At 39.8% G+C, this 72,089-nt stretch overlaps 2 protein-coding genes across 2 annotated transcripts; both read left to right on the forward strand.

The window, feature by feature from the left end:
• The first annotated feature begins 4,505 nt into the window (after positions 1-4,505).
• On the forward strand, positions 4,506-20,176 carry CYP4V2 (cytochrome P450 family 4 subfamily V member 2). Its single transcript, XM_009961877.2, has 11 exons — positions 4,506-4,716; positions 7,653-7,765; positions 8,637-8,722; positions 10,505-10,695; positions 11,113-11,182; positions 12,420-12,546; positions 14,424-14,615; positions 16,737-16,839; positions 17,190-17,324; positions 17,474-17,653; positions 19,948-20,176. The coding sequence occupies exons 1-11, from the start codon at positions 4,506-4,508 to the stop codon at positions 20,121-20,123; spliced, it is 1,584 nt and encodes a 527-aa protein (XP_009960179.2). The 3' UTR covers positions 20,124-20,176.
• An 8,287-nt stretch (positions 20,177-28,463) lies between these two features.
• Positions 28,464-45,410, forward strand: LOC104354850 (coagulation factor XI-like). The gene is made up of 14 exons (XM_009961878.2): positions 28,464-28,521; positions 31,255-31,417; positions 32,076-32,182; positions 33,752-33,911; positions 34,499-34,608; positions 37,849-38,008; positions 38,803-38,912; positions 38,993-39,152; positions 39,277-39,392; positions 39,755-39,929; positions 41,751-41,926; positions 42,228-42,323; positions 43,690-43,829; positions 45,255-45,410. The coding sequence occupies exons 1-14, from the start codon at positions 28,464-28,466 to the stop codon at positions 45,408-45,410; spliced, it is 1,887 nt and encodes a 628-aa protein (XP_009960180.2).
• The last annotated feature ends 26,679 nt before the right edge of the window (positions 45,411-72,089 follow it).

Consider the following 72,089-nt stretch of genomic DNA (forward strand, 5'->3'; position numbering starts at 1 on the left):
CGATGGCAAAATGTGTCCCTTACCGTCCTGTGGCACTTCATGGCAACCCAGATCTTACATTGTGGACTGAATGAAAAGACGAATATGGCAGAAGTGGAAACCACACAGTGAGGAGTTGTTCATCATCTGGCACTTTGTGAAAAAGAGAATATTGCTGACCTCTGCGAAGTGAATGGAGCTCAATCACTGGGTTTCTGAATGGAGAGAACAAAACAGCATCTGCTTCTGCAGTTTAAAAGGACGGGAAAGATCTGCTAGTTACTAGAGCATTGATGGGATGCTCTCAGGTGGCAGAGAGGGAATGTTTGATGGCTACCAGAGCTATTTTAACACTTTTTGCTTTTCTTTCTTAGCAAAAGCACAGTCTAGACAAGATGGCCCAGCACCCTCTCCAGCTACATCTTAAGTGTCTGGTGTTGGGGAATCCACCACTTCCCTGGGGAGATTATTCCATTGGCTGATTGTTGTCATTGTGAAAATTTTTCCTCTTGTGTCCAATCAGAATCTCCCCAGGAGTAACTTGTACCCATTACCCCTTGTCTTTTCCATGTGACTCCCTGTAAAGAGGAAGTCTCATCTTCTTTGTAGCCACCCTTTAAATACTGGAACATAGTGATAAGGTCTCTCCTAAGCCTCTTCTCAAGGCTGAACGACCCCAGTTCTCTCAGCCTTTCCTCATATGGCAGGCTTCCCAGGCCTTTGATCATCTTTGTGGCCCTTCTCTGGACCCTCTCCACCCTGTCCACAGCTTTTTTGTACAGCAGGGACCAAAACTGAATGCAGTATTCCAGGTGTGGCCTGACCAGCACTGAGTAGAGTGTGATAATGACTATATCTCTGCTGGTGATGCCCTTGTTGGTGCAACCCAGCATCCTTTGTTTGCCACAGCAGCACACTGTTCATTCATGTTGAGCTGCTTGGCCACCAGGACCCCCAGGTCCCTTTCCAGAGCTGCTCCCCAGCCAGGTAGATCCCAGCCTGTGCTGCACTCCTGGATTATGTTTTCCCAGGTGCAAGACCTTACACTTGTCTTTGTTGAACTTCATAAGGTTCTTGTTAGCCCCCTCTTCCAGCCAATCCAGCCAGGTCTTCCTGCAGGATGGCTCCCCCTTCCGAAACGTCCACTTGCCTGGGCAGATTGGTGTCATTGGCGAGCTTCATCAGGGCACACTCGATCCCTTCATCTAGATTACTTAAGAAGGTATTAAACAGTGTTGGGCCCAATATCGATCCCTGGGGGACCTGACTTCTGACAGGTTGCCAGTTTGAAAAGGAGCTATGACTGTGTTATATGCAGGTGCATCAAATACGGACAGTGAATTTCCTAGAGCAAATGTTGGACACCAAATCATGTTGCAAGAGTGCAGATGGGCAGATTTGCAGCATTGTATGTTTGTGTGACCCACCATCATGAGTTCTTCCAAATCTTAAACTGCTTCTTTTATTGGTGCTCCATGACCTCTGGTTTGCTTCATGTAATGTGTAGCATGTTGCTAAATGCTTCCTTTAAACTTGCTAGAGTTTCACAAGGAGGAGGCCATGTAGGATCTGGCTGAACCACAGAACAGTGGGCAGAATCTCCACCTGTGACCTTGACACATTATGGCCATCCAGCTTGGGAGTATGCTTTTTCCTTGGCACATAGATGAATAAACATGGATGTGACGCTTTGATAGGAAGTTAGCGTTAATGTCTGTTAGTCATGACAACATCACTGCTACATTAATCAGAATTGCTTTACAACAGAAGGCTGTGTTGCAAGATATTTTATTATCCTGGAATGAAGATTTTGATTTCTTAGAGTGGAGGCAAACTTTTGTATTCCTATGGGGATAATTCATATAGTGAAGGAGACCAAATGATAAATGCAAAACAGAGTAGTTGCTTTACAGTGATCAGCAGGTTGCAGAAACCATAGCAAGGTATGCTTGATTAGGTAAGCATCACAGCAATCAGTCTGTCTCTGAAAAACATACCTGTGGTCTTTGCCTCTCAAATGCTGTTAATCTCTTTTACCTGTGTGAGGAAACATAATCCACAGAAGGATTTGAAGCTGGAGTTTTCCTCAAGCTTGAGGCTTTGAAGCCTAGGTTTTGGGGCTTTGAAGCCTAGGTTTTCAGGCTGCAGTGGCATGAAGTTCATCATCAAGACCTAAAATTCTTGTCTGAGGACTGTGGGAGATTGCTGAGCTGTTCAGCTCTGACAGTCTCTTTTCAAATGGAGAAGTGTTGTATTGTCTTTTCTTTGTGCAAGCAATGGCTGTGGTGGACTACAAATTAACTACTTCTGAGTAACTTTCTCCATGTTCTCTATGTTGAGAAAGAGGGAATATTTTCCTAAGAAAAACCCTTCCTAATTGCAAATTAATTGTAGTGATTGCTAAGTTAGCAACTAGTTAGTCTTGCTTACTGTGAGTACTGCCTCAGCAGCAGGGAAAAGTGTAAGGAGTCCTCCCCCTGAGGAGAAAAAAGCGTCAGAAACAACATGTGATGAACTGACTGTAACCCCTATTAGCTGTTTCCCTGTGCCACTATGGGGAGGAGGTTGAGAAAGTGGGAATAAAGTTAAGCCCGGGAAGAAGGGAGGGGCGGGGGGAAGGTGTTTTTAAGATTTGGTTCTATTTCTCATTACCCTTCTGTGATTTCATTGGTAGTAAATTAAACTAATTTCCCCAAGTCGAGTCCATTTTGACCGTGATGGTAATTGCTGAGTGATCTCCCTGTCCTTATCTCAACCCATGAGCCTTTCGTTATGTTTTCTGTCCCCTGTCCAGCTGAGGAGGGGAGTGATAGAGCAGCTTTGGTGGACACCTGGCATCCAGCTAGGGTCAACCCATGACAACATCTTATTCCAGTGTAGCTGCTGCCTTTTGTAAGCAGCATCTCCATTGCCAGCTGCTGGCAGGATTTTGCAATGTTTGTTCTGCTGTGTTCCCTACTGCTTTCCCTGTGGCTCTTCACCCTGTCCCTACTGTGTCACTGTTTTTCAGGGTTTTTTTTTCCTGCAGAAGGAGTTATCAGCAGTTAGAAACACAGATTTTTGACTCAGAATCACTGTTAACCACTTCATCTAATTATCAGCTCCATGAAGGCAACAGACTGCAATTTTTTTATAAAGAAGAGAATATCATTACCTAGATGATCTTGTTACAAAGACAAAAGGTGAGCCTCTTAATTCTGCTTGCTTGCTTGCTTCCTGGGATGTCACCTGAACAAAAGAGGGGACTGATGGCTATGTAGCTTGCCTTATGTGTTTGTGAGACAAGAGTATGTATCTGCTACTTTCTGTCACAAACTATTACAAATAGCAGCAAGGGTAGCAAAGTTCACTTCTAGCTGTTTACTGTGCAGAAAAATGCAACAGTCAGCATTCATGATAAAGTGTTTGCTGGGAGATTGCAGGAACAAAGTGCCAAAATTTTCTCCTCTCTGCTGTCAAGAGTCATCAACCCTTCCTTAGCTTCTGATGTTCTGAGTTTTCTCTACTTCTGTTTCTTGTCTTAGTTGCTTTGTTTATGCTGTTTGTTGATTTATGTTTTTATGCTGGTGCAGTCAATTTTGGTACAAAACAGACAGGAGAAACATGACTACAGGTATGAGAAGCTTTTGTGGTATATTCAGGGGGTTAAGTTTTGCAAATTGGGTATGAACCATGCTATCTTTTCACTGAATTTCTGCTTGAACACAAGGTTTCTGAGCATTGGAGGCTTTGAGGAGCGGGCGCTTAGCAACCCTGCAGGAGTAAGAAGAGACCCTCGATCCTCCTGAGGCAGGAAGGGTAGCAGCGTATGTGCTGGGTATGGCACTGCTTCTACCCAAGCACTTTGCAAGTAGTAACACAGTGCTGGTGCTGCCAGTCGTATTACTGGCACCCTTTAGCCTGTGACTGAGTGTTCAACAGTGAGACCAGTAGAGGCTATTTGAGCTGAGAAGCATCAATGTGCTTTGCAGTGCTGCTCTTGATGTGGGTCTGCACATGGTCTAAGCCCTTGAAGCCATCAGCCCAAATGAGGAAATGTACTCCCCGTCTGAAGCACTTGAAACTCTTCACTCATCGTGCTGGAGAGCACTGGAGCAGTTCTGTATGGCAAAAAGTTAGTTCCTGAGCACCTGAAAACGGAGAAAGACGATGTTGAGGAAACCTATCCTTCCCAAATCAGCAAAAAGGTGTCTTTTCTCTTGACAACGGTTTGTGTCTTTTCCTCCTGAGGTATTGTACGGGCCTGTGAAGAACTTCCTTGCTCTTCATTTGGTCACAGGAGCCAGATGAGGGCAGGGAAATGACACCGTGGCTGCTCTGCCGCCAGGCAGTGCTCGCAGGCAGCCTCTGTGCGTATGTGGTTTTTTATATCGTTGTTTATTTTCCTGGCAGGAAGCTGTGCCTTGGGGCAGCTCCGCCTCCTGCTCCCGTGGCCCAGTCCCGGCGCACTCTGCTCGCTGCATCTCGGCAGAGCCGGGTGCAGGCAGAAGGGGTCAAGGCTCGGAGCAGGAGGCTGGGAGGTGGTGATGGAGGTCGTGCAGGGAGCCGCAGAGGGATGCCAGCTGCTGCACTTGGGGGCTGGGGTCATCGCTCTGTTGTTGACGTTTGTGGCCGTGTGCTCCCTGCCCTCCCTGATGGATTATTGGAGGCGATGGTGGGTGATGAAGCCCATCCCGGGTATCAGCCCCTGCTATCCTGTGCTGGGAAATGCTCCGCTCCTGGAGCGGGGGGGAGAAGGTAAGGGCAGCTCACGCTGTAGCCCAGCTGTGAGGTCCCTGCACTGCATGGGGCTTTGCTGGAGGAGCCAGCACTGGTGAGGTGCTTGGGTGGTTGAGGTGTGGCTGGCTGGGGGGGGGGGGGGGGTGTGTGTGTTGTAGGGTGTGCCGTCGCCTTTAGGTCTCTCTGGGGCTGTGGGCAACCTGCAGAGGGGAACTGTGTGAGGAGAAGTGAGCAGTGGAGGGGAAAGGAGGGGATCTGTGTAAATGTGGGGTTATTGTCAGTCAAAGATTATCTGCAGGTTCAATGTGACAGTAGCTTCCAGATACTGAGGCTGGACTCAGACCCATTTCCAGTTGTTGGTTAGGTGGAACATGAATGCTGTGGAATGCGATTTTGTGACAGAGGCACACTGGGTGCTCTCTCAGGAAGTGCTATTTCACAACGCAGAGCACTGTGGTCCCATGGCTGTTAGCTGCAATCTAAACAAAGCTTTTAGCTTGTGAAGGAAAAATACTTCTTTAAACAATTCTCTTCCTCCAAGTGAGTAAATGCAAGGGACTTCAGTTGCTGGGTCATTTTCAGAATTAGCTGTGCTTTAGGTATACGTGTTAGATGCAAAAGAACTTGCTGAGTGTTTGATGTACATCCCTCAAAACCAAACCTTTCTGTTTTTACACTGATCAACGGTACCTTCTTTTTGCCAGGTGCTTGAGAGAGCACTAACGTGCTACACATTGCCTTTCAGTTTGGTACTCAGTTTTGCACAGGAGCATATTTCTAGAGGAGTCTGTGGTGTGAAAGCAGCTCTGGCTGTGCTGTCAGTGGACCAGCAGACTCTTCGGGGTGTGTTTGTGGTGTCTGTAGATGCCAGTCTGTTCTGCGCACATTTGTTCCTGGCTGTGCTACCATGTATGCTGCCAGAAGGGAGAGAAAATGCAACTGGCTCGTGGGAGCATGGTGAAGCCAAGGATGAGTACAGCATGGGCACAAGCACTGCCCATGCTGAGACATAGTCCCTCTGTTCATGAGACTACATGCTCGCATCTTTCTTCTGAATCCAACCCCATATCTAAATACAGATATGAGAGATCTTTCTTTGGTGGAAGCCAGGGCAAGCAGCTTTCCCTGAAGTTGACTTTGGGGAAGCAGTAGCAGGATCATAGTCAGGATGTGTGTATGAGCCTGACTGAGACACAGGCCTTCTTTTCGTCTTGTTTTTTTCTTCTTCTTTTTAAATCTTATTTAAAAAACCAAAGCAAAATTAAAAAGAACATTGCTTCTCTCTTCAGAAAGCAATTTGATGCAGACTCTTATGTTCTATGGAGTCTCTAGTCTCCTTTGTTAGCAGGAGTCATTTGCCCTCTATGCTTTAGTTAAGTCCATGACCATCCATCTTTGTTCCTGTTTCTTTATGTAAAAATGAATGAAGTTTGTGGTTCACAATCTTTTTCATTAAAAATGTGACAATTAAAAAAAAATGGTAGTTGTTAGAAAAAAGTGTAAGGCCTCATAGCAGACTTTTCATCTGCTGGTGATTTTATTTATTGATTTTAGTAGTCAGACAAATGCTGGAAAATTGTGATATTTTAATCATGGTGATGTTAGGAAAAAGATTTTTAAAATAGCAAAATAATCTGACACTTAAGCCTTTTGGATGAGGTGTCACTAGAACTTTGTCTAAGCCTAAGGAATGCTGTATTTGGGTATCTATTAGGAAACTAGGATTTCTTCCTTTTTTTGCCTTTGACTTGGGGACCTTTGAATTTTCAACTCTGCTGAGGACTTGGAGGGAGTAATTTATTGTTTAATCTGGTTTCTGAAAAGGCAAAGGCATGTTTAATTCTTGAACATCCTGATAGCAGCCACCTCCTCTAGAATTGCAGAATGAACCTGATTGCTATCTATGATGAGAGAGCTGGATCTGTGAGCAAGGGAAGAGCGGTAGATGGTGTACCATCTCCCATGTCTTCTGTATAGCTAAACTGGCAAGATGTGAACTGGATAGGTGGATAATTATGTGGGTGGAGAATTGGCTGGATTGCTAGCTCAGTGGTATGAAGTCCAACTGGCAGCTGGATGATAGTGGTATCTCGCAGGTGGTCCATGGGATAAATGATCCGATGAGTCTTTGTGCCTTTAGTGATGGGGACATCTGAATTGCCAAATCTACGGTGGCCCTGTAAGCGGTCACTTACCCTTCAGTAAGGTTTCTAAAAGGACAAGAGTGGAGTTTAATCCTGTAGCAGCCAGCTGTCAAAAGCCCCTGCTAGAATCGCAAACTGTCACTAATGGTTAGGGCTGTGAGAGAGTGAGAGGATTTAAGCATGTTGGAGTAAGAATTGATTTGTTTGCAGATAAACAATAACAGTGTAAGGGCTCCAAAGATTTTCTTCATTAGTCCAGTTAACAGAAACTAGACATTTCAAATGATACTGGTTCCTGTGCAGTGCTTTGCCGTTACTGTGCATGGCATCACTTGTGTGTGCACCACAAATGTAGTACCTGTCAATGACGTCTCAGATGGGAAGAGGCTTGATGCTGCACTTGGAAAGTAAAAGAAGCATCTTGATACAGCATTTTGGCTAGTTTCAGGTAAGCCAAAATGTAAGCATAGCCTTGATAAAGTTTTGGTTTGGCTCTAATTATTACAGAGAGCATTGCAATACAGAAGGCCCATGCTGCAATGCTTTGAGACTGCTTAAATCAAGCTGTCTTATCTACAGCTAGGAGGGGTGTCTGTAGAGTAGGGTGCCTTCAAGAGTGCAGCCATAAAGAAATGCTTCTGCAGGGCAGCTGATAGCTAGGTGCAAAATATGCTGCTTGCTCGTAGTAACAAGATAAAACTACACAAAAACATAATTACAGGGCATATGGTGAAGAGTTCATTACGGGAGTCTTGCTTATTCAGCAAAATTCACTTTCTTAAAATTTCTAATGTGCTGTTTTCATTCCAGGTTTTTTTAAACAACTACAGTTTTATGTTGAAGAGTTCAGGAGTTGGCCATTGTTCAAACTTTGGATAGGACCATTACCTGTCATGATTTTGTATCACCCTGACAGTGTGGAGGTGAGTGTGCTTGTCTCCTGTCTGTTCTACTGTCATGCAAAGCAGCGTCCAACCTGTTAGTTTCTATTCTCTCAATGTATTTTTTGCAAAAAGGGCTTGGCCTGATTTTACTTGAGTTTGTCCTCTGATCCAGTGCTAAAGGAAGGCTGAAAGCTGAAGAATATAAACCCCCTAGTTTTGGAAAAAAAAATACTGAAGATGGCCAGCAAATGAAAGCTCTGGTCCAGTGTGTTTTATACAAAGAAGCATCTCCTTTAGCTTTGTTTTACATGGGTGAAAACTTATGCTTCTGAAATCAGAACGGACAAACAGATAGCAGGGAAGATGGGACCACTGAAATAGGGATAGGACATTACGTTATGTAGTTTGCAATGCTTGTGTCTGTTTGGCTGACTTCTGCATTAAAACTTAGTGGGTCTGTCTTGATGCCATGAAGTGTAGTCATTAGTTTTGCTACTGGCAATGACTGTCCTTGCACTGGGAAGATAGAGTTGTTTCTTTATTGGAGTGTTTATTGAAGATATGGTGGTACTTGTGAGTTTGATTGAGGGTGGAAACCGTTGGGTTTTCTCTGAGCTCTGTCTGTGACTTTGTAACACAGATTTTTCTTTTTCAGGAAGACAAGGGGAGCGGGAATGGTAGTTCTTGAGTATTTCATTGTTTCTCAGCATTGGGATATTTACTGAAAGACTTGAGGGTGTGAACTCAACGTTCCTGCTGTGTACCATCTTGTACTGAAATATTGTGCTTTTTACGAAGGCTCGAGGCATTTTTGTGGAGGAAGTGAGATTTTGTGAAGTAATCTCAGCTGAATAAATCTCCCTCCATCTAACAAGTGATGTTTTTTCCTCTCCTTTCATTTTTCTAACAGGTTATTCTGAGCAGTTCGAAACATATAGAGAAATCATACCTGTACAAATTCCTGCAGCCGTGGCTGGGCACTGGACTTCTGACAAGGTATAGTGAAATGCAGGTGAATTGCTGTCTCTTTGAAACTCACAGGGTATATGATATGAAGAGGGCTTGGTGGCAGGAATGCTGTATGTATTTTTGGACAGAGATGTAGATGGTAGCTGTAGAAGTCTTACTCCTTATGATGGTTTTGGTTGCTCTTTAGAAGCTAATGTTCAATTAAACATCTTTTGGCATTATCTATTTCTTGGCAAATTGGGCCATTGTTACTTTTTTTGTCCAGAGGCTTGAACTGAATGTGAGTTTTGGGAAGTTTTATCCTATGGCAAGTGGTATCATTTAGTCTGCAGTGCTACACACTGGATATTTTGAATGTTGTGTGTCAAGTGGTTGGACTGTGACAGAACTGCGACCATGTGCATTGCTTATCTCAGCTGGTGACTGCAAACCAGTAGGATGGGCCTGAGGTTGGTGATGCTTTGGGGTAGGATGGGAGGGTATCTGCACTCTGTCCTCCATTTCCCTCATGAAGTGGAGGCTTATAAGAGGTGAGCCTGGGTAAGAGTGCGAGTCAGGTGTGGAGAGAGGAGGGAGCAGTGATGTAAGGGTTTGGTGTCCTCTGGTCTTGGGACAGTCAGGGAAGGTTTGGTCTGGGTGATGCAGATATTCAAGAGTCAGGGCAAGGTGAATGTAGAGTAGCTCTGGTGCCTTTATGCTTCTGTGTTTTTGTGAGAAGGTCAAGGCCCCCTTTTAGCAGTGGAGCTTTGTTGCCTGTTTGGAGCCCTCAGAGGTGAACTCCTAGTGCTTTGTGGTGAGACCATGGTGTCGTAAAAGCCAGGTGTGATCAGGTGATGTGGGAGGCACAGATTTGTGTGAAAGTATGAGGAATGCCTTTTGTCCTGAGTTTCATTCATGGCCCTTAAGAAGGCAGTGATCAGTAGCAAAGTGCAGAGGGTTGAGGTCCATGGACATCGGGCATGGTATATCCTTAATGTTAGTCTTCTTCCTTACTGGTTGTTTTGTCTCCAGTAGACTTTTAGAGGTGTTTTGGCTTTCTTGTGCTTACAAAAACATAATGGAGGAGAATGATCCAGTCTCTGCTGATTAAGGACAGTAGTGGTAGACAGCAAGCAGATAAACTGGCCTGAGGAGTGCCTCAATAGCAGGTTAACAGGGTAAGTGGTGTGGTGGTTTACCCTGTAAGCAGAGCCACCAGTTGTGTGCCTGTGGGACATGTAATTCAGAAAAATCGAACATGAACCTGCCCGGAAGCTGATGTTGCCCACAGTGGCTCCATTCTCTTTCACTGAGGTGTTGGAGGTGGTTGTCTGTCTGCAAGGAAGTGCTTTGTAGCCAGAACTTGAGGCAGTCACTTTCGTAAGTAATCTCTGTGGAACCTAGGTCTCTGCAATCCTTTTCCTTGTCAGCGGATGAAGGCAAGCACAGGTGGTGATTCACAGAGACAATGTGGTTGAGGCTTTGATGCTGAATAGCTGGTTTGTCCTATAGATGCCTTCTGCTCCATCCCTCTGAGCCTGTGCACTGAGCAACCACAGGGCTGTGTTGCCTGAAGGCTTGTTGGCATCTCCTTTTGTTGAGGGCAGCTATAGAAGTGGTGGGTTGTGCTTTGGAGAGAGCTGGAGCAAGAAATATTTCCATTTTGCTCCTTCTGGGGAGTGCTGTGGACAGCCTGAAGAGTAATCTACAATGTGTCCATCTGTGAAAGTGTTCCAGGCTGCAGTTTTTACTGTGTACTTCCTGTGATGGTAAGGGTTTTATTTTTGACTTGGAGTTCTTAACCCTTCCTTCTCCTTGCTAATTTTGCAGCACTGGAGACAAGTGGCGGTCACGGAGGAAGATGATAACTCCTACATTCCACTTTGCAATCTTAACTGGCTTTCTGGAGGTTATGAATGAACAAGGAGGTATTTTGTTGGAGAAACTTGAGAAGCATATTGACAAGGAACCATTTGATGTCTTTCTAGACATCACTCTGTGTGCCCTTGATATCATCTGTGGTAAGTCCTCTTTAGTTATTGTGGTGGGACTGTGAATGATGCAGAGGCTCATGAGTACAGCTATGCTGTGTTGTGTAAGGAGACAGTGGAAGAGGAATGTCCCTGCATACTATGCGAATGCATTTCAATTCTCACAAGGCCATCCTTTCTTCTAGGGTGTCTTGTGTGCATCTGAACAGCTGAAGTTGTGGTACAGGCAGGGCAGAAGTAGCAGTCAGAAGCGAGGTTGTGTTGAGGAGCAGGGTTCCTGGGCATGAAAATGTAAAGCGAGCTCATCACCTGGAAAGGGATCTGTGTATTTACCTGTTGAAGGGACAGTGTAGTGACAGTCAGAGGCCGGGAGCAGTCGTAACCTATTGTGTACAGGGACTCTGCATTTTACTTTGCACTCGTGAACCATTGATGATTTTCTCCTAGAAACAGCAATGGGCAAGAATGTGGGTGCTCAGGAGAATAAGGATTCTGAGTACGTTCGTGCTGTCTGCAGGTAAATGGACATTTTCCTTGGCTGCTTTGTGTTGGACTGGAGTTGCTGCTGCTGGTGTCAGGAGTTCATCTACTGTAAGGGCCAGGGGCGTCACAGGTGGAGATAGAAAGCCAAGAAGGCAGGAAAAACTCCTGCACATTTTGATGCATTTTTTGGTATGATATGTGCAGTGGGAGGCTGAGGCTTTGAAGAGGTGTCAGCTGCTATTCAGTTAATGCATTGGTACAGGAGGTTAAAAAAAATGGACCTGCAACATTTCATATCAGTATGACTGGCAGAATTGGGAGGGTGCTGTTTTAGGCAGCTGAGACACTGCTGCTCTGGAGGTCATGGCAGTATTTACACCATTCAGATTATGTATAACTGTTCGGTGGCTTAGGAAAAGCACGGTCTATATTCCTACCACACTGGTGTGTCAACCTGGATGAGAAGTAGCCTCTTGTGGCATCTCACCCCTAGCCTTTGATGGGGCTTATTGAGACAGGTGTGTTATAAAAAAAAGGGTGGAATTAGAGAGTTTGATTGTCATCGGTTCCTTTGCCTTTCCCAAATGGTGCCACAAGTGGGCTGGCCTGCAGTTGGTCTAAATGTAATAATTACTCCTTAAAGTTCTTTCTGCAGTGAAAAGCATGTGCAAGAGATGAATGGCAATGACAATCAGCCCTTCCAGGTGTACTCTAGTTGTGTTTGAGCATACTTGAGGTCTCACATAGTCTTTATTTCAAATGCTTTTCATGTGCTGTCTGGCATATATGGTATCTGGGCAGTCAAGTGGGAATGTAATGCCTTTAGATGGCTGGCTGAGTCATGGAGCAGATATTTTCGAGCCCTGACACGAGTAGCGTTTGTAGGTTGTACATATCTTCTCAGCATGGTCAGTGCTTTATTGATGTGGAGTGGGACTGGACTGGATGACTTAATATGTCTGTTTCAGGAGGATTCCCACTAAATGAGAGTAGGCTCTCCTTCTCAGAGATCAGTGCTTAAAGATACAAATCATGATGATGCTGGGATGCTGGTACAGGCTGCAGAAATTTTGAGAAGGTTTAAAATCAGGAAACAAATATGAACAGCGTTCCTTTTAGATGAATGGGTTTAAGCTCACACAATATGTTAAGTTCCGTGTCATTGGGGGAGGTAGAACTTTTTTTTTGATTCTTGAAATTGTGCTGTAAGTTGTTGTTTTGTTTTTTTTTTAATCAACAAGTGTTACATGATGTAATTGTTGTGCTCCTAGGATGAGTGATCTAATCCACGAGCGACAGAAGAGCCCTTGGCTTTGGCCTGATCTTGTATATATGCTGGTCAAGCAAGGAAGAGATCATGAGAGGAACCTCAAGATCCTTCACAATTTTACAGATACAGTATAGATTCTTTTTTTTAGTTTTTTTTTTGTTAATGACTGTTGGAGCGAAGTGTCACACTCAGTAGAGAGCTTCCAAACAGGGGTAAGGTTCAGCCCGCTTGATATGCACCTATTAAGAGGAGAACTGTCTCATTGTTGGGATGCTGAGGAATTCCCTGAAGAGAAGACAACAGCTGACTTCTCAGTCAGGACCTTTGTCGTATGTAAGCAAAGGTGTATACTACTCCAAGGGGGCAACATATACTACTCCAAGGGAACAACATGTACTGCTCCAGGGGAGCGACAGGACTTACAGGTCCTTGACAACCGAAACAAACACCAGGAGTTCAGTGAACTCTTGTTCTGCCCCAGATGCTCCACATCTGAATTACCTGCGATAGCTCACTGCCAAGTTTGTAGCAGTAAGCATAGGGTGCTCTGCTTGGTAATGTCACTTGGTCCAGGCCTCAGAAATGGAAGCCTGTATTATTTTTCCCCTATTTGGAGCAGAACTGCTGATATGAGTGAAGACATGCATGTCCCAACATCAGCAGTAAGACACTTTGACACAGAAAGCCTTAAGCATATGTCACTGACTTGGCATAAAACGCAGTGTTCTCTCACCGTGTTAGACTGTGCAGATAACACCCGTTTCTTTTACCAAATAGCCTCTGTGCTGTTCTTGCCAATGATTGCCCTCCCAAATCTACTGTTAGGATGTTACCAGGGAGTCTGCTTTTCCTGAAGTAGGTGTGTGTACCCCACAATGTCATTGTATCAGTGCCCACAACAAAGGAAAATAATCTCTGAACTTTCACTACATATAATGAGCCACTTAAACTCTGTGTTGTTTTTAAGTAGTTCATGTTTTGCTTCCTTTTATTGGGAATTGCAGCAGTGAGGCATGAGAGAGGATCTTAAAGGGATCTAAGGTAGCACTTGCTGTCTTCACATGCTGGGTTGGTGCACTGGATATAAAAAGCCAAGTCTTAGAATATAACAAAGGAACAGTAAATGATAATGTCACCTGGTGTGGGTGCTGACAGAATGCACTGAGACAAAAAGTGGTTCAGTACGGGTTTTTTATGTGTATGTTCAGTGAGGGAAACAATGTGTGTGTAAAACTTTTTTTTTTTTCCCTATTCAGTGCTTCCTCTGAACAGAATTACTCTGCAGCCTTTATTTTTAATTATTTTGTTGTTCAGAGCAATACCAGTTTATTGAAGGGTTCTGTTTTGCCATTATGACAACAGTGGTGACAGCAGGAAGCCTCTGTCTGTTGCTGGGGCTGTGCCTTGACCTAAAAAAGGGAAGTTCAACCATTGTTCTCTTACTGAGGAAGATTTGGGAAGCTTTAGTGTAGTGGTTCCAGCCATGCTATGTGTAGTCCTGATGCAGGGTTGTGGGGTGCCCTGGCTTCTTTTCAATCTGCTGGGTTCCCCAGACATAGGAGATGTGATCCTTTCCTTAGTTATTGGATAGGGTAGAGAATATCTTCTTGGTGATCAGTCTGTTCAAGTCGTGGTGATGTTTTTTGATTTGCTGTCACTATTGTTGGCATTCACGATTGGCTTGTTCCAGATATTCTGGATGTGTTTACAGTTCTTGATGCTCAAGAAGTTGTTTCCATAGTTTGGCTATCTATTTTCGTGATCACACAAAGGCTATTCGAGGTTTATTCTATTGCATGCAACAAGAGGGGCTGGTCAAATTTCACCTGCAAACACAAAAAGGCAGTTAAAGTTCATGAGCTAATCCTGAGAGCTATGCTAACTAGGTCATGTAGACTGCTACAGATGGATATTGTTGTTTTAATAAGTTGGGACAAACCTGTGTGATGTAGACTGTACGCATGTGCTGTGTGCATCATATCTAATATAATGGTTCTAATCTCAGGTCATTGCAGAAAAAGCTGCAGAACTTGAAAACACCAAGCAAACAAAGTGTAATACTGATGGCAACTGTGAAGAAAGTGGCTCCAAAAAGAGAAAGGCCTTCCTAGACATGCTGCTGAGTGCAACAGATGATGAAGGAAACAAATTGAGCTACAGGGACATTCGTGAGGAAGTGGATACTTTCATGTTTGAGGTACCCAAGGAATCCATTGGTTGTTGGTTGGGTGGGTTTTTTGTTTGCTTTGGTTTTGTTTGGGTTTGTTTTTGTTTTGTTTTCCCTAGAACCTAGGATTCACCTTTTGTAGGTAGTCACTCTTCCTTTTCTTAGTTCAGGAGGTTGCTTCTAGTATGAAGGTATTTTAGCATTGGAAGCCTAAGAGGAAACCTCTGTAGGACAGAAAGTACTGAAGGATAGAAACATTTGATCTGCAATTGTGTGCCCTGGCAAAATGTTGGGCAATACACATATGGTAGGCCTTGCCTATGTGAGCAGGCTCTGCTCACGAAAGCAGGTGAGTAATAAGAGCTTAAATGGCTGACATGGGCTCTCAGCTCCTGTTGCAAACCTCATTTATACTAAAGAGAGCTCTAAATGGTTTCAGTGTTTTGCATTGCATTTTGTCACCTTCCCTCACATTTTGTCCCTTGCCTCGTTGGCTGTAACACCCTGGTTCTGTCAACAACTTTGCATTAGTACTGTCTTCTCATGTCTGGTTCCCTGTCCAATGAAGGATCTAAACAAGACTTTCACAAGTTTTCCACACACCTCCATTAGGTGAACCTGAATTCTATGTCAGAAGAGTTTAATTCAGAGTCATATTACTTCTGTTGTATCCTAGAGAAAATCTCTTCCCATCTTACTGTTCCTGTACTACTCCATAGCTGGATTTTGAAGAGGTACAGGATCCTGAACTTCACAACAAGGGCATGTTTTTTAGTACCAAAATCCCAAATCCTTTGTTGGTCAACTTCCCCCTTCCCTTGTTTTTATGTGGTGCTGAGAACTGTAGTAGCTGATCCACTTCTCATAGCAAACCAAGAAGTATTCCCTCCTATGGCCACTGTACTGTGTCTCATTAGAACGTTCTTTGGATAGTTTTGTAAAGGTTACAGATTGTGTCCATTGTTGTGGTTGTTGTCCCTCCAGATGTTACGTTGCTGACTGGACAGTAACCAAAAAGGTGAATACACACTGTTTTATTGTGTAGATACTGGTAGTTCGTGCAGCTTCTGGGAGGCAGAGGGCTGTTTGCTTGGGTTCTTTCAACACTTTTCCCTTTTGGTCAGTTTTCAGGCACCTGACAGAATCATGGGTCATCTTATATCCTGATAATCAGCATGTTGGGTAGAGTTCTTCGCTCTTGATTTTTGTTTTTCTTGTGGTGTCACAGTTTGAGGCTGGACCAGCCACTAACAAATGACAGACGCTCTCTTTTAACCCCTCTCCCCTCCCAAAAGGGAAAGGGAAAGATAAAAAGGGAGAGAGACTTTACGGTTTGGAAAAGAAAACTAAAACAGCTTTAATGAAACAATAACAATAAAAGAAAAGATAAGAATAAGGGAATAATGAAATATATACAATATGTACAAATATATACCCAACCAATACCAAACCCAACTCCCCCCACCCTAATGATGATACATCACTGCCACGCTGTAGGGCTGGCACTGGGGCAGTCCCAGGCTGGACTCGGCAGCAGGCAGGGACAGGACGCAGGAGCTGGACTCAGACACTGGATTCAGGGATGCATGGATTGGGATGGACGACAGAAGAACAGACAGAGTCCTCCTCAGATGTCAGCCATTGAAGAAGAGAGAGAGAGACCCTTCTGATCTCTCAGCTTTATACTGAATATGACATCTATGGGATGGAATACTCTGTTGGTCAGGTTTGGGTCACCTGTCTGGTTCGCTTCTCCCTGCAGGTGAGACCTTTTACGTGCTTGTGACTCTTTTCACTTCTGGCACCCCAACATGAAGTACAAGATTTAGCAATGACCTTCGTCGCTGTAAGAACAAGTATAAGCAAGGGCCTCTCTGCATCCCATTCCTTGGTATGAGCTATAAACATCAGGCCTTGTCACTGCTGGAAGCAGTCACTGTCTGGAAAAACATGCTGCTGTTTCAGAAAGTGCTGTTAGTTAGAGGAGACTTAACTGAAAAGTTAAAGCACTAAAACAGAATTAGTTCTGATTTAACCCAAACCAGGACATGTGGTCATGGAAGTATAAGTCTCACACTTAAATATTTACAAAGCCTACTTGTGCACAGGGATGGCATTGAAGAGAATGTCTTTTTAAATCTGGACCTCTAGGGCCATGATACCACAGCAGCTGCTATGAACTGGACCCTGTACTTACTTGGACATAATCCTGAAGCCCAGAAGAAGGTTCACAGAGAACTGGATGAGGTGTTTGGTATGTTTCCATTCCCCCTTCATTGAGATTGTGGTGACGGTTGCATTTATGAGTGGGGATGTGGTGCATCAGAAGCCTAGATGTAGAAGGGGAGGTAGGAACATGCCTTGAGGTCCTTCTGGAGCTTTCAGTAGCTCAAGGTGATTGGGATGGGTACTAGAAGGACTGTAGGAGAGCACAGCCAACCTTATGTCTTTGGGGCAAGACGTGCTTGTTCAAAGTATGTGTAGCGCCTTCTCCTATGTGATCTTGGTGCATGATGAGGATTCTTGGTGGGAGCTGGGATGAGTTTGTTTAACCAAAAAGGAAGAGTTTTGGTCTTGCACATCCCTCTATTTGTTTTTGGACAGGCAACACTGAGCGTCCTGTTACAATGGATGATTTGAAGAAGCTTCGATACCTTGAGTGTGTTGTGAAAGAAGCCCTTCGGCTCTTCCCTTCAGTTCCGCTGTTTGCCCGTGTCTTGAGAGAGGATTGCTATATTAGTAAGCAGTGTCCTGTGTTTGCCGCTTCCTATCCTGCTAGCATCTCCTCAGTGGAGGTGTTTCCCAAGTAAAGGGCAGCTGTTGTGTATAGGAAGTCACTTATTTGCTGTTGTTTTGACCCCTGTTCTACCTTTCCCTCTTCTCTTTAGGAGGATATCAGGTACCAAAAGGCACAAATGTTCTTGTCGTAACTTATGCCCTGCATAGAGACCCTGAGTTCTTCCCTGACCCGGAGGAGTTCAGGCCTGAGCGATTCTTCCCTGAAAATTGTAAGGGAAGGCACCCCTATGCTTATGTGCCCTTCTCAGCTGGTCCCAGGAACTGCATTGGTAGGTAGCTGAAGAGGAAGCCCTTGTAATGTGAAAATGCTGCTTTTGATGTGGTAACTGTGGCAGCACTAAGTGTGTAAGAAACTTAAGTCTTGATGTGCCTGCTGGTTGTGTTCCCCACCCTGCCCCCCGCCCCCTAATTATGGGTGCTGGCACCCCTGCAACCCTGGTGCTTGAGCTGGCACATTTTGTTTCTTCCCAAGGGTTTCCTTTCTTCCCAAGGGCCAGTATCATGCTAGTGTTTCTTCATCACTGCCTGTGTAGCCTGGCAGCATGGGCTTCTGTTTTAGCAGTTAATGGGCTTCTGTTTTAGGACAGGATTGCTTCCAAATTTCTGATCCTCTGTCAGCAAGACAGAGTGAGAGAAGGCAAATGTCTTGCACTTGTTTTGCTCTGGAAGCATCTCATCTGTCTGTCTCGTGATCTCAGCTGGGTATCCCAAACATGCAGTGTGCAACTGATGCATTCTTTCACTCTTTCTGACACTGTTGTTCTCTGGTGTTTTCACTGTCATCCCAGAACTTGTTAGCTCTTCAGGTGCCACTGAGACACTTGGCATTTATCTGTGCTCAAAGCAGAGGCATTGTTTGTATTGTAGAACACATGAAAAGACTTTCCTCCCCTGATCTTCAGTGCAGGTAGGGAACATTCAGCAATTGTCATGGTTTACAAGAACAGGAAATACAGCTTCTTCTGGGGTTTTGGTTTTGTTTGTTTCCTTTTTTGGGGGCTGAGGTTGGTTTTTGGTTTGTTTTTTTTTTGGTATTGTTTTTAATTTTTCTCATTGGGAATAGGTGCTCTTCCCATAAGTACAGCAGACTAGGTCTTCCTGTGTTCCAGAGAGGAATCTAATTTAATATTACATATCTGGCTAGTTCTTGAGTGTACAGGAACATGTGCAGGAGAGGTGATTCATTAATATCGTTGCAGAAATAAATCACTGTGTACATGTGTTGTGGTTTAACTCCAGCCAGCAACTAAGCAGCACACAGCTGCTTACTCACTCCTCCACTCTCCCTGTGGGACTGGGAGGAGAATTGAAAAAAAGAAGTAAAACTCGTGGGTTGAGATAAGAATGGTTTAATAACTAAACTAAACTAATAACAATAATAATAAAGAATAATAATAAAGTATAATAATAACAGTAGTAGTAATGAAAAGGAATATAACCAGAGAGAGAAAGAGAGGGAGAAATAAAACCGAAGAAAGGGAAAAGCGATGCACAATTCAATTGCTTACGACTTGCTGACTGATGCCTGAGCAGCGATCCACCCCTCCCAGCCAACTGCCCCCTGTTTATATGCTGAACATGATGTTCTATGGTATGGAATATCCCTTTGGCTAATTCGGGTCAGCTGTCCTGGCCATGCTCCCTCCCAGCTTCTTACATACCTGCTTGTTGTCAGAGCACGGGAGACTGGAAAATCTTTCACTTGGATAAGCACTACTTAGCAACAACTAAAACATCAGTGTGTTATCAACATTATTCTCACGCTACATTGGAAACACAACAGTGTACGAGCTACTAGGAAGAAAATTATCCCAGCCAAAACCGGGACAATGTGTGCAGACATCCATCTGTGCGTATTATACAGAGGGAAGCACAGGAAAAGTTTTGAGCACTGGGTTTTGTGTCCTGTTCTCATTTTCAGTTTACTTTGAATGAACTGCCTAGATTGTGACACTTGGTTTGGTTTCCCTCATATTCCTCGATTCTCCACTTTCCTCCTCCACCTTCCTCTGAAATGCAAATTGAACTTTGCTTTCTGTGCTAGCAAATCATCAGTGTGTGTGATCGTTAGTGTTCTTTGAAGGAAGGTCCATCTATCATTCTGTTGCAGTTGTATCTCCTTTACTCCTCCCTGCATATATGGAACAGTGGGATTTGTCTCTCCTTGCAGTTCCTGTGCTGCATCTTCTCCTGCTGTGATTTGTCATCCATTCCTTTGTGCCTAGTTCACCCAAGAGACATGACAAGGCTGTGTTTTGTATTAGTTCCACATAAAGTGTTGACTGTTTTCTCTTTGCTGTTTGAGTTCTGTGTACTGTGGGAAGGAGGATGTGCTGTGGGTTGTCCCAGGAAGGCCAGAATTATCACGCAGAGAAGAGTGCTAGTTTCAGTAGTATCCGTGTGACCTTGATTTTGGCCTAAAGCCAGTTCTATTCTCAAGGCAGCTGCACAGTCCTTGCTGTCCTGTGTTCCTAGGGGTATTGCTGTAAGCATGCAAATGCAGCAACTATTGATGCTATCTGACAATAACATTTATTTTTTTTTGCTGCTCTGTAATTCGTAGGTCAGCGCTTTGCACAAATGGAGGAGAAAGCTCTTCTAGCCCTCATCCTGAGGCGCTTTTGGGTGGGCTCATGTCAAAAGCCAGAGGAGCTTGGTCTAAGTGGAGAGCTGATTCTTCGTCCAAATAATGGCATCTGGATTAAGCTGAAGAGAAGGCCAAACGCTGGATCAGAATGAAAGGAAATTCAGGATTTTATTTTTCCAAAAACTTCCAAGCTATTTAGGCTGAGAGGTGTTTTCAGATCAGATATTTTGATGGTAGTCCAGCAATTTGTTGAAACTAAAGTTGTTACTGTTTGCCTCGTTAAAGGAGATGCTGTAATAGCCCTAAATTGCTCTACTCTTCTAGTACATGTGAACTTCATCTTTGAAGTGCAAGTCTTTAAACATCGAATCTTAGTGCTTTTTCTACTCAGATGAAACTATTCTATTGCAACAGTGCCAAAAAACTTAAGTTATGGTAGTAACAACACTACTGCCTGTGATGGAGTGATCTGGTTATATTCCATAGCATTTGCGAGGTAACTGATAGTCTCGAATCTTTGTACAGTTTTCAGGTTCTGAGAGGTACAAGTGATCAATTCTTGGCACAGCTTTTTTTTTTTCTGTTTTGGTGAGGACTGCGTTTATGAAGACAAAGTAAAAATCTCTGATAATTTCACTCCTCCTTTGTAAGCATTTACAGTAGTTCCTAAGTATTGAGTGCTCAGCAAAGTGTACTATAAGCATTAATCTGTATAATCATGCCATGAACTAGATAGTGTGCAAATTACACACTGGATTTTATGATGGAAACACTATTACTACAAATTTTGAGAATAAACTTCTGTGCCTCAATATGGAATGAAAATGTCTCTGTAAAAATTACATGCCTGGGTGCAGGTAAATTACTGATGGATAATTATTTCTTATCATCGGTTCCTATGGGGTGATCAGTTGACTAGATTTTTAATGTGTTAGTCAAAGCTGAAACAATGAGCCAGTCTGCTCTTGCCTCCTAGGGTCCTGAAGGCAACACAGAGATGTCTTGCTAACTGATATTTAAAACTGATTACAGTGATGGAATGAAGCATCTGTGAAAATTTCCTACTGTTTGTACTTTCAGGACAGGTCAAAATTTGCAACAAGCCACACAGGTGGAGAACAGCCTCTCCATGACTTTTGTAAGCACTGAAGAAAAAGCTGGTGCTAGACCAAGCTGGTCTTCCCTTTACTTCCGAGCTGTGCTTTGGGACTTCTTTTGTGCTGCTGTGTGTTAGCCCAGCATGACCCCTGGCACTATACAAAGAAGGGTGCACACCAATAACCACACCTCTGTCTTCATCTCTGCTCTTGCCACTGCAGCTGGTGGGGGGGGGTTTAGGTGTTCTATGGCATTTAGGTTGTTCTGGGGCTGTGATTGGCCTGCAGATGGAAACTGCATGAGAAGCTGGAGGTCAGAGCTGATAGGGCTAATATAGACTTGTCCACCTCTAGTGATTAATGTGTTGCAGAATAAGAAAGGAGTAATCTGTCCTTATGGTTTTGTTGACGTTTACAGATTCTTTTTGTTTGTCTGTTTACTTGTGCCCTTTTAACAACATTTAGTGGTATAATACTTGGGATACTGCTGTGCTTTGTAGAGTATCAGACTAGAGAGAAAATAATTCCTATGTTTTCCAAGTAAATTAGAGGTTTCCTTGAACGTGCTGAGTTCTTTATATTCTGATAAACCTAGGTTTTACCATTTTCTGAGGATCTTGTAAGAAGAAAGGATGTAACTGCTTAGTTTACATAAATGAAATCACAGACCATGACAAATAGTTTGTCATTGCTACCTTCTTTTGCCATTAAGAAAACAAGTCATGTGACAGTTATAATGTGGTTACATTATTCAGCCTTCATTTTCAATGAAGAGGGGTGTCATTGCTAGATAATAGCAAGAGTTTACGTTTACAGGGCTGATTGCAAAAATTATTTTCTTTGTAATGAGATAATGTTTGAGACTGTTGTCTTATGTTAATATACGTAAAACAAATGACACGTTTTACAAAGAGACTCCTAAGTTAAGGAATTATTTAACACTTTTGGGTACTTGGTATATGAGCTTTGCAAGTATGCAAAATTTGCATCCAGAATACGTTTTCTTGGGACATTCGGTAAAGTCCAGTGTTGTCCCACAAGCTAGGTCTTGTCCCCGCTGTGCAACAAGCCAAGGACAACTCTGCATGGGTTGGCACATTCTGACAGTCCTCCCCACTGCACGGCGAGCCCCGCAAAGCCTTTGAACACTGAGGGGGCTCTGCGTGGTGCAAGGGGGAGCCCTGAATAGCTGGCAGCAAGCGGTCTCTCACAGGAGGTGGAGGGGGGGACTCCCGTGAGCTCGTTCCTGCCTTGCCTGCAGTATGTGTTGCGTTAGGGGGAGGAGGAGGAGGTGTGCAGGCAGGGGGGAGCAGCGGGGGAGCAGCTCCAGGCAAAGCTGCAGGCGGGGGATGCCAGCCACTTGATCACTGCCTGGCAGGAGAGCCTGGTGTTTTGTTGGCCTTGGCTTGGGGTGTTTTTTGGTGGGGTTTTTTGTATTGTTTTTTTTGGTTTTTTAGGGTGGTGGTGGTGTTTTGTGGAGCTTGCCGTGTGGTGGGGAGGACCAACGGAATCTGCCGAGCCGTGAAGAGTTGTCCCGTTCCTCATTCGGTATGTAGTTGGAACCTAGAGAGGTACCTCGTGTTTTGTTAAATTTTAAGGACTTTAAATTAAGGACTTTCAAGACAAATGAAAACTAATATTAATTCTGTTTCTTCTGTGGTATCTGTTTTGTGGAAACATTTTTTTAAAATTCACTAAACTATAACAATTCTCTCCATAAGGAGGTAATTTTTGTGTCATCTATCAGCAACAACCAATATTTTTGCTTGCGCTTTTGTTTTTGTACCATACCATTCTCATATAATGGGATCTCAAGTGAATTGTAACTTCTTTACAATCTTTGATGGGAATAAGAAAAATAATTCAGACAAAAACTGGATAAAACTGTAATGAGAAACTCATTATTAGAAGTGGATGGGCTCAAATGCTGTCATAGGATTACCAAAGTGGAAAATCCCTGTTTAATGATGCACATAGTATCTTTGCCAGGATAAGCACTGATGTAATCCTGTAGTCTTTGTGTTCAGAGCTGTTCTGAAAAGGCAGTGACCTCTCATCTTTTGTTGTGAAAACTTGGTCTGAAGAAATCTGAGGCTGCTAAGGAAATAAATATTGAAGAAGTCAATACTGAAAGAACAGGAACTTTCTGCCTACAGGGTAGATGTTAGATACCTTGCGTTGTGTGGAGTGTGTGCTTTCATTAACCTGAGTTATGTGGTGTATAGTTGTTGGTTGTGTTTTGAGTTTGGGTTGGGTTGTTTTTTTTACTTTTCTTTTAACCCTGTAGGACTTAGGAATGCAGTGCAGCCTTGCCAGGTTTCCTGATAAAGTAATAGGACAATAAAATACTGTCTAATAAAAACTGCATGTGATAGTAGCTGTTTGTGATTTTGGTCTGATGGCTAGGTATCTGCTGATGGTATGAGGGTAACGGCTGAACTCTAAACCCAGATGTTACTCCTGAGTAATGGTTCATATAGGGTGATCTCAATGATACTAATCACGGGGTGGTGCTGCCTCTATTTCTGAAATAATCCCTTTTGTTTGGTGACAGAAAGGACACAACTTTCTGCTGAGATGACAGAAATAGAATGCGTGAGTGTTTCTGGGTCATGGTTTACAGCTCTTACAAAGCAAACTGACAGCGAACCTTCTGTGTCTGTTCTTGGGTGGTGCTGCTTGAAAGTACCTCTGTGGCTGCCTCAGAGGCACTAGAGTTTTCCAGCCACCTTGACACAAACTACTTTTTGGGCTCTGAAAGCTCTGTGTTTGGCACACATGCAGGAGGTGGACTAGTGGTGCTTACTAGACATCTGCGTGTCTTCCTGAATTTAATCTTCATGCTGCAAAAGGCAAACACTCATGTATAGATATTAGTACACTGCTGCATACAGATATTCTTGCCTTACGTGATCTAACGTCATCTGACTGATACTCCTCTTCCAATAGGTAAAGGACTCAAAGAGCCTTTGGAGACTCCTACCCTACTTTCCTTCGTAAAAGCAGTATCAGTGCTACCCCCTGGAAAACCTCCCAGTATGGTACCACCTCAGTTCATAGTCAGGTCATATTTAGAAAATGATCTTCATAGTTTGCATGGATTAAAAACTAAATTAACTCACTTTCTCTGAGATTCTTCTGAAAAGGGGAGTTCTCTGCCAGGTATAACTCCAACTTTTGCTCAACAAATGGGCTTTTCTGATACCTGTAGCTTGTGGAGATGGAGTGTGTTCATTGAAATTGCAAATTATTTTGAGCAAAGAGAGAGGCATTCAGTTAGTGAAAAAAATGTATGCCCAAACCTCCAGACTTGACTCCAGGCTAGTAATTCAGGGACATGTGTAACTTGCTCAAGAGTTACTGTTTGACAATTTAGAGGGCCTGGTCAAAATGCTGGAACCCTTCAGTACATTGAAACATTCTGTTTTCTCCAATGTCTAACAATAACCAGCATCGGGTGTTTTAGCTGCAAGAGGCAAGGCCTTGGGCAGTTATGTGATTCTCCATTTATGAGAAAAAATCAAATCTATTTATAAGAAAAAAATGGGAGGCCTCTTGCAAAACAAACCCAGTAGTGATCTGTTGTTTAATATTTGCAACTGTCTTCTGTTTTTATTATGATCTGTAATTTGGTCTGCATTGATTTCTTACTTGACATCTGATGTGCAGTTATTTCTGGGCTAGGAAGACTATTGTTGACATGTAATTACAGGATATGGAACTACTATGCTGCTTTTATTTCAATACAATATGCAATCCAGCACTTTACACAAATCAATGAATAAGTTATTCTACCCATCTTTTTGCAGCCATTTTGGGAGGAATCAAGTCAAACATGAAAAGGTTTTGGCTTAGTGAGGAGGCAGATTCTTCACTCAGATAATGTCATCTGGATTCGGATGAGAAGAGTCCTGATTGTTCATTATAAGAAGCAAAGATCAAGATTTAATTGTTAGAACTTGTTTTAGCAGCATTTGGTATTTCACACTGTCCTTTGTCATACACATAACGATAACCTGCAGAATTAAAGATACAGAGAGATTACTTTATTTTTTTTTTTCCTACTGAGCATTCAGAACAAGGTTCATGGTATTATTATAGCATCCTCATTCAGATAGAAGGATGTCCACAAAGCCATATTAAAATGAGAACTTGTGTTTTTGTCTTACTGGTACCTTCCTTCCCTCATTCCCTCTGAGCTGCTGCTCTTGTTCTATGACATGACTGGCAGATGTCTCATCACAGAGAGCAGATCCTCTCCCATGTTGAAACCGCTTTTTGAATAGGATTGCCATAAGAAATATGGGATTTTGTTTTGGCAGGCAGAACTAGAGCAAAATCAGACTAGAGCGGTGTCGTCATTCATTTCTTGAGGTGAAACAATTCAGCAATTCCTGTAACCTTTGTGGATGAATGAGATTTTGCATAAATCACAGTGAAAATCAGCAGAAAGCACTATCAAACTAGTAGGCAATTGCACTGCCAGGGAGATTTCATCTTAAAGAACAGCTTAGATTGAAGCAGGTTTTGGGTTTTTTTCAATACCGAGTCAAAATGAAAACAGTCAAAACAGAAGCAAGCATTCCATTTTATTTCAGATGATTCATCTAAATTTTGTACTTGTATCATCAAAAAGTATTTCTATGTTATCAAAATGTTTTGATGAGCTTTTCTTTTAAACCCTGCCATCTGAATTACTCTTAATTACAATATCCTGATTTAGTTGCCAGAATATTATTGATAGGTGAATGAATACAATGAGGGAATTCAGACAACAATACCTTACGTGATCTTGGTGAAGTTTGTGGTGAATCTCCCCTGTTTTTTCTGCTGTTTTGAACTGTCTACCTTATTTTTCCAAAAGTGTGGGGTTGGAGGTTTTTGGGGTTTTGTTCCATTTTTTAATGAACTGAAATAACACTGCTCAATATCTGAGCTGGAAAGCCCAGAAAAGAAATGAAAAGTGAAGAAATTAAAAGCCCTTGGAGAGATGTTCTAATTCCTTTGTGCCATCAAGTGAAATGCACGCGTGCACACACACAAAAAGGAAAAAATAATTACTTTAACTGAATGCTAGTACAGGTTGAGCAACACAAAAACTTACCAGTTCAGCTTGTTTTGTTTATAAATATTTGGATATATGGTAGGTTTTGTGATTACTTTCAGGATTATGAAAATTCTGTAATTTGAAGTAAAGGTGATAATTCTTCCAGAGGTTTAAAATATTATCATCGGTTTATACATGAGAAAAGACAGATTAAGTGGCATACCTGTGGATACGCAGGAAGGCTTCAGTGGTGTTGTCTGGAGATGATGTGGTATACCTTTACAGAGCTATACTCCCATGATACCTCTCCACCCTCTCCTTTTCTGAGCTGAAGGTCAGAGCTGTACAGACATCTTAGTCTGAAAACACTTCAGGTTACAGGAATAAGCTATCAATGTGTTTTGCAGTAAAGCCTTCTGCCACCTCACTTGTCACTATTACACACTTAAAAAAGAAGAGAGCACATAAAAATGAAAGATGCTGTGCTGAAAAGATTTGAGTCCTCTCCTACAAGCATGTCAGGGCAAAGCAAATTGATACACACAGTCTGAAGTCTTTCTTTGAGACAGTTCTTCCTCTGTAAGGAGGAGTTGGAGACCTTGCTGGCCTGTAAGTCATGCAGAAGTCATTTCAATCATCTGAATGCTCAAAAGAGTCACAGTTGGGTGAAATATTTTGATCTAGATGTTTTTTGAGTAGAGCATATGTATCTGTCTTTCCAGCATATTCAGTCTAAAAGAAAAGAGGAAAAAGAGTGGAGAGGAGGGAAGCATTGTCCCTTTGGCAATTTCACTATGAAACAAAACACTTTTTTTTTTTTTTAAGATTTGGAAGAATTTTTTTGTTTGAAATTTATTTTGCTTTGATTACATACCTGAAACAGTATTGTAGAAATCAAAACAAGTGATTCAGGTCAGCTATAAATTAAGTCTGACTTTTTGTTGTATTTACATTTCATATATATCTGCAAACAAAATCTGTTTGTTTTTTTTCTATCTTCTGGCAAAGTGAAGACACTCTTAGTTGCATCTAACAACAAAATAGGAGCATAGAAAGAGCCACAGTAAAACTACTTGGGAGATGTAGACAGAATAATTTCTGCAGAGTATTGAAAAGGAGGAGTAAGAACTTGAATTGATGTTAAAGAAAACAGCACAGAATACACAGTTGAAGAATATAGCTGTCTAATTGCCAAGGGAATGCCTCAAGAAAATGGTGGAATAGTAAGAAAACAGCTGACAATTCTGTCTGCCATTACAGCAGTTTCGTAATGGTGTCACTTACTTGGGTCTGAGTCACTTGATTCTGTGCTCAGTTGCAGTAGTTTCATAATGGTGTCATTTATTTGGGTCTGAGTCACTGGTGTTACTGATTTCATGTGAATTTCCCTCCTGCCCCAGCTCAAGATTTACTCTTGAGACAAATTTAATTCCCTGCTTATGTAGGTTGTTGTGCTAGCAGCAGAGACTCTGGCTGTTCTCAAACAGGGATTTACCTTTTATTTTACAATGTCATCAAGAGGGAGATACTCAACTGGTGTAAAGTCTGGAAATCGATTTCAGTGTGGTCTGGATGATGTATGCTCTGAAAATGTGGCCCAAGGTCAGTAACAATATTGACAGAAAGAGTACCTATTCAAAAGTAAATATTAAAGATAAGTTAGCACAGTAATATTTAACACAAACGCTTGACTTTTTTTTTTTTTTTTTTTTTTTTTAGGTAGAGCATAAACCTTATCCATTCATCCAGACCTATTGTATGTTCAGGTACGTAATCATTATTGCAACTGATATTCAATGAAAGGTTTTCAGAGCAACAAGACAGCGTATGTTGATTTGTTTATGGATTGTGTTGTGTAGTTAATTTATTTGATTCTTTCCCAGCTTAAGTTGTAGCATGTGAAAAGAAAAAAGAAAGGGTTTAAAATTCATATTACATATACCAGAAGCAGTGAGTGTGAGTCATTTGTTTGCTACATTGATGATAGTATCCACTTAGCTACCAGGACAGAGTCAGGATTAATAATGACATTTTAATGGAATATTGGTCCCAGTCTAAGCAAGAATAAATATTCTGCTGTAAAATGAAGCAGAAATTCTCTAAGTGCTTATAAGCTTTATTGCTTCTTGCAACCATAAGTAAAGGACAAAACTTTGTTGCTCTTTTATGCTACTTTATACATGCCATAACTGCATATCACAGCTGTAATTTGTAATTTTCGGTGTCATTTTGAATTAATGGTGTAACAGTACAAGTGTAAATCAGTGACATGCCTTGCAGTACTTTATAAAACTAATTATACACCCTTTATTAAACGTATCCTAAAGAATCATTTTGTGTTTTTTAGGATGATTTGGATTTATCAGACTTTTTATTTCATTTTCTTACTTGCTTCCGTTTACAGTGGTAAGTGAATATATCATTCCTAAGATAGGCACACAGAGTAATGCAACTCTTCTAGAAGGGGAGATGATTATTAACTGCAGTCTGGTCCCGAGAGGGCTGTCTTGATTCTGCTGGGTTGCGCTCAGTTAAGTTTGGGTAGCTCACGTAGCTAACCCTATTGCCTGACATGGAACTTTCTAATGGGCCTTTACTGACATTGTGTGCCACCCCCCGCCATGCTGTCACCTCACCCAGCACACACCGGACCATGCTACAGGCAGTTTTCTCTGTCAGACTGAGGCTGCGTCCAGCTCCTAACCATGAAATCAGTGTGATGTTCAGTGTCCAGCACCCAACAGCAGGTTGGCAGCTTTAGCAGCGGCTTAGGACGGGAGCCCTTTGCGGCTGTTGGGGGCGCAGGAGACGGACTGGCACCCGGTGCCTCTCAGCTGACTTTGCTCTAATCTGGTTTCCCCCCAGCACAAATTAGAGCTCCCTATGGTTTGCAGGAATGTGTGCTGGATCCAGCAGTGCCGGGGTAAGCTGGCTACCTCTTCCCGGCTGCAGAGGAGCCTTGACCCTTTCCCCAGACACTGCCCTGGCGGAAGGCAGGACTGACAGTCATGGGGCAGGGGCCACCCAGCAGCCTCGCTGGGGGACAGCAGCTCAACTTCAGAGCCAACATCCTTTTTTATTTTTTTTAAATAAACAAATCCCACCAACCTTTAGTCTTACTCACATGTTGCCTTTGCATGAAATTACTGATTTAAAAAGTGTCTGTGTAACATGTACCGTCAAGCTTGAGAGACTATTGCAATGTGTGAATAACTCCAGAATCAATTGTTTTATTGTCAACTATTTTTTAGAATTCTCTTGATACACTGGGAAATTAGTGATTGTGTATGTTTTTCAATGTTAGTCTGTGTTAATTATTTACTTTGTTTAGTTCGCAAAAGTCAAAAATTGCACTGTATTTCCCTGAAGTTCCCTGTGCTGATAAATTATAACTAAGCCCTAACACGAGTTTATGTTCAGTAATGTATTAACTGTTTTCTTGGAGGACAATAAGGTTACTCAGCTTTGTTGCAAAATCTGTTTGATAAATGTAGTATTATTTAGGGAAATGTTTTACATGGATGGAAATCTCAGAAAAACTAGGATCCTGGAACATTTCTGAGGCCTAGGAAATATATTTTTATTAAACTAAAGTATCCAGAACTGGCATAGTTTTACATGGTACCTAGTTTTACAGCATAAATCAATTTTTTGTGTGGTAATTTACACTAGAAGAAGGTAAATAAGATCTGAAATGTCTGATACAGCAAATAATTGTAATATTCTTTTATTTTGACTTTAGAATTCACTTAGAGTGTTGTAAGTAATAGAAAGTGCTTTTCTGTTAATGACAAAGTTGGGCAAAGAAACTCTACTGAGAATAATAAATTGAAATTTTAGAGAAAGGTCTTGAAAGAATATATGCCAGAAAATCTGTATGTTTATAAAGTACGAATTTTATATTAACAAGAAATTAAACTTTAAAAGATATTACCATATATGTCTAATAATTCCTTTTTTTTGACAAATTGTATATTTTACCCATATGTGGGAAATATAGAATTACCTAAGTATAGTTTATAATCACATTAACAAATAAAAGTCACTTGTAATATTTTAAAACCATAAAATCCAATATTATAGTTCCATTTGCTTTTATTTTACTTAGATTTTGATACAGTATGATAGCGCTATAGTAACAGATTAATCAGCTAGATAAAATGTTTTCAGTTGGTTCTCACCCGTGCTGTAAAAATACAGTATTTTAGCTAAGAAAGAGCAGTTTTGTAGATACAGGAATAAAAATCGGCATATTTACTGGCTTCGTACCCCTTTGGAGGGCAAAATACAAGAAAAGAGTGGGCTCCTCTGCAAAGCCAGCCCTCTTGTGTTTTTTAACAGAGATCTTACAAATGCGTTCATTTTGGAAGATGAGAACAGACTGCTGCTTATGTATCTTCATTGCACGCCTGTGCATTGTGAGTGGGTTTCATTACAGTTCAGTATGGGATTGATGATGAATTCCTGCAGATGTGAGGCAGTAGTTGAGCTCATTTTTTATTCTGGATAGTTCCTGAGTCACTACTCCTGTAGCAGTATTTTCTTCATTGTAAAGCAAGTTGGGGAGGTTCAATGTGGAGTGTGAGGGGGCAGAAGGTTTATAGAATGCTGGGAGCCATTGAAGCTATGCACAGTGGTGCCACCTATGACTGGCCTTGGAGCTTCCCTAAACAAAATAGGGCTGCCTTCATGTACAACTTTCTAACTCTTTTTGGTCTCTGCACTTCCTTCTCCTGTTTTTCCTCCTAATGGTTCTCCGTATTGGTCTCTCTCAGAAGATGCTTCTGCCACTCCTGAGATCTGCCATGAGGAGCTCCCTTCCCTCTTTGCTATGCAGATCTGCCTTGTGGCCCATGCTGCTGCTTGGGCTTCTGCCTCGACTCAAGCTGCCCTCCTCCAGCATTGGGTATGAGGCAGGGAACATGGGGAGACAACCCAGCGAGTTCTATTTCTGCTGCAGAGCAAAGACGGGACTCTCGGAGGAACTGTGCTACTCACACCCCTCACCCTCTTCTCCTGCCAAAGGACTGTCTTAAAAGCAAGATCAATGACAAAGAGGAGCAGTGGCTTCGCCCTCTCCTGGTGAACTGTGTGTGCTCACATCTCTAATAATTTATATATTTTATTATTCCGTATCAGAATGTGAGACTCGGATCTATGAAAATACATACTTCCAAGGAGGAGACCTCACTACAGTTTTTACACCGAGTGCCAATTACTGCCAAGTAGTGTGTACTTACCATCCTACCTGTCTGCTCTTCACCTATTTGCCAGTGGCATGGACTAAAGATACTACAAAGAGGTAAAATGTTCGTGTTTCTGTGGCTTTTGCTGGTCTCCTGTGATAATTTTAGGAATTTTTGATAGAACACAGGCATACAGGGAAAGCTAGAGGGTTGCCATGGAAAACAATGTCATGTATCTTTAAAACTGGTGATCTAAAAGAGTATTTGCTTAAATTTGAAAGATTAAATTTGGCAATGCCCAATCTCTCAGTCTTGTATAGCAACCTTTTCAAGGAGATAGAACTGACTGTGCATTCCCTCTTCTGTGCCACATGTTTATTGTTGAGGCACAATGTGAGCAATTTCACATCTCCAATTGTCCCCTCTACTGTCCCCCACCCTCTCTCTTTAGCTTATTTTTCTTGCAATTAAGAACATCAGCAGCCTTAGAAGATGAGGTTGTCCTCCCTCTCTATGCCCAGTGCATTTCTGTCCTCCAAACCCTGGACTCTGCTTCTCACTTTAATGAGACCTCTTGGAGCTCCCACGTACATCCGACTAATCTCACCTGCCACCAGTGCCAACAAAACAGATGCAGCTGTACCCTGTTTTTCTCCAAATTCCACTTGTCTAAATTTTAATGTTTATTGGGCAGCCTGGGTTTTACCTGAGAAACAATTATGAAAGTTTGTGTTGTAGTGCAAAAGCAGTGAATTGCTGCATTTTAAAACACAGGTTTTCCTGCTACTTGAAAGACAGTGACACAGAAATGCTGCCAAAAGTGGATATGGAGGGAGCTATCTCTGGACACTCCTTGAAGCAGTGTAACATCCAAATTAGTGGTAAGATACGGTTATTTAAATGTATGCATTTTATGCTCTGTATCATGTAGCAGATGTTAGAAAATCAGCATTTTGAAAACAGGAATAGAATCAGGGAAGCAGCCAAGCAGTGATTTATATGTTCTTGGCCAGATCTCTTTCAAACACAGCTTACAAAATCTTCCACTGGTTTCACTCTTCAGCCCCAACCATTCATCACTGAGGGTCCCCAGATGAGGCAACAGGGAAACTATGCTCCTGCAGTCACTGTTTCATTTGCTACAGGCAGATGGGAGCACATGCTTTGACTGGTAGCTCTAGTTCTAAAGATTTATTTATTACTACAATTCCACTCCAGCAAATTGCTCATACAGCATGTCTGACCCTGCTTTATAACTTTGTAGAGCAGATGCCCAGTAAAGCAGAAGTACATAGACACAAAGTGATGTTGCTACTTTCGTGATTCTGGGTAGTAATTTATTAGCAGCTCCATCTTTGTGTGTGTGTGTGCTATGCACAAGAGTTTTAGTGTCAGCATGCCATACCTGCGAGTTGTCAGCAGGCATATTTAAAGCCTATTATATACGTTGTTTTAAATATGTTTTAAACTTGTACCATCATAATGATATCATTAAGAGGAGATCAGATTTAAACATAGCATGGTAGTAGAGAAAAACAGAATAAGGAAAAATATATTTATTCACTTCCTGACTTTAAGGCCAAGTATAGTCTTATGGATGTCAGGCTAATTCTTTAGTTTTATTGGTATAGCACCTCAATATGGCAGACCTGAATGCATCTTACTTTATGCAAGTTCTCTGTTGCAGCTATTGACAAATCTGTTGTGCTTGCTTTTGCTTACCACTAGCCTTTCAGAGCAGTTGGGACTTTTAAAAGCTCTTTGCTTCCAACATCTTGTCACATTTATATTTCTGAGCAGATTTGGCTCAGCAGCAAAATAGATTTCATTGGGATGTTATTCTTTAACCTATATAGACTAATTAATATCACTGGAGTTACTCTAGAATCAGAATAATGTCACTAAAATGAAAATCTACACATATATGTTTAAAAACCCCACCAATGTTTGGCTGACTCTCTCTGAAGAGTCCACACTGACTATGAGGCAAAACCTGTATGCTGCTTGGAGGAAAGCTGTTTCAAACTCCCTTTGTGAAGTGTAAATCTTCTGACTCAAACAGCAGATGTCTGTTGCTAATGAGGACAGAATTTGCCTTTTAAACTGCTCTGTGAAATTTGAAATTTAGTATTAATCCTGAGTTCTTGCTTTAATTAACATCATCATGGTCTCAGCCATAGTGGTTAGAGCTCCTCTCTCATGTAGGCAAAGGCACTGCCAAAGTCTGCCAGTTCTTTCCTCTGCCATGCAGTACGATGCTGTACCTACACTTTTGATTTTGTTACCAGAGTATACGTGAAGTATGATGTAGTGGAAGTGAGCATGGGATACGGAATCTGGATTATGAGGGCTATGTCATATGAACTGCTATCTTTTGGGCAGTTTGGGGTGCAGGGTGGGGAAAATAATAGAAGCATGTTTTCAGAACTTGGTCTCTCTTTTCTTCACAGCTTGCAGCCCAGATGTCCACATAGGACTGGACATGGAAGGGAAAATTTATGATGTTACTATGGCTGACGGCTATCAACAATGTCAAAAGAGATGTACCAATGACAACCGTTGTCATTTTTTTACCTATGCCTCAGAAACATTTCACAATGCAAGCTTTCGGTAGATACAGGTTTGATCCCTTTCCTTGGACAGCGCTGTGCTTTAGTAGAGTAAATCTCAGAGCAGTCTAAGGTGTGAGAATTTATTCAAGGAAATAATTTTTCCTTGGCTTGTCATCCTTGCAATGTTTATTCAAACTTACAGATAGGAATATGCCTGTAGTAAATGGGCTTTCATTTGTCCATTGGTGAGAAAGACAAACTTGATTATCATAGCACTGAAAAAAATTAAAATCCTCTGGAGATATTGAAATGCAAATTACATTGGTAGGTGTGCAGCATTATTGCTCTGTTAAATCTTGCTGTGCTTACTGCTCTGAAAATAGCATCATCAGATCAGCCAGAGAAATTATTTCATTTTTATCAGGCCTGGTTTTGAGCTGTTAATCTGCTCAATTTTACAAGTGAAACATTGTTCAGCTAGCTCTGTTCCTCATTTGAAGATTATTCTGGAGAGTGGAGATTGCTCTGGCCCGTGGCCAGAACCTGCACCATGGTGTGAATTATGGGGCCAGGAGGATGGCTTAGGGCTTAGACCAAGGAAGGCGGCCTGTTGTCTTACCACTTTCTTTATTCTTTGTCGCTCAGTAAAAAATGCTTCTTGAAACATACCAGTGTAGGAACTCCAACCAGCATAAAGGTGCTTGATGAGGTTGTGTCTGGATTCTCTTTAAAGCCATGCCAGCTTTCTGAAATAGGTAACTATTTAAAATCTCTGATTCAGTTTTAAGGGTTATGGAGGATGAGGTGCAGTCTGTCTCTGACATGTATATATGTTTCAGTATGCAAAATAATTCTAATATAAACTTATTCTTGCAAATACAGTTAGTACTCTCAGGCACAAAGGAGATTCAGATCTTTTTAATTTTTCCATTTTATTGTTTGTCTTACAAAAAACAAATGCCTGATTTGAAGATCTAAAGAATTCTTTCATAAGTTTAGCTTGATGAAATTGCATGTTGTCTTTGTACTGTGGGTACAAAAATGAAAGATAAAATCCCATCAAAGTCAAAGATTGGGAGGAATATAAAGCTTTCTAAACTGTATACCGTGTGTGCACTTAGAAATTTTTAATGAAGGCCTGCAGTTTTCTAATACAACTTGCTAATATGAAGGGATGTATTCTGTGTTTGTGGGTGATTTGTGCTGGAAACAGTGTCTGTGCTTGTTGATGCAATCGCTACTCAGGCAGGACACAAGAGTGCAAGATCAAGCCGTGTGTATTATACCTTCTTATTCTCAACTGAAAATTTTTCTTTTTTTTTTATTTATTTTTTTTTTTCTTTGTTTAGATCTACCTCCACCTTGTTTTACTGTGTGGTATTTTCCCATCTTAATGGTGATGATGTTGTTCTGCTTCCATATAGCTTTATTTTAGCTGACAGAGAATCTAGTTTTCCCATAGAATTCACATTTTGTAGAGACTGCATCTTTTTTTTCTTTCAGTGTATTTTCTTCAGACTCTGCTAGTCCTACTGTAAGAATAATCTTTGGAAACTTTTGAAAAAGTAGTTTTGTTAAGATCTTAACAGTGAATACACTTAAAGAGAAATTAAGATTAAAGAGTAAAAAAAAAAAAAAGAAGAAAAAGTTTTGTAAAGAGAAGAAAAGAATTTAAGTATTCCCTCACTGTGTATGTGAGACAGAATGGAGGGAAGATTTATTTTTTTCATGCAACGCTTGCATAAATATATACTAGAAAAACATGTACTCATGGTTAGAAGAAAAAATCACAGTACTCAGGAGGGTGCTGGTCATAGACTTTGAGAAGAATTGGGTGACTGTGGCATATGCACAAACAATATGATTTTAAGTTTAAAAAAAAAATGAAAAGCCATTTGAGACTTTATCAAAGACATTTATGATTTATGACAGAGGTGACGTGGCAGTAATGAACTATCCCAAATTAAATCAGAATTTCTGAAAGTATGTGAAGGTCAATCTTGTTGCTCCCTGTCTTTTATTTCTGTGAGAGGCAAGAGGAGAGAGAGAGAAGGAATGAATCATAAGATCATAGAAGCCTAGACAGTACTATTGGATCAAGTGGTCATCTAAGGAGGTAATCTGTCCTAATCCAAGACAGATCAGCTATATCTCTCCAGACAGAGATTTGTCAAATGTGCTCATAAAATCTCAGTACCATCTTCTGCCTTGTTGTGATTTAAATATCTGAAATGCATTTATTTGAATATTTGTTCTAGTTTTTCTCTGACTGTATTTAGGCAGACTAGTCCTACATCATGTATGTTCCAGTATCATCATTTCAAAAATAGATGCTTTTCCTTTCAAAGCTTTTGGAATCACAGCAACCCTCTGTGAACAGCAAAAGCTAAAGCATACCAAGAAACTTTGAGATTGCTTCAGTCAGATTCTAAGACCACTGAAATAATCAATATTATGGGATTTCTCTCTTTCCTGTTCTGCCATGCCCTCTTTCCTCTGCTCAGTAATGCTAATGTTCTTGACCATCTAACTGCAGTTTGTTTTCATGAAGAAGGGGGCAGGGGGGTGGGGGGGAGGTAGATCTTGTGTCCTTTGCCATTAGCTTTCCTTCTCTCCCCTGAGAAGAACCTGAACTCCTTTCTTAATGCTAACTGAATGGCACTGCAAGTTTTTCTTTCAAGAGTTTGTTCCTTCCTATTTGGGCTTTCATTTTGTGCCTTTGTCTCTTTCATATTGTCCTTATGCACACACGCTGTTAGACATCCATAGCAATTTGTCTGTATTTCTGCCCTTTGCAAAGTTCCTTCCTTGAGGTCATTGAACACTGAACAAATGATCACTGAACATGATCATTGAGATCATGAGTTAGCTTCTTTAAACTTCCAGATCCACATTTGTGTTTTAAATATAATTTTCTTTAGAAAATATCCATTCTCCTGAATTGTATTTTCCCCTAACATGGGATCTTACCTACAAATTGTCAGTTAATTCACCCTTATTTTCTAGTCTCCTTATTATTTTTTTTTTCTATTCTTATTGTGTAGATACTGTCCAGTATTGTTGTCCTTTCATGCTTACGTTTTTTGAAAACCTCATCAAATTAATAGGAGTCACGTTAAGCTCTACCTCTCCCTTTTACTTTTTTCCTGTTTCTGTAGTAAAATGTTCACAGTATGTTTCTATAACTCGAAGTGTCGACTTGGCTGCTGTACTTTCTCAGCAGCTGAAGCTCTCTGCTGCCACCAAGTCCTGTGTTTTGGATCATTTCACTGTTTTTACTGGCTTTACAGCTTGATAGTTCCAAGAAGCATCCTCCATGCTGGTGCTTCCTTTCTTCCTCTTTTTATCGTTGCACTGGGATTTTAAGTAGACCTTCAAGTATATCTTTAGAGAAGGCAAAACTTTCTTCTCTTTCTAAACATGTTAGTACTTCCTGTAACTTCTATATCCACAGTCTTGTTGTGCCAAGCCTCTGTTATGTTATTTTGGTCATGTCAGAGGGCAGACTGTACATTACTCCTGCTTATTCTGCCTACTTTTCAAATAGCATTTGATAAAGTGTTAAGAGGATTATTCCACTATTTTTCTTCTAGTCTTCCCATGATCCTCTTAGATATACCCATTACCTTAATTATTTTAGGCTTTGCCTAGATTACCATGATTTGTTCCTAACTGTGTAAGTTTGTACGCTGACCTCTACTGTTCCTAATTTAAAGCCTTCCCTGTTAGATAGCAAATCTGTATTCTAACATGTATTTTATCTTCTCTATGTGAACCTTGTTCCTGATCAGCAGTCCTCTCCATGAGTTTACACACTCAAAAATGTTCTTGAGAAATAGTTTTGGGTTTAAAATGTGGTGTTATCTTTCCAGTTTATCAGTCACAAAGGAAGGAAAATGTGAATAAGGATAGAAATGAATAATCTGTAAACTTTAATATTTTGATGATGTAATAAAATCTTTGGAATTTTGATATATTCTTCTTGTTTTATACAGATTGTCAAATGGACATTTTTGAAGATCAAGAATTTTCAGGAATGAATATTACAAGTTTTTTCACTCCTGATATCTCTGTCTGCCAAACTATTTGTACATATTTTCCAAAGTGTTTGTTCTTTACGTTCTTTACCAGGGAATGGCAAATAGAATCTGAAAGGTGAATATGACAACTAACTTTAATTCTCTAAGTAGATTTTTTTTTAAAAAAAAGCACACAGGCTTTTTTTTTTTTTTTAACCACTATTTTCTTATTTTTATGGAAATTTTTGTTAAAAGGTTATTTTCCCTAAAGCGCAGCTTTTCATGTTTTGTAGTTATAAGTTTATAGTTCCCTGTGGGCATTTCATCTATTCTCCAGTGTGATCAGGGGTTTTGCAGCTGGTGTTAACCTGAAAAGTATTATACACATCAAAGAGACAATGAGCCTTCAGGTTGCTTTAATAACTTAAAGCTGAATTTTATGCAATTATCAAAAATGTCATCTGGTTTCCTAACAGTATTAAGTTATTTCCTTGAAAAGATTTTTCATAAAGTTAACAGGCTAAAAAATGTTTCTATTGAGCTTCCTTCTTTCATACTTAGCAGTGAGAATGGTAAAAATCCTACGTTCCACACAACACAGAAGAATGAAGTTTCAAAGGAATTTCAGGGAGTAGCAAAGCTGCAATGGCCTATATCATCTAAAGTCACCTCTTCTACACATGTATAAATTCCATATGTTTAGTAGTACAGGCATATGCCATTTCACAGAACTACAAAAACGCCTTCAATTTAGTGTGAACTAGTGAACTTAATGAATGCAGTTTCATATGAAATACTTTTACAGATAGAGACTTGGGGAAAAAAAACACATTTAAGAACGAACCTTCCCTTATCAGTACCTAATCAGTACCAATCAATTTTAAGATGTAAGAACAGATTTAGTTATTATAAAAAAATTTTTCGTTTCAGAAATCTTTGCCTTCTGAAGACATCAACAAGTGGAATACCAGAGGATCTTGAATCACGAGAAAATGCTGTATCAGGCTTTGGTCTCCTAAATTGCAGAAGATCCTTTCCTGGTAAACAATACATTACAATAAAAATACTACTTTTGAAATGAATAGACTTTCTGATGCTTGGAATGCACTCATTCTTACAGCCTGCAATTCTCGCACTTACATGAATATGAATTTTTTTGGAGATGAACTCAATGTCACTTATACTAAAGGACACAGAGCCTGTCAGCAGGTTTGCACAGATGTGATCCGCTGCCAATTTTTTACCTACTTTCCCCTCCAAGATTCATGCAATGAGGAAAGGTGAGATATATTTTTCAAAATGTTAAGATCACTGAAATAACAATTCTGCAGACTTGGTGAGGGTTATTGTGTGTGTTCTGCATAATTCAGTACAAACTGAATCTTTACATTGATTCATTGGCAGAAAGTGTGAGTGTCATCTAAGAATGTCCTCAAATGGATCTCCAGTGCAAATAATACACGGGCCAGGAAGGATCTCTGGATACTCACTAAGATTATGTAAAAAAAAAGCCAGTACTGGTAAGTAAAACTTCTTTCATGTAAAAGAGACAGTGCTTAACTGATTTCAGTACAGGAAGCCAAAACCTTTGTTTCAGTTGGTTGCATTGAATTGGTTGCATTGTCCCAATGGGGTGCCTTGTGAAGTTAAGGAGTGTTCTGAAAAAGTGAAGTTAGCCAGGTCTGCACATTGTAAACACCAACAGTAGCACTGCGAACTTGATTTTAATAGGCTTTATGATCATAAAGGGATTAGAATGTATCATATATCACCTTCTTTGCAATAGATAGGTCCCTATTCAGGGATCAGCAGTAGTCTCATCTTCATTTTTCATTGGTAATTGCAAATCATCTTTAAGCACAGTTTTAAATTATTTCTACAGTGTGTATGCAGCATTCTGCAAGAACTATTAGGGTTGTTGGAGGGACAGACTCTTCCCCTGGCGAATGGCCGTGGCAAGTAAGCTTGCATGTGAAGTTGTCTCGTCAGAGGCACCTCTGCGGGGGCTCTATTGTCAGCAACCAGTGGATTCTTACAGCTGCTCACTGTGTCGTGAGGTGAGGCCTGAATGTAAATGTACAAATAAAACCAAAAATTTCATCCAGTGTGTGAGATGAGTTGAGATCTACCTTTCAGAAAAATAAAAATGAGGACTAGAATAGACAAACTTTTAATGTAACCAAAAGGTGAACTTCTAAGGTAGACTATTCATAGCCTTAGCACAGCTGCAACTCCATACTTTGTCCCTTTGTAACAAAGTGTTATACTACTGATGCTAAGTTATTTTAATGCATCTAGAAGATGAAATTCTAAAGAAGACGCCAGATACCTACAGAAACTTAGACATTCTCATGCAGTATAAGCTTTTTCTTACTCTAATACTATATCATCTATCAAGGAAAATCTCTTGCTAGGTTTTTCCATTTCATAAACTTCAAATGACTTCACTCAGATTTCTCCATGGCACTTAAGAAATGGTACTAGTCTTGTAGCTTCAGCAGCAGGGTGCTCAGTGAGTTAACTTATTTGACCAGGACACAAAGTAAATCTCGGTGGGGGTCCAGTTAGGCTGCTTCTGGTACCTGAACTACCTATCTCTGCATTACATGAAACATCCAGATCCCAATTGTCCTGGTTTTCCTGTAACTTTTTTTTTTTTCCCCAAATTCTATCAATCAGTCAGTTAATACCCTATTTTTAATGCAGATTTCAGCTGTAAGAACAAAATTTAAAGCAGCTGATACCCAAGACATTACTAATTTGCGCTGACGCATATATTCTGTATTGTTAATCCAATTACCATGAGATTAGGGTCATGAAATTATTTGTGTTGTCAAGAGCTGATTTAATTGTCATGCAGATGATTCATTTCCTTTCTTAGATTGTCATCACCTGTAAAGCAGGTTATCCTGTCATTTATATAGTGAAATGTGTAAGGCTATAATGCAGTCTGATGGGGAAAAAAGGGACAGCTAACAGAAAAAATACTTCAAAGAGGAGGATGTTGACCCAGAACATGGACCAAAATCAGGCATTTTTACTCACACAGTATAGTACGTTACCCGTTATTGTTTTCACATGGAATAGTATTGCCAATATTTTGCCTCCAGCGGCAAACTTTATAAAGTGATTAAGCTCTTTAAAACACTCTGTACAAAAAATATTGTTCTCTACCTGCTATCCAGTGTAGAACTTACCAGTATTCTAAGATGCAAAGGGAGAATATATGCTTGCAAAATAAAAATAAAGAAAATAACTTTGTTAATTGGAAATGATTAAGCCTGACTGATATTTATGAATTCATGTATAAAATCTTCAAAATTTTGGGAAAGTTTATTTAAGACAAGTTTTGTCTCTTTTTCATTGCATGTACTAAAACTTCTAGATTGCCTCAGTGGTAGAATATCGCAATGAAATATCCCTTAAACTTATTCAAAGTAAAATTGAAATAATAAAGAGTAACTGGAACGTTTCATATAGGTCTATGATATTACACTTTGTAATGTATATTTACATGGCTCGTGTCATTTTCCTAACAAAGAAGTGTCAGAATAGACTCTAATTGAATTTATATTCCCAACCCTATTTTCATTACTAGAAAAGCTGATGTGTTGGAATGAACATAAAGGAGTGAGAAAGCTGTTGTGGGGATGAAAATATGAATAGAGAGAGGAACAGAAAGAAGAAGAAACAGAAGGAATGCACAAAACAAACCTTTTTTTTAGTTTTGAGAGTGTGAAAATAAAAAATGGAAAGAATGACCTCAGTGCTGCTCACTGTACACTCATGAGTAGCGGAAGATGTTGGCATCTGTACACAAACTCTAAATCAGTGCAACTCTTTTGCATTAGACTGACTGTTTGTCTTTTTCCCCTCAGTCTTGAGAATCCCAACATTTGGCGTGTTTATGCTGGTATTTTAAAACAATCAGAAATAAATGAGGATACGTCCTTCTTCAAAGTGGAAGAGATCATTGTTCACCCTCAGTATAAATATGCACAGACTGGATATGACATTGCTTTAATGAAACTCGATAAGCCTATGAATTTTACTGGTATGTAGTGTGTTTCAGAGGAATTCTGAAAATGTACAGGATGACACAGGGCTGGCATTGATATGGTGGTGCATGACACCTGGGCTTGCTTCCTTTAGTGTGCAGTTACTGGGCTTTGAGGAGAATCTCCTTCTGTTGGCTTTGAAAAGAAAATGGGTGACTTTTACTTATGTGACTGGTATAGAGTAATGGACAAAGCAAAATATGGAGGCTATCATCAGGGGTCATGTAAGTGCCCACAAAAACCTTAATGTTGCAGTTGTCTCTGGTGGTCAAACTAATATCTTTAACCATATTTTAGATCTCCAACTACCTATTTGCTTGCCATCAAAAGAAGATGCTAACGTACTTTATACCGACTGTTGGGTAATTGGATGGGGTTACAGAAAAGAAAAAGGTACAAGTAAATATTTAAACAGTGAGTTCTTGTATTCGCAGAATTCATGTGGTTAAAAAAACGACCTCCCCCAGCTTTTTTTATTTATTTAAAGAAAACCTCCTTCTTTTTTAAAAGAAAATTCTACTATGTTCTTGGCTACAAATATTGCTATCTGCCCACCACTGTAATAGGATTCTTAATTAGAATATACTTCTATTAAGACATTATAAAACATATATGAAAGATGTATGAAATCCTCATTAAATAACTCTGTGGTCTGACAAAAAATGAGATTTTACAAATTGATTCAATAATTTGAAATATGTAAGAATGCTACCTTAAATATATCCTGTACAGCCCTCAAATACTTTTCCTTTAGATTCTAGCTTAATCTTCTGGCAAAACGCAGTATATATCTGGAACACACTCTCCTTTTCATGCTCCCAGCTGAAAAAAGCCAAGTGATAAGCCAAACTTATCACTAAATTAGGAGGTTTTGAATTAGAGTCTGCACATAACCCATGCTTTTTTTTTCCCATTGTATTCATATGACTTTAGAAAGTCATTGATTGGAGACTGAAGTATGTTGCTTTTATGATGAAGTTGATTATAAGCAATGCCAATGACTTTTGTGTTTCGATAGTAGATGGGATTTGAATTCCTCTGATTTTATATGGAGGTAGGCCAAATAGCTTTTAATTATCAAAGTCTGTTTTTACATGTATTTAGTTATATTTTTATATGTGTAATATTTATGTGTGTGTGTGTGTATATATACACACACCTATTTAAATGGTGTTCTTTCCTTTATATACCTTCCTATTTAAAAAGTAGAGTTTGGTGTGAAATCTAACAAATTTAGACAGATACTGTATAGGTTAATTTCTTCAGTTAATTTCTAAGAAAAGGCTGCTCTCAAAACCCCTTATTTAATCTGTGTGCGAATTTTTCCATCCTGTAAACTACTAGGGCATGGAGCAGCACAGATTTGGCAACTGGGAGATTCCAAACCTATTGTAACACATTACTAAGAAAAAATTGTTAGTAACACAAAGCAATGATCTTAATGGGAGGAGTGGTTTCAAGGGCAAATGTCCTGAAAACCATACTCATACGAGGATTCATTGCAAATCACAAGGAGTTTTAAAGGTTGCCCAGTCATGAGCCATAACATGACATTCTAAAAACATTCAAATTAGCAGACAGTTCACAGTGTTTACTGAACACAGGAAAAGGAAAATCAGTGTCACGAACACCTAACAACACTCTAAAAGCAGTGGCTTCCAACTTTGTAATATCACTGTATGGGGATTTCTGGAGCTTAATTTTAGCTTTTATTTTGCTAAAAGCAACCATTTCTCTGTTCATACCACCTATTACATAGGTCGTGTAGAAGATATTCTTCAGAAGGCAACCGTTCCCCTCATGTCAAAAGAGGAATGCCAGGCAAGGTACCGGAAGCGCAGAATAGATGACAAAGTGATCTGTGCTGGCTATGATGAAGGTGGAAGGGATGCTTGTAAGGTAATGAAAAGAAGTAGTATATAGTCATATATTCCAAACATTAATTTGAATATATGATTGAATACTGTAATTATTTTTTAATTGGCATTAGGAAAATACAGTTATCAATAGAGTTGTTGATTAATGCATCACATTTACATGGCAAAAGCAATGAAAATCAATGTATATGCAAAACATTTCTTATGTGACATTGAAAGCATTAGCGATAGATTCCATGGATAAGAAACTCTGAGTGTGTCTGTGTGTGTGTGTATGTACATATATATATATTTATACATACACACACATACCATTTAGGGAATAAAACAGTATTGCTTCACAGTATCAGAAATCCAAAGAGAGCAAGTACAGTATCTCAGAGCAGTTCTCCAATAAAAGCAGATTTCCTATGTGATGTTTTTATTTCTTTCCATGAAATACGGACATGAAAGCTTATTTTAAAGCATCCACTGTGTACAAACCAGAAGGGAGGGTGTTAGCAATACTATTAAGATGCATGGAGGATGGAAGGCTAAAGACAACTTGAACAGACTGGTCTGTTCATTATTAGAATTGGAAATGTCACAACATCATGAGTTCAGTGAGCCATATTCTCCACTCGAGTGTAGGCTCATGCATTTACATTAATTTAAGTAGTCTGAGTTAATTTATGCAAGAAGAAGATAGTCTGATTAGTAAGATTAATTTTCTACCAAAGCGTTCACTTTAAGCATTTAACAGTTAACATTTTTATGTTAAAATGCTACTGTTACTATGATCGATGTTGAGGAATTTGAAATAAAAATACTTGGAGCTGGGAAGTAATTTTTCCTCTATGCCAAATAAGCTTTCTTTATCTGATACAGTGTACCAGAAAATGGAGAAGCTGTTTTATAAAAATAACACACTTGCTATTGTCTCAACAACTCATAACAGCTACACTAAAGAACCTTATGTTCAGAAAGATCAGTTAGGAATAGGAAAAGAAAACAGAGATATGTTTTATCCAGGGGAGGACATCATCACTTAAACAAGACAAGATAGGCCATGAAAAGAACTGAGGTTTGTGTACTAAAACCAAGGTCATAAGAGAAAACATCAGCAAATTTACTATTTTTCTCGCTTGCACATGTAGTCTTCATTGGGTTTTAAATCATATGTATGTAGATAAATTTAGAAACAAACCAAAATACAGTAATTTTAAACCTTAAAGGGAAATGGAAATTATTTGCAATGACTGAAAAGTATTTAGAAGTCAATTTACTAGAAAAACAGAAAACCTGCTTCAGTACTCTGTTAATTAGCCTTAAGCAAAAGTAATTGAAATCTAGGCAGTTATGCTGGTGTTAATGCTTAATGATGATAATTTTAATCAAGGCTTTCTTCGAGAGACAAATGCTGACAAGAGCTGTTCCTTGTGTGGTCTGTCTTTCTGCTGTGATGCAGGGAGATTCGGGAGGGCCACTGTCATGCAAGCACGAGGAGGTGTGGTACCTGGTGGGCATCACCAGCTGGGGCGAAGGGTGCGCTCGCCCCAGGCAGCCGGGTGTCTACACAAAAGTTGCTGAGTATTCAGACTGGATTCTAGAAAAAACTACGTAGCGTGAGAGTTACCTACTGGCTCAAAGGGATGTCATGGAATCATAACAGTAGGAGCAATGTGATGAAGTTTATCAGTGTTTTTTTAAATGATGTTTCTCGTTAGTCTGGAATGTAAAAGACTTGTTTAAAAAAAAGTAGAAAAGCAGGAATGGATGAACTTTGTCATTACTAAATAAAAAGCTGTAATAAGCATAAACTCTGTGGTCACTGATTTGGCGGAAATAAAGAATTTGTTTGAACCATTAATTTCTTCTGTCCCTGCTAGGATGAAATGGGAGTGGATGAGGTTGCAGGGCATGTATGGGCCTGGGAGCTGGGCTGGGAACTGCTTCTAACTTCTGAGGTTTGGGTACTGCAATGGAGATTTCTCTCGCTTGGCCAAATTCAGTTGAAATGGGCCAATCGTTTACAAACTTACTAACGGGCTTGGGGAAGGGAAGCTGAGGCAGGGAGAAGCCTTGTTTTCTTAGGGTATTAGCCAAAAAAGTGGCTGTACTAACAGAGAAAACAAGACCAGAGGCCTTATCAAGCTCTTCAGTAACAATTTTGCAAGTATGGTAACAGCACTGCCTTTCACTTACATTATTCTGATTTCTGTGGAAAGTTTTGTGATAAGAACAATAATGTGGGGCTGCTTCCCTTGAAGTAGAATATCCAGAAAGTCAATAAAAGAATCATTCCCTTTGGAGACATCATATGTCATTGGTCTTTAGCACAATATATTTTTATTTTCCAAATCCCTAGCTCTCCTTGAAGAGAAGGAAACAGCTTTCTCCTTTTCCTCCTTTTTATATTTTATCCTTTATCCTTATTTTGTATCGGGTAGCAAATATGTTTCATGACCAAAATTAACACTAGTGTGAGAAACAGCAGTCAAAAATATATTGCTTTCCTGATAAGAGGCAGCATTTCACACTGAATCAGAAAGGAAGGCACAGAACTTAGTACTGTTTTTGCTAAACTTTGTTTCCTAATCATCTATGTTACTTTAATTCCTGAAAATATATTCTAGAGTGCTACTCATAATTGCCACACAGCCACATTCGGTATGTTGTGGGGGTAAACAGCAGGAGTGGCTTTACAAGTAAATGAGGTCATGAGAATTAGAAGTTAAACACGTCAAGTTTATGGGAGAAAACAATCAAGCTGCTGAAAATGGCTTCCGTGTTTATTTTTTTGATGCTTTATTCACAAATAACACTGAGGAAAAATGTAATTCCACAACTACAAGCTTACAAACAGTTCTGTCTGTGCCTAAGTGTCCAAAAGGGTCAGAGTGCTTCTCAGGGTATGCAGTGCTAAGCTGACCGAAGTCAACAACACCTGAAATTCCAAAGCTGTATTCAAAGGCTAAGGGCTTGGTTTTATTTGTTTGTTTTCAAGGAACCAAAATCCAAAGAAAGGATGAAAACAGTCCAAATGTAACATGAGAGGAGAAGCAATGGTGCTGCTGCAGGCACATATTGGGAAAGAAGGGCGCTGCCTTCCCTCTGCCCTGTGATGGTCTCCCAGGGCCAGGGGCTTGCACTGCTACTGGTGCACAGTGCTGAAGGTCTCCTGCTTTGGGAATCCCTGTGCTGTCTGTAGATACTCAGAGCACCAATTGGCAACGTCTGGCATGTGGTGGTGAGATTGGGTCAAGGGGGAAAGGGAAGGCATATCGCTGTGCTGTGACTTTTTGCCAACACTGTAGAGTCAGAATAGAAGATAAAGGTGGAGGCTGATGTCCTTTTCATGCTCTGTTTAATCCACAACTGGTTTAAAATGTCAGCAAACCTCAGACATGCTGTCAAAACCCTAGAGACCTAAATAAGGGACTGAGAAAGAGTAGGAAAAAATAGAAAACGCAGGAAAAAAAAAGATTCCTGGCATTCGGATGTGGTTCTGACCTCATGGGGAAGGAATGAAGACAGCTGGAAAAGAGCTGCTGAAGAAACAAAGGAATTAGTTCGGCATGAAAACAGAGACTGAAACTCTCTGAAAAAGAATCATCAGGAGACCATTCAAAATACCCATCTGCCAATACTCAAGCTGTGTATTTGCTAAAGAACATATGTAATGTCAAACTGATAACCTTTAATGCTTTCTTGTAATAATGCTATCATCAGCTTCTTTTTCAAACACACATAAAATGCATGCGCTTTTCTTTTTTTTTGGTGTGTTTTGTTTTGTGCTATGAGGCTTTCCAGGTTGTGGCTACTGGAGTAACGAAGAGGAATGGCAGCTCAGCAGTGCCCTGTAGACCTCTGGAGCTCAATGTTGTTTTTTTTTTTCCTCAGAGGCATATCTGGTGACAGCAGTATGCCAAAGGAAACTTAGCTGTTCCTGTGGAAAGGATAAAGGATCTCAGTCACTGCATACATCCTTCATGAGCAGCTGTTGAGCAGATAATCTTCAGTGAAGTTTTGCATTAGTTGTCTGTTCATCCATAGCAATTTCCTGGTAGCTAAAAGTGAGTAACAGGTACAGACATTATGTGGAGGATGCAGGAGCTCCTGGTAGCTACATGAAGTCCTTATGACTTCATTTAAGAACTACATGAGGGAATGTCTGACCTTTCTGTGGATTTATACACTAGCATAATATGAAATTCAGTGAGACCTTTAGACTCATAGATGGACACACATTGGTGTTATTAAGTGTTATCTTGCTTAGGCTTTCTGGTATCAATAGGTAGCTTGCACTAATTGAGTGGCAGTTTATGACCTTTATTTATTCTCCCTTCTCCTCTCCCTCTTTGGGGAAAAAGAATTCTTAAAAACCAACAACCACACAACCTATCTCAATCTCATTAAAGAAAAGCTTGGCCTTGTATTTTACATCTGCCTCTGTTTATGTTGGTACAGAACATAAACATCAGTGCTTTAGTTGCTATTTTGATTAATGGCAAATGTTTTTTATGGTATCTTATATTCAGCTCTTTAGTTACATTGAAAATCAATAAAGCTCATAATTTCACTTATATTGGGTAGGCAGAAGTCTTGCAAGGGGCAAGCACCACTGCTGATGCACTGGGTGGCAGCATTAGTCTGTCCTGAGTTTTTGTACAAATAAGGTCCCTGATCCCAGAAATTTACAGTCTCATTCCGGCACAGATGAAACACTTCGTATGTGCCATAATAGTCTGGAGAGCAATTAGTTCATCATAAAGTAAGGCACGCTGTGGTGCTGCTCAAGTGGACTCTTTAACTTGTAAGAGCCTCCTCTGTAGTCACTTTAATGGAATTGTAAACCAAAGAAACCCAGCTTCCCATTAAACTGGTGATGCAGTGTGTTTCCTGTTACTGCTGATGCTTTACGTAATGTCTGAGGCTGAAGTACATCTTCTTGAAAGTGACCTGAGCTGGGAACAAGAAGACATGAAGCCTCTCATTTCTTCTACATGGGAGAATTAAAAAGTCTTACAGTGAAGATGTACAGAGATCAGCAAGTATGTCCATTTCCTCTGCTTCCCCAGCAGAGGGGAAGGGAACAATTTGGCATAAGCTTTTAGTGTAAGTTTTATTTGTTCTGTGAAAAAAATTCTGTTCTGCTGTGATGAAAAATGCATCTCAGACGCTGAAAAATAAGGAACGGGATGTAATGAAAATAATTCATGGTGGAGGTCTTTGTAGTAAGAGAACTCACTCAGTTAAATTAAAATGTGGATTCTTATTCTCTGCCTAATTTCCAGTATGCATGGAGGATTCTTTGGAAAATTATTGCTAGCTCATTTTATTTATGAAATATCTGCATTATAATATATTAAAAATGCATTTACACTTCAAATAGAGGGCAACGTTAATTTGCCTCTTTGAACAATAATAGCAGATACTAAGTATTGCATATTTACAGTCAAGCATTTCCTGGAATAATAAATTAATTGTTTTTCCCATGGTCTTTTTATTGTACATCATATTATAGGTACTTGTAGATCTAGTAGAGTTATTGTGGAGTGTTGTAAGTTACAAGAAATTTTTTCATGAGAGTTATGCAGCAGAGATGTGAAATAGTTGTTTTGCATCTTCTTAAATGTTTCCTAATTTTCATAGGATCCTATAAAAGAGATCTGGAGAAGGTCTTCAGAGATTAACTAGCACACCATCCTAACCTCATGCACAATCAAGAGCACCTATATTCACTGAAGCCAGTTGGAAGAGAAGCTTATTCATGTCAAAGTTTCTGTAGCCTTTGGCAACAGAGGCTCTACAGTCACCTTATACAAGCTATTCCAGTTCTCAACAATCTTTACCACTACAAAATTTTTCCTTGTCACTGGCTTAAATAATCTTTCATGCAGTTTAATTCTACTAATTTTTGTGCTACCTGCCATGGAATGGAAAATGGGAAGCGAGGAGGTTGGGTTTTCGTTGTTGTTGGTTTTTTTTTTTTCATTTTCTTTAGTCACTCTTCGTATGTTTGATACTCTTTTCATATCACAACGTGATGTTAGCCAATTTTGAGTCAGTTCTTACATTTTTGTTAGCTGATTTGTTTGTAAAGACCAGGAAGGGGGGATGATGACACTGGAGGAAGAAGACTATAGCACAGGGCATGTGAGAAGAGGTTAAAAGGAGCTGATAGGAACTAGAGCTGAGAGAAGAGTTGGAACAAACAAAACAAAAATCCGTGCAAGATGAAGAAAGACGAGCCCAAACAGTAAGTACTGATCTAGGCACCTGAAACTGAAAATGTGATCGACCTAGACATCCCTTCCAGGTCCATGCAACCGTACTCCAAGACCTGAAGTTTAATGAGGTATGCTGCAGAAATTGGCTAAGCTCTTTGTGGACTAGGAAGTTGTAGAGTCGGCTGAAGTGCAGTGCTACCTTAACATGACTGTGCTGCACTGAGACCTGAGCCTATTGCCACACACCACTTTGCATGTGTGTAGTGGTCCAGACTGTGTCCATACTTCCGCATCTTTCTCCACTGATCTGGTAATCTGGTAGATTTTGTCTCCTGATTGTTGCTTTACTCATTTTTGCCCCCAAAGGTCATGTATGCTGATGTGAAGAATGGTCTGATTTTGATTATCATAGGAGAGCTGAAGAAATCACTATTCTAGTGTGTTGATGTGGCCTCCCTGAGGCTTATTTCATTGTGTGTCCATAGTACAGCATCACTTTTTCAATTATTCCTGTTGGAAAAGTGCTTCTTATGGAAACACCATGTGTAGCAATCCTGAAGCTTTTGTGTTTCTGTGCTGTGATTCCCTTGTCCTGTACATGTTCACCATTTAAGAACTTTAAGCATGAGTATCTTAGTTTTGAACTTGTGCCCTACGCATGGAGTAGGGAACAAGACATACTCAACAGATGGCCCAATGTGACCGGGGGAGGACCAATGACATCCCATGGGGGACAGGGGGAAGGTGTAGAAGGGGAAAGACAAAGGTATGTCAGCTTTAGAGCTGCTTCTCTCTTTTGGGCTTCCTGGAATTTAGCTGTTTTGACAGATGAAGCTGTGAACCTGAGGGTGATCACTGAATGCAGCTGCTGTTGTGAACTCATTTGTTGGAAGAGCTACAGTGAACAGTTAATAAACAATTTACACGGTTCATATTGGATGAGTTGACATAATCAAAAACTTTGGACTTCAGAGTCCAAAACTTTAAGATGGACAGAATGGGCTGATGGGAGCACTGAAATAACTATAAACATGAAAAAGGAATGGAATAAAGAGGTTGTGTATTTCTTTCCAGTAGAGGAATTCTGCTTATCTGCAGAAAGGTTTGTATGGCTCTCAGTAAGCTCTGATGTCTTTTAACTTCCACTACATGTTCGGCTAAGATTTCACGGTGAAAAAAGGGTTTCAGGTACTCTAAAATAACTTTCAGTGCCACTAGGTGGCACTTTTGCTCTAATTTGTCTTGTGTTTAATAGCTATGGTGAGAAAAGGAAATTGGATCTGTATAGCTTTGATGAATAAGTATGATTAGCAAATCTCAGAATGATATTTTAATTCCTATAGCTGATAAATAACAGTAAATAATTAAATTAACATCATTTATAGAACTCAGTGAGTTCAAGGACAGTGGATATGTTTAACTGCTCTTTTCTGCATGATGCAGGGACATTAATAGACAGTAGCACATCAAGGCTGACAAAATCAAGCTAAGCAAGTGCTATTTGCCCATAGCTCCCTGCTTATGGAACCCTATGGTATTTCACATTTTAATAAATATGTGTGGAAAGCCACTGCCAAGGCATCAAGCACATCTACTTACTCTGGGGGGCTTGGCTCAAGGCCAGCTTGGGCATGATGTGGTTGCCTGGCCCTGAATCAGGGAGCTAGGGGAAACCTCAGCTTGGGGAGCTATGTGTAAGCCTCTCCCTCACACACTGTTGCACATTATAATCATAAAGCAAATTTAGGTTGTACTTTAATAATAATGTATGACTGTTTCTTACCACCAAAAATACGACTAGCTGTTAAGAATTTCTGCACCAGATTTTCTTGCCTGGAAGAATCAATAGTGAGATTGTCTAAAATTGATAAATTGCTCATGACTGGGCAGAGATGAAAATCTGAATTGTAGTCTCCAGCATTTGTTCTGGACACAATCAAAGGGGATTATACAGACCTTCCAGGTACTATAGGTTCTCAGGAAGCAGAAGGGTAAATAATATCTTGCTGTTCTACTATAATTCTCTTGCCTCAGAGTGGTCATTGATCTCAGTAAACCTTACACCAGTCAGGCAGGAGGAGACACATGTTCTTTATGTGCATCAGCGAACTGATGAGGTAAACAAACCAAAGGTTTAGAGGTATTTGTGGATTAAACAAGAACCGATGGCCTTAAGTTACAGCAAAAAGAATGCTGAGAAAAACTGTCTGGGGTAGAGAGAGTGAAGCAGTGGGTAGGGGACAGTCAAGGATATTGTGGAACTTCCATCCCTGGAAGTATTTAGGGCTAGGTTACACTGGGGTGTAACTGGCCCTGCCTTGCTCAGGGGAGGTGGGCTGGACAATCTGCGTGTGATCAACAACAGCAATATAAAGTCACAGGTTTGTTTTATTTTTTTGACAATACACGTGGCATTTCAGACCTGAAATATCATCAGGATAATATTTGTTTCTTCAGGGTTTTTTACCCATTCTTTACCTGATTCAGTCCTTTCATTCTCCTGCAAACAACAGAATTATGGACTGACTTACCTTCCTTGCAGTTTTATTTGTTTAGAAGTCTCAAGTCCATTTAAAATCATAATAAAGTGAAAGAAATCAAGAAAAAAAGAGAAGATAAAATAGGCCTAAACATGACTAATATAAAGATATAAGTTAGTTGTGACAGCCAGGTAAATGCAACATTTTCCATTACCAGGAGAAAGCAGTAGTGCACCTGGCAGTGCAGGAACTCAGCAGCTGCCTGTACCTGGGCCTGAGCTGGTTGTAACTTGGTTTAACAGTTGTGCAGTGCTCAGCGACTGCTGCCTGTCCTGTTTTAGCCTGAGCGATGGGAAACTGTATGTGGTAATGGCTTGACAGCCCCACGGAACCGGTGTGCAACAAACAACACGGCCCTTGGGGTAACAGGGTTGGGGGACGGCTTTCAAACTTCATCTAGGAAGCAGTGAGAAAGCGGCAGACTATGATATAAAGAAAAAAAGATGACTTCAAGTGGATCTTTGGGATCCCTGCCATGAACATCATACTCCTCCCAGTGAAGGACAGAGAATGCTGATGGTTGCTGTACACACAGCACCCCTCCACTCCTCTCCCCCTGAAAGCCTCTCAAGGAAGCTTGAAACCATTGACCTTAGGACCCACGGGGACATGGGAAGGGCAAGCACACACCAGACAAAAGGGAGTGTGTAGTAAGGAGGGCTATTTTCTTTCTATATCAATTTTTCCTGTATTATTAATAAAGCTTTTCTGTGTTAATTGGGCAACATGGATTATTAAGTGGTTAAAACATTAGCCTGACTGGCAACACATTTTGGGTATGCACGTGTGGTGCATTCTCTTTTGCCCACAAGAAGATTTCTTTCAGTGAGACATAAAGTAGATGGAGATCTATCTTGGGTTATGAAGGCATGCAAGGAAAGGGCAGAAAATCATCTCAAGGTGGTAGCAGAACTTCAGTTTAGGGTACTGCTGTCCATTGATTGAAAAACAGGAAAACCACTGCTTTTGCAACTCTTTCTGTTGCTTCTGAACTTTTATATCACTCTGCGTAACACAACAGAAACTCATTTCAGTTAGCCTCCAGGCGCTACCTAATGAAAAAACACTAGTAAAATAAATAACTCATTGTTATAACTCATAAATAAATACAGTTGATATCGACATATAAGGCTTTTGTACTTGGTTGGTATTGATTATTTTTTTAAATTTTCTACAGAGTGTTCTGTATTTTGTATTCCTTTTAAAGCTGCAGCTGCTAGATTCATAGGACTGGGTAGGAAGGTTACCTTTATACATAGTACATTTGTGTCTCTTGTGGTTTCAGGGAAAAAAGCTGAAAAACATGACCTATGGCCATCCTAGAGGCTTACAAGCTACCATTAGTATCTGTAAGCAGTTTTTGTGAACAAAAATTCTGCTCATGTTAAAGTGGTTTTTTTAAATTGTTTTTCAAAGATCTGACTCACAGCTGTCACATGTGTGGTACTGACAATGCTATGTAAACCTTTAGACAAGATGAAGGGTGAATCTCCTGTATAAAGATGTAGGCCAAAGGTTCCACCAGAACTTAAATTCGGCAAAATCTGACCTGAACTTCTTGCATTCCTTTTACCTATAGCACAGACTTTTGTAAATTATTTAAGTCACCAACATTGGTTCCTCAAAGGTCAACGAGCACAGTTGAAATACTCCAAACCTGAGAGCAGCCTCGGTAAACAGGCCACAGATGATACACCAGGACTCACTGTTACTTTTCCATTCCAGAAGTGATCTCTCTGTATCAACATTATCCAGACCTACAGATATATAAAGACATAGCTAAAATTAACTGTGGGAGGAGCACACTGGGAAAAGAGCTGGCTAAGGTAATCTTGCAACTAAAACTGGGATTTGAAAGAGCTGGTTATTTGGTGGAGCATGTCACTTATTCTTTCTTTGCTTCAAGACTATGACTCACGATGCCTGTCTACATTTCTTTGCTCTGGCCTGACTGTGGGAAGTCTCCAAAGTAAATAATAATAATACTACATTTTATAATAATAATAATAATAATAATAATAATAATAATAATAATAATAATAATAATAATAATAATAAAAAACAACCCAAGAATAATCCTGTCTTATAATTAGGAAATTATAGCAATGTTTCCAGCTCTGCTGTTTCTGTGCTTTGATTGACAGAGAGACTGATGGAGGGTTCATGGGTGCACTTGCAACACTGTGATGATCATCTACAATACTTCAGGGCACAAAAGATTATAGAGAGATAACCCATGCTTCCTAAATGCATTGTCTGAACATAAGACATACTCATGGCAAAATGACTCATGCCTGCCTGGTAAGTGAGACACTTTTTGTCAATGAATTGCTTTCAGAACCTTATTACTTGCAGTTGTATGTGGCATCAAAGCAGCCTATCTTTTGGCGTATGTTTTGATGCAGCACAAAAGGCTATTTTATAACAAATCTAACATATGACGTTAGATTTATTCAACCAAAAATCTAGATTATACACCATGAACTTAACAAAAAGGATTTAGCATGCCATTAAGAACGTAATTTCTCAGCAGGACTGTGTTACAGGATAACCAATCATTATGAATGGACTAAACTTAACTGTCGGACTTGACATATGGGAGGCATTCTCCCATATCTGAAGAAATCTGCACCCGGACCTGACTTGGGTACTCCGTGAGCAGAGCTCACTTCACTAACTCTTGTCACTTTGATTCTTGTTTTGTTCATCTCTAGTTACCCAGCTGGGTGGGAAGTGAAAGGCTTTTGATGAGGTAAAAATGACGTTTCAAATAGACATACAATTATTAATTTCCTCAAGATGGAATGCAGGAACAAAAGAAACAAGTGAATTTTCTATACCATCATAAAATAAGTGATTATATAGTGAAAAGAATTGTTGAGAGGGGAGTGACGAATGTAGAGGATAAGTGAACAAGTTTTTTATGTGCGTGTGTGTTGGTTTCTTTTTCAGAAAATAAAATAACTAGTCCATATTTTTAATTTTTTTTTTTTTAAATAGGATAAAAATGCACAGTAAACTATCAATATTAAAATCAGCTGCTGGCACTTTACTGAAATGTAATGCTGAGATGGATAGTGGACTTGTGTTTCAGGTGCTTTTTTGTTCAGTGTTGCTTATGCATCTTCTTTGTAATGTACAGTCAACAGACATTTTTGACTGCTTGGGATCATTCGATTTTCCATTTCATTAATGTTTAGTGTGTGAAATGTTCCCCATGAATCAAGGGCTTTTCTAAGCGTCGTAGAGAGAGCAAAAGGGGTTATGTCAATTTGCAGGATGAATACATAGCATGGACATCTTTGTTACAGCTATGGACCAATTTTGCTTTGAGAGACCATCTATTAAATTTATAAGCACATAAGAAGCACAAAAAAAAAAAAATCTCTAAATAAAGACTAAGTACCCAGAGAGATTTTAGTCAAATTACTATACCTAGTAACTGTTCTAGACATGGCATTGTGAGAGCTTTTGCTGTTGTGTTATGCAGTTACACTAGTATGGCAGAAAATAAACAAACATAAAACAAAGTGGATTTTTGGATGAACTTTATTTTTAGACTGCAAACATTTCTAATGAATATTATAACATTTTCATTAAGTATATTAAGAAAGTATTCATTTGATATGAAGTTGGGTTTCTTAACATTTGAGCTGAGTTTTATTTTAACAAGTTTTAATTTTTCAGGCCACTGGACAAAACAAACCATTGAAAAAGCATAATCATATTTTTTGAATAAATTATTTTTGAAATTTTGATGGCATTCATTTGTTTCTCATGGTTGAATGCAAATTTAGTTACACAAATGCTCTACATAAAAAGAAACTGGAATGTTTTGATTCATAAATGTGAATTTTAATTTTTTTTTAAATTTTGTCCACTTTACTATAGTTTTTTTGGCTGAAGCATTTAGTTGGATTTGATCCTCCCACTTCTTAAAAAAAAAAAAAAAAAAAAGAGGAACACCTGACACTGTTTTCTAGCGTAGGAAATATTTGATATTTTGAAAATGCCATCCAATCTTTCTTCAAATTCACCTTGGAAAATTTCTGTTATTACTCAAATGTTTATTTCTATTTCTGGTTGTAACCATAAGTCTTAGGTGAGCACATCTGGCATACATATGAACTCTCTAAGGGGTAACAAGAAACCCTGAATTTTCAGTCACAACATGGCTGTTATAAATGCTAAAAATTACTGAATGCCATATCATGAAGCAGCTACCCATTGGTGGGGGTAGACTTCTAGCTTGTCAGTTATCTCACAGCCTGTTTGAGAACAGCTCTCACCTGAGGCATGGTAGATGCAGATGGTGAAACTATTGACAGCTGAGTTCTACAAAGAGAAAAAAACCTGGGTGGTGTATGTGGAAAGTCAGATTCTCAGTGTGTCCATCAGGTCTCAGCTTTGACTACATAGTTTCCATTTGGTAAATAGGATTCTTAAGCCATTGTGGTCTCTGATAAATAAGAGCCTAGATAACCATACTGAATAAGCTTTTGATCTTCTACACTTTTATTCGTCATCGCTCTGTCTCCTGGCACCAGCACCCTCACCTCAAAGACCATTTTTTTGTGTTATCAAAAATGTTTTTTATACCAGAAAGGTTAAGTTGCTTTCCCCCTACCATATGAGTTTACAGAGAAAGTAAACAGCTTAACAAAAATCTTTGTGTCAGAGAATTAAATAAGTATCTGCTAGAATAATTATTTCTTAAAGAAAAAATGGGAGGTCAGCAGACCTCTTTCACATCAGGGAAGAATTTAGAACTGGAAGATGAGCTGGTGCTAAGCAGTACACGCAGAAAGACTCACCCTTCCAGTGCAGTGTTAAAACATAGGAAAGATTAAAATTTATGGCTCAAGGGAAGATTGATGAAAGAGCTTACAAAAAAAAAAATTACTGATGAGAAAAAAGAACAGAGATACACTGGGAGAGCTAAATACACTTTGGCAATTGGAGCATGCAAACATACAATCAGGCAAGCAAGAGAAGAAAATTAAGTTCTGCTGACTTTTGGACTTTTAATTATTCCATAAGCATAAGAAAAAGCAATACTTTAAAAAGAGAGGATATACAAAGGCATGATTCTGTCCATCAGGACTATAAGGTAATACATAGAAATATGTAATACAGAGAGAAAATGAAAGAACAGCGGTACAAATTGTACTTTTCTGGTGGATGTTCAAAGTTCAAGGAAGCACATTAAGAAGTACCACTGTTTGTGATTACTCCGACACTTTTTCGAAATATACAGATGCCAACTTGAACTGTCCCAGCTATATTTCAGCCAGGGCAACATTTACATTCTCCTCATCTACTTTTTACTTGCAGTTTCTTTTGAAGAATTTTCCTTTTCTTTCCTGTCTGAAAAACAGACTTGATATCTTGCAAGAATGAAATGGATGTCATGGCCTCTTCACCCTGAGGGTCAGAGCATTTCAGACGTGGCTGGATGATCCATACACATTAAGCAAAAAATTCCAGCCAGAGTGAACTCAGAGGTAAAGTCTTATGACTATAAAAGTAGCTGTTGCTGAGTTGAACAGCTTGGGACTCACTGTAAGGAAAGGGAAATTCTGGCCCTATTTAATTCAGTGAGTAGTTCACCTCTCCCTTTAGTGAGGCCAGAGCTTCTCTCTGCAGGATATCATCCTGTATCTTCTCTATCCTGTACCTTCAGGGCTGCAAAGTGGCATCAACAGAACGATTTGTAAAAGCTGTGCTCTACCACAGGAGAGGGTTGCAGCCTATGTTCTGTAAGTGATTCCTGAGCCAGGTCTGTGTGAGCTGCTGTGTCTGACTGGTGCCATGGACTGTCCAGTGTGCTGCAAAGGCCCCACCCGGGGTCCAGGAGCAATTCAGTGCTCCTCCAGAGTGAATTAGCTCTGATGAATAGCAAGGATAATGAGCCTGGATTCAGCATAGTCCTGATGCAACAGAGTTCTTGCTCTTTTTGTTTTGTTTTGGTGCATATTCAGAGCTTGGATGCTTATTCGTGGTGCTAAATTGCACTGTATGGGCATGCCTACAAAGCAGAACATTCCCCACTGCCTACACAAGTAACTAGGAGCTGCATTTGGTGTCTTTCTTAATTCCTCAGTGGTTTTATCAGTTGTCTTTCTCGGCACATGAACTGTCATCATTACTTATTCAGCAGAGATCCTGTCTTTCATCTGACCTTGTCTGTGTTGGCTGAGGATGTTGGGTGTTCATTTAGCTGAAAGAGCATTTGTTAGCTGTTACAGTACATTTAAGTGCAAGAAACATTTTGAAGAATTCAGAGGGGCATGAATTACATCTGTTCCTGGGTGTTATAGCGTATGTCCTTAGATACATATTTTTAATATCTTCAGTTCTTGATAGCCCAACTTGCCTTTGGAAATTCAAGAAATTCATGTCAATGGCCAAGTACCCGACTACAGAGGTACTAACTCTGTTTCACCAGGATAGATTAATAGTACTCTAAAGTAAGATTTAAAAGTCTGTGCTAGAGTAAACACTTCACTAGATGTGGTATAACTTTTATCTAAAAGATATTAGCTCAAAGCCTCCACATCTCCCCAAGGTATTTTGTATCTCTGACCTAAGACAGCCATCTTCTCTGAAAATCTAACTTCAGAGATTTTCCTTTGTGGGTAGGATGACTGTTAAAAACTTTTCTAAGGTTTAGTGCATCATTAAAAGTAGTGATGCATATGTCAAGACTACCTCATCTTCAAAAGCATGAAGAAACACTAAATAAGACAGAGGGTCCTTGGACTTGAGACTGGGACCACATCTTGAGTAGGTAGGAGAGGAATGATTGGTCCTCAGGTCTCACCCTGACACAGGCTGAAAGTGGGCTGCGCTTCTCAAATGTAAGAGCTTGGAATTGCTTGTGGGTCCCTCAGCTCTGACATAATATTTACTTTACAGGTTTATCCTTTGCCTATTCTTATGCCATGACTAAAGACATTTGTGCACTAAAGAGAAACAGACAAACAAAAATTATGAGACGTGATAATTTAATGAGATTTAGCAGCACCAAAACTAGTTTTAGAATATAAGATTGTGTAACATGGATGTTTTTGAGGGTTTTTTGGTGAATTAATTTAACTATGCATGCTTAAAGATAGTTTATAATAAAATTCCTGTATATGGTTACAAGACTATGTGAGCTATCAGGTGATTACTTTTTAAACTTCACTGGAACAGTGGCTTAGTCTGGAAAAACTCATCACAAGTATTCTCATTCTATATCCTTATAAACTGGGTTTTGAACAGTGTTTTTAACACTGCTGTAATGTCTTGTTTAGAACTATTTTCCTTTGATAGATGCCTTGGAAATACCACCTCAGTAAAAAGACCTGAAGCATAAATTATTGATCTTTAAACTATTTGAATCTAGGGAGCTTTCTTACATACTTTATACATTAATACCAGACTGAGTTTCAAATACCTACCAATTTTGGAAGCTTTTTGGGATCCTTATTACTTTTCACAGCAAATGATTGTAAATACTTGAGTAAATGTAGCAACAGCCATGTGACGTGGGATACAAGTTGTAACTTCAAGGTATGCTACATCTTACAGCTATCTAGTTTTCTCAGTGGAAGTATTGCCCCCCAACCACCCCATTTTTTTTTTTTTTTTAATCAGAGCCACACTCTTAACATCACCTATCCTCTTCTCTGTCTCATTTATCCTTCCCACCCTCCCCAGAAGCCAACCAGTTCTGTGTGCATATTTCAACTTTGGAAGTTACCTCATAATTTGAAATAAAAATTTGGTTTCTTGTCAAAAAGTCCCTGTCTTTTCTCAGTCCTCCAAAGAGGATTTATTTTTTAAGAAAGCTGCACCACTTTTAGCACTGTAATGCTAAAAAAGAAAATTCTTTTGAGTAACTTTCGTCCCAAAAGAATTGTAGAGGCAATCACACGAATGCTGGGAAAAAGATTGGCATCTCTCTCTCCTGATTTCCCCTCCTTGTCTGCACAGTCCTGTGGCTTGCAGTATATCTAACATCCTGGTGACATTTGTGCAGGCACATGGGACTCAGCAGTGTAAGCAATGAGCTACCTTTCCTTCTCTGGTGTCAACATGAGAATAAGAAATATGAATGGTAATACAAATATTGGATGCCAGTACTGGAAATCAAAGTGACTCCAAAGGATGTATTTTGTTTGCTTTGTTATCTTTATATAAATCTACATGTACCAAAAAATACATAAAATCCAAACCCAAGGTTTTTCAGAACAAGCAATGGGTTATATGTATGCTGGCTGTTGTTCTTTCTGTCACATAAGACCCATGGACAAACAGCAGTTATAAGAAGCACTAAAAAAAAGGTCCTATATGGGTATTGGTTTTTCGGTTTTGTGTTTGTTTTTGTAAATGAAGTCAGAGGTCTTGCATCGCCAACTGTGAGTTAAGCAGCCTGCTTTTTTCACCAAAGTCTTTCTGATCACTTGAGATAGGAACCCAGATGGCAATTCTTAGTGCAATGATTTAATTCTCAGTACTTAGGTATCTGTTTCCCTTACAAATCCCTGGGAATTATAGATTATGCAATTAGTCTATTTCGAACTTCCCCAGCTACACAATACAAAAAGCTGTCCTTCCACTGATGAATTCACATTTTATTTGCCAAATGTGGGCTCATCTCAATTACAATTAAGCATGTTTACTTGGAAAGGAGTAGTTGTATTCATCCAGCTACCTAGTTGCATATACATACAGGAAAACATAGACTTTCTTTTTTACCCCCATGCTCCCTGGGTTCCTAGGTTTCTTTCTTTGATAGTAGAAGAGGCAGACAGTTACAAATTCAAAATATCAGAGTTGTTTGTTCCTTTCTTAGTCAAATCTTAATTGACAATGATAGGAATAAAATATATGAAGAACTGCCTTTTTCAGCCGTTCTTGATTTCTTTGGTGTTTCTGGAGTCTGTTTTAGCTTGAAAGCACCAAATATCCTGAAGATGCTCTTGGGGATATAGGAAGTCCTTGACTACCTAGGGTAGAAAATTTGATTTTGGCCAAGCACAATTTCCAAGACTACCAGTTAAAACAATGTACTTTTCATAATCCTACAGAATGGCAGATTAGGACAGGCTGGAAACAGGGCAAATGATTCTTTCATTTCTTAGCACTAGGGAAAAATAACACCAAAATACTGAGGTTGGTTTTAAAATTAAATACTACCATTTTCTTAATTTTCAATTTGGTTAATTTGCAATTGATTTTATCCCTTGGCAGATGTACCGAGCTTAAAAGAATATTCAGGTCATAATCAAGTGCAAATTTAGCAAGTTTCCTTGGTAAATCAAATATGTTTCATCTTCATGCTGTCCATTTTTAACCAAATATAGAAAAAAAAAGCCAGTTCGATCCAAAAGTCTCTGAGAGAAGCTGCTGACCCTTCACACAACAGGGAGCAGCAGAGACCTGACCTTCTTGGAAGGACTCCCTTATCAGTAAAGATCATCAGAGTCAGGGCTGTCTCTGTCACCTCAAGCACGTGCTACATGATATAAATAAAGGCATTGCAGGGAAGAGTTAGAAAACATGATTAAGGCTCTTGTCTGTGGCTGCACCTGCTATACTTTTTATGTTCTTGTCTCTGAGTTTGAATAGATAATATCACTGCACTCACATCTTGTGTTATCCCTGATTGGCTTTTGTGCAAGTGTCCTATTCTAGCAAAAGAAGCTTAGAGAGGTATTGAATATAAGCAGGGGAGGAGTTTTTTCTGTTGTATGGCATTCCTGGCCTATGGTGTTTCTGCTTGTTTTTTTCATTTTAAGAAAAAATTAAAGCATTTCTATAGGCATTTAAACTCCTACATCTGTAGAATTTGTGTTTTTTTCTAATGAAACAAAAAAAATCTCGTTTTTACAGTCTCAAAGAATTTTTTTTCAATGTTTTCCTGAAGTGAAAGAAACATGGTGTTATTTTTCACAGTCATGGAATGGTTACAGACACATTCACCTTAAACTGTGTCATCTTCAAATCTATTTTATGACCAATTTCAATTCCCTGGTGTCCTAGGTTACAGTGTAAAATGTACCCCAAAAAAAGTATTCTATTACCATCTTCAGGAGCTGTTGAGACCAGGTGGGGCGGTGCTCCCTGCCTCCCCCCTCTGGACTATCTTCTGTTAATGGGCACAACAATGCCTTATCGCCTGACCCATCGATAACTCGCTCCTGGGCTATCTCCTGTTAATGGCCCATCAAGGAACTGCCTCACGACTCCCCATCCCATTGTGAGATGCTCCGCCCGGGGGGAAGGAGCCAAGCATTCCACGCTAAATAAAAACTGATATCTCGAACACCCTAGCAGCCTTCTTCCACTGGATTCCCAGAGGAGTTTCCCCCCCCCCACTGGAGTTCCAGAGGACAAGAGCTACCTACCTACCACTGGACCTTCGGAGGAAGACCAAGACCAGACTCTTTTACCTGATTGCTGCTTCCACAGAACTACATCCATCGCTTCAGGAGGACTGCAGCCAGCATCTTATCGGACTGCTACTGCCACCCTAACAGGGTGTCAGGTTGTATTCCTGACTCTGTCAGTGTAAACCAGTGGGTTGATTTTTTTTCCCTGCCTAAGTAAAGAACTGTTATACCTATTCCCCATATCTTTGCCTGAAGGCCCGTTAATTTCAAAATTATAATAATTTGGAGGGAAGGGGGTTGCATTTTCCATTTCAAGGGAGGCTCCTGCCTTCCTCCACAGACACCTGTCTTTCAAACCAAGACACCTGGAAATCATGCATTCAGCATAATATCAGGTTTTATAATTTGTGAAGTCTTTAGTTAATATATTTGGTCAGAAAGAAAGCATTTTGTTTTGTAATAAGAATTTTCACTTACTGTTTGGAAAAAGTCCAATGCCCTGTTAATCCTGGAAATCCTGTTTCTATTCACAGTCCAGTGAAACAGCTTCAGATTTATTTCATACCTCAAGGCACAGCTGAAGTGTTAAGACCAGAGGAGCTACCATCTTATTCAATTGGACTCAGCCTGTCTCAACTGCCATACCAGGGATATCAAGTGGCTGCCACTGGGACTGGTTGTGTTGGAACTGAGCAAGTAGCACATTTTCTCAAGCAGCTGAAGTAGTTCGAATAATGAACTGCTCCATTTTTGAGAACCACCAAGGAAGAGCTTTAAATACTAGTTTTACAGTAGAGCTTTTTTGGAGAGGAAAGATGAACCTAAAAACTTATGTTAACTCTTTTCATGGATTTTAGAAGTAGCTCCGGATTCTGTGTCATATGGCATCTGTCGCTTTTCTCACAACAAAGCACGAGAGGAAAAAGTGAATCCCACAGCTTTTACTTGAACAGTCGTGAGGAGCCTGGCCTGGAGATTTTAGGAAAAGCAAGTTCTAAGACCACCCAGCTTAGCAAATCTAAAATTGTTTGGACTAATACACACTTTCAGTCTAGTTGCTTTTAGGACTAACCCCATAGTTGAGTTTCAAAGAGAGTGTAGCTTAGACCTTTGTGAGCAGTATAGCTCACAGCACAAAGACCTCTGAACTTCTTTTTGCATAAAACGCTCATTCTCACCTCCTCCAAGGCTCTGGATTCAGCAACTTTCAGCTCTGTTTTATTCCTTGATACTTCTCTGTCTGCCTCGTTAAGAGAGAGCAGAGAGTCCTAACCTTTGAGGACACCTTTGTGCTAGTATGTGGTGTTAATAAAATGTATGTTAATGTCTTGGTTTGAAAAGACAGGTGTCTGCGGAGGAAGGCAGGAGCCTCCCTTGAAATGGAGAGTGCAACCCCCTTCCCTCCAAACTATTATAATTTTGAAATTAACGGGCCTTCAGGCAAAGATATGGGGAATAGGAATAACAGTTCTTTACTAATATATATATATATATATATAACACAAGGCAGGGAAAAACAAACAACCCACTGGTTTACACTGACAGAGTCAGGAATACAACCTGACACCCTGTTAGGGTGGCAGTAGCAGTCCGATAAGATGCTGGCTGCAGTCCTCCTGAAGTGATGGGTGTAGTTCTGTGGAAGCAGCAATCAGGTAAAAGAGTCTGGTCTTCCTCCGAAGGTCCAGTGGTAGGTAGGTAGCTCTTGTCCTCTGGAACTCCAGTGGGGGGAAAAGCTCCTCTGGGAATCCAGTGGAAGAAAGGCCGCTAGGGTGTTCAAAATCTCCGTTTTTATTTGGCATGGACTGCTTGGCTCCTTCCCCCCCCCCCTCCCCGGGCGGAGCATCTCACAATGGGATGGGGAGTCGTGAGGCAGTTCCTTGATGGGCCATTAACAGGAGATAGCCCAGGAGCGAGTTACCGATGGGTCAGGCGATAAGGCATTGTTGTGCCCGGTAACAGGAGATAGTCCAGAGGGGGGAGGCAGGGAGCACCGCCCCACCTGGTCTCAACAGCTCCTGAAGATGGTAATAGAATATTTTTTTTCTTCCTTTTGGCACATTTTACACTGTAACCCAGGACAGTTAATTATTGAGAAATTGCATATCAAGTGTGTCTGGATTGCTGGTCACTGACTAGAAATAATACACAGAAAGTAGTAAAGGAAGCAAATTTGTACACGGTTTGAAGTATTAAGAACTACTTTAGCTGTGGGGGTCATTGACTTGAAGATATTGAACTGTTAACATCTACAGGATTTCTTCTGTGAAAAGGGGGATGATAGTCATGCTAGGGGTGAAATCCTGCCTTTTACTGGAGCTGGGATTTTGACTCAGGGTTTACCTGGGGAAACAGAGCTCTATTTGTTGCGGCTCACTCTCTCTAACACCAGGTCAAGTGGTGTTCTGGTTTCGAGCTGGATAGAGAGAGGTGAGTGTCAAAGGAAACAGAAGGATTTGCAACAAAGATGGACAGGGTCTAGCAGATAAAGCTGACACAAAGCCAGGATCAGGAGAAACCTTAAGCTTGAGGTTTTGAAATTCTTGTTTTATCTGACTATTTTTAAGCCTTGCATGGTCTAAAACCAAAATTAGTTGACTTTCCTGGAAAAAGAAGCTTTTTGGTTTCATCCCTAGGTGGCCAGAGTGTTACTTGCTGGATATTAGAGGGGAAAGCAAAGGTGACATTTTGCTGTGAAGATCAAAGCATGTTCAATATATAACAAAAGCTGGCAGAATGCAACACTTTCTAGCCAGGACTTTCTGTCCCTGCATCAGAGAGATAAATAATGGAAAATTTTATGGTACTGCCTCTTTTCCCTACACGAGAATTGTCTGAAACCTCCTCCATGAAGAAGCACCATGCTGTTTTCTCAGTTATAGGCACGATGCACGAAGGATTTAACAATGACACATTTAGCCCTCTAGATCGTTTCTGGTATGAATGCTCTTAAATTCATAAAGTGCTGGGGAAGACTTTGGCTTAGTGCTAATTTGAACCACCGATAGATGAAATATTCAAAATGTGTGTAACACTTAAGACTGTGTTGACTTGAATGATTAAAAAACCTAAAGAAACTGTAATTAAAGTTTAATAATTCACATGCTGCAATATAAAGTGGCAAGTTGTTTCATTTTGTAACTTTCCATTAAATTAATTGTGGTAAGAAATTGCAGTTCCCATAAAGGTAAGCACATGTAAGTAATCTCAGTACCAATACTGCATTTGTAATTCACCTCAAGTAATTAAGAACATTTATGCAAGAGTAGGACAGTGAGGGATCAATTTAGTTAAAGTGCTCCATTGAAGAACTGTGTACTTAAGGTTAAAAAGGTATCTAAATATTTGCTGCATCCAGACCAAAGGGCATGAGGAGATGTTTGATGCTGATCTTCAGTAGAATTTAAGAAAATAGCCTTTGCTGCAGGAAGAAAAAGAGGGGTGATTTTTGCACACGCAACACCCCCACCCCCCCCACCCCCCCCTTCCCCAGCAGCTGGATTTTATTCAGTGCAAGTGACTTTGCAGTGCAGGCTGTTCCCTGCAGGTTTTGTGGAATTGTGATACTCATGCTCTGTGTCCTGATCAAAAATTGGCAGGCCACTCAAAGTTTACATCAGGGCAGAATCTGATCAGCAACAGTTATCCTGAAAGAGTAGAAGACAAACGAAAAGAGGAAGGACTGGGAAGAGGAAGAGACATATAAAAAGAGAAGAGAGGAGAGGAGAGGAGAGGAGAGGAGAGGAGAGGAGAGGAGAGGAGAGGAGAGGAGAGGAGAGGAGAGGAGAGGAGAGGAGAGGAGAGGAGGGACAGGGTAGGTTTTCTAAATGGTTATTTAGGAAATAGAAAGATACTTTAAAAGATTCCAAGAGAAAATAGTATTTCTTCAAACCTGTTTTGGAGTTGGGATTTTTTTAAAGATAGATCTTGCTACAATTTTCAGTCAGTGCTTGATTCGACACAATCAGTGGGAAACATTATTTTAAAGGTGGCTAACAGATCCTAATGCCACAAATGTTTATCTTGTTTTCAAGGGAATTAGAAATGAACATGACTCCAAGAATTTAGACGTTGGCTATATGTAATTGCATGGCTCTGACCACAAAAAGGAATTTCCGTCCTATGTTCAGAGGAATGTTTTTATGCAGTAAAATACAGATAATGCAAAAAAAAGATTCATAGCCTTTAATCCTGGTGAATGAATAAGTGAGTTTATGTCTTTCAAGGCAAAGAATGACAGCAAAGCACATCCACTGAATTTCCTGGGAGGATAGTGACACTTCAGTCCTTGGTAGCGCTGCGTTTTCTGTTTTCCCTTTGTGTTTACATTAAATGTTAAAATGGCAACTGAATACTAAAGAGCTTTATAATGAAAAAAAGAAGTAATTTCTATGAAAATGAGATGAATTACATTTTAGTGTATTACACCGGGTAAATGCTCTGTAAAACAGGGCTGTAATCACTGACTGAGGCCTCTGCATGGAAGTGCAATGGAAGTCAACATAATAATGATAAGAAATGCAGCTGATTATTCCCTGGTGTTTTCCTTCTGGAATGCAGGGCTGGGTTACCCTAGAGGCTGAAGGAAAAAGTCGCTTGCAGAATGATTCATTAATGAGACACTTATATGTTTCAAGTAAATATCATGTTCTGATCCATTCATAGGTTTGTAAAGTTAATAAAACCCTGATAAATAGGAGATTGTAAAGCCTCTGATAGTGCCAACGGAGTCACTCAAATTCTTCAGACAAAGGCCCCATTTTGAGTTGCAAAAATCCACCACAAAGTGGATCTTTTCAATAGCTTAGTTTCCTCAGTGGAAAATTATGGAGAGTAGCGTATGCATATGTGTAAGAGCTGTGTGTGTATGAAGCAGTTCATTTTCTCACACATGATTAGCATAGGTCTTAATTGACACGTGTTTCCCAGAGCTGGCAGACAAGGTGGTTTAGCTCACTGTGCATCTGTCTGAAAAATGTTGTTAGCCAGTTGATTTTTGCCATTAGAGCTCAACTTTCCATTTTATTTATACATTTTTATACAGTCTTTTTCCTTTCAAATGCCATTGGTAGAGACATAGTACACTGTGGGTAGCACTGCAGTGTAACTCCAAATTTTGAATATTCCTTATGGAGGTAGTTTTAAAGTGTGAAGTATTTACTTATTTAATGTAATTTAAAAAAATAATGTATTAATTGACTTTCAAGTATAAGCACATTCTTATTCTTATGAAAATCTTCGTAAGTTTCCATTTATCTTCCTGCAACATAAGTTTTGAGGCATGACTAAATATAGACATATGTAAATAAATAGATATTAATTTTTATCTATATGTTTATGTAATGCTGTTTATTATTTTATCTAGGAGATTAATATATAATTAACTATGTGGAGTGTTCGATTTCTCCTCTGAAGCAGACCAAAAGAGGATTGATTTAGGTACAAGTGGCCCAGTGGGAGCAAGGTGATAAGGTGCACTAACTCTTCCAGACAATATCACAGAGAACAGAACTAACACGAGCAGTCAAATGTGATTTTTCACTTGTTTCACTGTTATAACAGATAAAAAGTAATATGCAGCTGTGGTTTTCTAATTTAGATCTGAATTATTACAAAGGTGTGCATTATATAAAGAAGATAAATCAGGTGACCCTAGTCTCCTTTTTATTCTAGTAAAAAATACAAGAAAGGATCAATTCAGTAAAAAAGTGAAAATTTAAAACAAATAAATACACGAGTTAATTATGCTTTAGTATTCGTTGCCACAACTGAGATAGAAAGAAGTTAATACAAAACAAACATATGAATTTGGACTGTGTCATCAGTCACGGTTTCTTAGGTGACAGGTATTTTACATGGGATGTCTCTGTTTGATGCACTGTCTCCAGCAAAGAGCAGGATCTGGATTTTTAGATGAAGGAAACAGAAACCTGATAGCAAACATTTATTCCTGTTCAAAGAGACTTGGTTGGCTCATGCCCTGTAGAGTGCTGGTTTGTATTTGATAAAAATAATTGGTTTTAACAGGCCATTGTTTTGGTTTGTTTTGGTTTTTTTTTACATTTTCTTGCCGGACAAAAGCATCCAATATACCCCAGTCTGACAGCAGACCTTAAACCAAAATGTGGCCAAATTAAGTTTTGTGCTTTGCAAATCTAGTTCATGGGATACAAAAAAAGATATTTTTTTTTCTCTTAAATGAGAATGTGTAACAGGCAATAACTGCTCGTAACTCTCAACATACAGAAATTGTCCCAACCGTCATAAATGTGAGTCACAAACAGGTTGAGTGTTTCACTGTGCTATCATGTCATTGATTAGAGCATTCAGCTTTTATATTCAGATACCATTATGAAACAGCTATATGTTTTGAGAAATTGCTAATGTTGGGTGTAATTTGGTCTTGGTTTGCTAACAAAAATGCAGGAGAGTAAGAATGACAGCTGGAATAACTTGCTTGCAAATTTTTTTGCATTTTTGATCTGTAGAAAAGCCCCTCTAGAGCAGAAGCAATTTCAAATACATTAACAGCAATAGAGATTCAAAATGAGCAGTACTGAGACTCTAATCTGTGCATTCAAAGCACAAACATGTTTATGAGGAAGTTCTGGCTGCAGATGGTACAAAAAAAAGGAACACTGAAATAATTAAAATAATATTTCATTTGTAATACAGATATGTTTATCAATATGTGAAATGTATTGCAAATAGAGTTTTGGAGAGAGCTCTTGGACCTAAGAAACATGGCTATTTATTTTCTGATAAGAATTATAAGGATGACCCTCTGCCAAACCCTGAAGCCTTTGCTCAAAGAAGCTCAAGAGTTTGCTGGAACAGCAAAATATGATTTTTATTTTTAGTTCTGAACATACATACAAGATACACATTTATAATTAACAGTAGCAAAATCCAATATGATTGCATTCTAGTTTTGACTTCTATTGCTGATACTTTTCCTCTCAAAATGAGAATGTTATGTTCATATCAATATACAATGTCTTTTATGCTTTGATGCTCCAGACATGGAGCTGAATTTGTAGCTGTCTCCTCCCCTTCCCCTCCATTTTCCTCTCCTCCTCATCTCCCTGGAAATGAAACTGAGACAGAAACCTTAGTTTGGGTCATTTCAGTCAGAATGGTTTTATTGTATCACCATACAGCTTGCCACCAGGGATAGACGTCAAACCAGCAGCAAACTGCAGGATTTTCTCTGTTAACTTACTTTTAGGAATAGGCTCCATGGTTGGTATTTATCTGCACTTCTCATTTCTGTTCATGTTCGAACTAGCAGTGGCCCTTACCCGCACCATTTGCTGGTGCAGGCATGTGTGTGTACCTCCCTGGTTCCTTTCCCATGGCCTAATCAGCTATGGGAAAAGTATGGGTTGTTTACCATTTTGCCATTATTATGTTCAAATAATTCCTATCCAGGTGTTTTAATGTGCTTGATGTAGTTCTTTTTTAATAGAAACTGAAACACACCATCTGGTAGGGCTGTCGAGAAGGTTGTCCAGGACTCTTCAGCAGTTTGACATCTGAAAACATTATTTTCTTTTAGTCATCTGCCAGGTATTTATTTTCACAGCACTCACAATCTCAGCACTTGAAATCAGAAAGCTAAAGTTGGGCATTGTCACTTCAACTATGCTTAATGTAGAGTTTTAGAATCATAGTGTAAAACACAATTGAAAGTTTATTTTGACTACCACAAATAGCTTTTTTAGTGGAAAACATACTGAAAGTGATTTTCATTCAGAACTGAACAAATGTAAGGGAACTGTGATACAGTGGCCAAAGAGCTTAAACTGATGAAACATTTGGTAGATGTGAATGATGCAAAGTTGCCTTATAAGTAAACCTAAGGGAGTCAGTTATTGTCTGGTTCTGAAAAGTACTTTGGTTTGGTTTTTATAGGGTCTCAAACCAAATTCTCATGTGTTTTTGTCAAAGAAAGAGCAGAAATATTTCTAATATTCTGTTGAGCTTTCATTAAGTTTAAAATACTTGCACAGTATGCAACTTCTGCAGTCCTTTTTCCAAAAGAACAGGTTCCACATGCAAAATGAAATATTAATTGATTTTTTTTCCCTTTTACACACTTTTAGTAATGCAAGTCAGTCTTGAGGAAAAAAAACTTGACTATAATGGCACATCACTCACAGACTATGAATGAGCAGAGTATAATGAATGATTAAATGTGAGGGCTCACTACTATGGAGGAAAATTCAGCAAACCAAATGTTAAAAATGTTCCATTTATTTTTGCAGATTTCTGATTAATAAATGAAAGATGTAAGTCAAATATTTCTCCAACACAAAAAGCCCTTTGCAGTTGTTGGTAGACAGGAGAGAAACAGAAGTCATGATTTTAAATTTATTTGAAGTCTACACAGCTCCGGGCAATGTGATAGTAGTGTTTGTACCCCCATCTATCTTGAAGCCAATCTAACTATCTGCTGACAACCTGAGGAACACGAAAGCCGCTGTCACCAAAGGTCTCTAAAATCCAAACGGACTTGGTGATGAGTTTGTTACTGGTATAACAGAGAGACATGCACAGAAGGAACATCTGAGTGTACCTGGAGTTTCAAAAGAAAGCATGGCTTATAGTGCTGCTGAAGAAAACTGCCCAGTGAAATCATTGCAAGGCTGGGCATAAGGAGATTTTATGGGGAGGTCAGACAAAACAGTTCATGTACCTCATAGCTAGGGACACCTAGAACAGAGCTCCAGGAGTCACACCCCTCCCCTCCACTGTAAATTGCTAGCAGTTAGTCTGCTTTATTCAGAATCAATATTTTTTTATTAAAAATGAATATGTAATTACTTCCAATGCTACTGTGTGACTTTTCTGCATTAATTTAATTGCAGAAGGAGATATAATATATGCTAAAATTTTCACTGTCATTCAAATATATCCTCTTTACTATTGTGCCAAGGGTGACCAAGGATTTTAATAACAATTACTTTCTGTTTTCTTTGAATTTCAGTTAAGTTTGGATATCTTTTGCTCAGTGACAGATATTTTTGTGTTTTGACTAGGATAAGACATTTTAGATTATTTTCTAAAGACAATGTTTGGCAATTTTACATTGCAACGTCTAGTTTCACTCTTCAGACCTCAGACAGCAACGCTGTCTCTACAGTCC

Source organism: Leptosomus discolor, chromosome 4 (assembly GCF_034619465.1).
Source record: "Leptosomus discolor isolate bLepDis1 chromosome 4, bLepDis1.hap2, whole genome shotgun sequence".
NCBI lineage: Eukaryota > Metazoa > Chordata > Aves > Leptosomiformes > Leptosomidae > Leptosomus > Leptosomus discolor.

Excerpts from the sequence above, each read along its gene's own strand:
- CYP4V2 (XM_009961877.2), top strand. The coding sequence starts at position 4,506 with ATGGAGGTCGTGCAGGGAGCCGCAGAGGGATGCCAGCTGCTGCACTTG. Across the intron at positions 14,616-16,736 it reads TGGATACTTTCATGTTTGAG|GGCCATGATACCACAGCAGC; the intron begins GTACCCAAGGAA and ends CTGGACCTCTAG. Across the intron at positions 17,325-17,473 it reads GAGAGAGGATTGCTATATTA|GAGGATATCAGGTACCAAAA; the intron begins GTAAGCAGTGTC and ends TCTTCTCTTTAG.
- LOC104354850 (XM_009961878.2), top strand. The coding sequence starts at position 28,464 with ATGATTTGGATTTATCAGACTTTTTATTTCATTTTCTTACTTGCTTCC. Across the intron at positions 28,522-31,254 it reads ACTTGCTTCCGTTTACAGTG|AATGTGAGACTCGGATCTAT; the intron begins GTAAGTGAATAT and ends ATTCCGTATCAG. Across the intron at positions 38,009-38,802 it reads TGGCAAATAGAATCTGAAAG|AAATCTTTGCCTTCTGAAGA; the intron begins GTGAATATGACA and ends TTTTCGTTTCAG.